This window comes from Clarias gariepinus, chromosome 8, assembly GCF_024256425.1.
Source record: "Clarias gariepinus isolate MV-2021 ecotype Netherlands chromosome 8, CGAR_prim_01v2, whole genome shotgun sequence".
Taxonomy (NCBI): Eukaryota; Metazoa; Chordata; class Actinopteri; order Siluriformes; family Clariidae; genus Clarias; species Clarias gariepinus.
Window position 1 is genome coordinate 2,181,588 of NC_071107.1, and position 60,896 is coordinate 2,242,483.

The window sequence follows — 60,896 nt, forward strand, 5'->3', positions numbered from 1 at the left end:
CTGGGCTGTCCACCTCTGCACAAAAATGGCTAAAACTTGGGAAGTCTCTAGTGTAGGGGCAGACACCCCGAACTCAGAAATGAAAACTCCTGCCACATATTTGCTCCATCCATTAAATAACTCAGCAAAAACCTTTAAATCTAACCCTGTAAGAACCAACGTGGGTGCAGGCTTTCATCCCAATCAAAAAGATGCCACAACCAGATTCCATCTGTTCAATTAATTGCTCTTGGCTTTCATTAGACTACCAGGTCAGGCATCTGCATAGCTGGAAAGAAAGCCTACACCCACGTGGGCTCTTGATGAAGAACCCTTGCTCTAGTGAGAATCGTGAACTTCTGTAACAAATTTTTATATGATCCTCAAGAATCAATCAAGCCGGCATAGATGAGCGATTGACACCAGAGTACTGTAGATGACTTTTTGACTCTATACTCTATATTATATAATGGACTTAATACGCAATATTGATTGCTGTAAAGCAATTTCAAGTCAAGTCAAGTAGACTTTCTTTGTTTTTGTTTGATGATTTATTTTTTACATTCTACAACAATACTGAGGATTTAAAAACTATGAAATGACACAGATTATGTAATTATGTAAAAACAACAGCCAGTTGTTATTTCAGGGAGGTCAGCCCTTCCGAAATAGTTCCTGCAAGAACAGTATTGTCAATGGCATTTGTAAAACTCATCAAGCTCCATGATGAAATTGTCTCTCATGAAGACCTTCCCAGGAAAAACAAGACCAAAACTGAGCTCTGCTGCAGAGGAGAAAATCATTTAGAGCCACCAGCAATTTACAAAGCAGAAGTAGCAGATACATTTTAATATGAACTGTTCAAAGGAGATTGTATATTTGGACTAATACTTTCAGTATTGCTTTACAATGTAGGAAGAAATAAAAATTAGGAACGACCATGGAGTTAGAAAGTACTTTTTTTTTTTACCCTAATTTACTAACAAACAAATGTGTTTCATTGTGCTTAATTTAATAAAAAAAAATTACTTTTTTTATATATACCTATAACTCTTTTCAGGTTCAACCTAAAACTTTTTAATTGGTTCTTATTATTTTAGCCCAAAATAAAATTTTATTAGCTATTGGACCACCATATGCATTTGCATTTATCTTATTGGTTGGGCTTAAATTTCAGCCCACCCACACCCCCAGATACTGTACGTAGGCCTGCTTATATACCTACAGGCTTTCAATATTGTTTACAATATAAATGCTCAGATACTGATATACTTCTATTATATATATTTTCAAAAATAATGAAAAATATAAAACAAGAACAAATTAAGATCTCCAAATTACAAGTATTAATAACAATAATAAAAAAATCATAGGGAATGTAAAACTGTATGCATTATAAAAAAAAGAAATTACAGTTGAATAAATAAACTGTCGCTTAATTCTGTGTCAGCCATGCCACTCTGTGCCATCACAAGGAAGTGATGGGAGGCAACATAGTGAAGTGCGGATGTGGTTTAACAATCCATTCTTTTAATACTACTATTACTACTACTACTACTACTACTACTAATAATAATAATAATAACTTTTATTATTATTTATTTATGTATTTCTTTATTCATTTACAGAAAAAGGTTCTGTCTGTACATTGGCCAGAACTTGCTCTTTTAATTATGTCTTTAGGTTTCATACATTTGAGAACTCAGAAACATTTATGTGTCTTTAAAGCCGTATTTTGTCACAGCAACACAAACTGGCTGGACAAAATTTACAGAAACTTTGGTGGTCATTTGGTATTTGCTTGCAGGTTAACCTGAGCCATAAATGAAATCAAAATGTTAAGTAGAGGTGAAGTTATGAGCAGTAATGTGCCAGATTTACTATAATCTAAAATGAGCTACTAATAAGGTACCTGCCTAATGTAAAGAAACACCTGCACCAATAATTAGAAAATACCAAATGACCACCTGAATATTTTTACTGGGATAAGTTCATATTTTCACAGCTGAAGTAACAGCGCTGAAGTGGTATAAGTAAATTTTAACATGCTGAAATGTGTTAAAAAGAAAAAATATAAAACTTCATCTTTATTCAATCTACTTTTTCGATTTCTGATGTGTGATTCACTCTCTGATTACCGAAAAGGAAGTATTTGATTATTAAATTTTTTTGTATTAATAAGTTAGGGAGAGCATTCTGCCATACAGAAAGATAGGCAGACATACATGGGCTTCAATCTAAAATGATAATATCACTGATTATTATTACCAGTTAATGACTGGTAATTATGCTCTATTATTCCTAGCTCTTGGTTTTACTTCAAAACCAGGAAAGAAAACATTAGCAAAAGCAACAACAGCCAAAAAATACCAGGTGTGTCAACTAATTGGCCTGGCAATTGAGTTAGGCTGGTGATTTTCCAGATCTTCACAGCTGGTTTAACCACTCAAGCTTACTTTGCTTACAATATTAGGCCCCTGTCACCCTGTGACAAATATCATGAAGTTCCCACTGCATCATTAAAAATGTCAAAGAACACTGCAGGAGCAAAATGTAAAAATGTGCATTTATCAGGTTTATTCTGCTTCATAGGCACATCTCTGTCTGGTTTTCAATGTGTCTGTCACTAACTTCCTATCATGTACATGATTATCCGCTCACCAGGTTCAATGAGATTAAACCAAGTTTAATTATTATCTCTGATCCAATCTCATTATGCTCTTACCTGGTGCTTATCACATGCTTACTACTATTTCACTGTGGGATGAGGATAAGCATGAGGAATTAAATCAAATATTTATATTAAATTCTCTGAATGTTACATAGATGCAACCTGGTGCGTTTTTTTTCCTGACGTAGTGGGAACAGGGCTCAGAAAACGTGGCTCAGGGGCCTTATCTAAACCACTTCAGTGCACTGTAACTCCTAATGCTCCTAATGACAAAATTATAAGAATTGTGGGTTTTCCCCAAAAAATTGTCCTTAAGTTAAAGAATGGATAATAATCATCTAATAAAGATCTAAGTTATTCATGAATAATCTTGACCTTTAAAACAGCTCATATGGTGAAAAATTGTGGTAGTAGGGAGGAGAACGTTTAAGAGGCGTTTAGAAGTTTCTTAAGTAGAAGTACAAATGACAGAAAGATGCACATTAAGTACCTACTGCCATGTTTGCTACTTACAGAACAACCCTGCCACTTAAATAGATATATCAACAATCACTGTAAAAAGCAGAGCCATTTTTCATTATTTTTAAATAGATTAAGTAAAAACCAAAGTAAAACAAATAAATATGTGTGACTAGGGTAAAATAGGCAAAATAGGACTGTTATTTCAAATAAAAATTTGCCACTGTCGCCCTCGGCTTGCTCACCAGGGACTATCTGACGATTTTGATTCATACACATTAAAATTCCATACAAACTTAAATAATTCTTTTGATTGTGTAAAGCTGCTTTGGGACAATGACAATTGTTAAAAGCGCTATACAAATAAAATTGAATTGAATTGAAAATTTAACCCTCGAATTGAAGAAACCGAAGTCTTAAGTTTTTGCTTAAAGTTTACCAGAGACTCAGCTGTATGGACATCTACTGTTCATTCCATCAACTAGGTGCCACAACAGAAAAGAGTCTAGATGCATTTTTTCCTCAATCTCTGAGAGATGCTGGGACCCCAACAATCCCCCCCCCCCCCTGCTCCATGGTAGGAATAAGGAGCCCAATACTTTTTGATCCTTGGCCAATCCATGACCGTTCCGTGCACAGCCCATGATCCCCCTCTATGATGCAGTCAATGAAGCTGTGCTCCATAAACGCCTTCTTGCGCTGTTCTAATAAGTTGGTTGCAATGCTGTATGGAGCAGTGACCACTTCAGTTAACAGCAGTGCATGTATTGTCAACATATTTTAATGATTAAATAAAGCTTTTCATCATGGAGATATTTACAATGTCAGTGTCTGAGAACCAGTCACTAACTATGCTTTCATAAGACATCATGCCACTGGAAGTTACCCCAATGTCTACCTATTTTTTATCATTACATCAAGGATGTCAGTTTGCTCTGTCTCTCAAATGGTTTTAAAATAATAATATAAAAAAATGTAAATGTCGGCGGAAAAAAATATCATGTAGTACACCGCATGTTACAGAAACTTGTCAATTATATTATATCACCTAATGCACATAATGTAGGCTATTTGTGTCGTAAAGGAGATCTCTCTCTCTCTCTCTCTCTCTTAGACACACGCATAGGAAAGGAAAGACCAAGATGCTGTGGCATTCTTATTTAGTTTTTTATGCTGTTACAGTTTCCCAGATTTGTTTAGTAATAAACCACCACTTTCCCAATACAGCAGAACTTTGGATTGCGAGTACATTGGTCTGCGAGTGTTTCGCAAGATGAACAAAAATGAAAAATACGTTTTAACCCTGTAAATGAGTGAGGTCTTTATAGACAAGCAGGATTGTGGGTAATCGTCTCCCATGCTTGGTCTCAGTGCGCGTGCATCACTCCTATAGTCAGCATCTGGCGCGCACATACTGTTTACTACAACACTGTGACCATGTGTGTGTGCATACATAATTTTTTTATTTGTGTTTGTGTAAGTGCACTCGCTTGTAAAGTCTCCTTACACAATAGCCACTTACCTCATCCTCTCCTACCCCTTATTCAAAATTCAAAGGTGCTTTATGGGTCTGTTGGGAGCTGGAGTGTGTCTATGTATGTGTCCATGTGTCTGTGTGTGTCCTACACAGTAGCCTTCCTGCCCCCCCCGGTCTCAATCACTACAGTCATGATTCTTTTAAAGGTAAAGTGCAGTTTAATTTGTTTTATTTTAACTTTAAATTTCATATTAATTATTTTTATGTGAATATTTTGGTTGGTGGAAGGAATCGTCAGAGTTTCTATTATGATGGATTATATCACGCTTTCAGAACGAATTATGCTTGCAATCCAAGGTTTAACTGTAAAAGCAAAAAGTAAGATTGGTAATTTAGGCACCTTTCCCCAAACATTTCTCATTTTTATAAGAAAACATGATAAATATTTACAAATAAGCATGGTTAATTGTTAAAGAAACATGCACGAAACAATTGTCTATCACCAGTACAGTAAAACCTCGGATTGCGAGCACAATAAAAGCATGCTTGTATATCAAAACACTCACATATCAAAGCAAATTTCTCCCATAAAAAATTATGAAAACCAAGATTATTCATCACACAACCCAAAAAATACAAATATATAAAGTAAAAATAGAATAAAAAAATCAAACATGTTAACCTTAAATTTACCTTTGAAAAAAGTAAAAATAAATTCTGACAGATAAGTGTTAGTGTTTGTCAGCATGCGCACTGTGCACATGTGTGTGTGTTTGTGCACGCATGCGCTGTGTATGTGTGTATTTGTGTGCGTGTATGTGTGTGCATGTGTGTAAAGCTGAAGTAAGACGAGAGGAGGAACGACTCCCTCTCCCTTCCTTATCTCATCTTAGACAGTTGTGAGAAGACTTTCACACACACACACACAACGGAACCATTGCTTTATTGAAAAAACTTCTTTAACAAGAAACCTCTCTAATAATACTCGACGCGCACACACACTAATAGAATCAGTGCAGCATCAGTCTGATAGAGAAAGAGAAAATTAATCTTTAACCTCTCTAATGACACTTACTTTTGCTTTACATGCACATATACACGTTATAATAAACAGTACACGCGCGTGTAAAAGGATTTCTGCGGCGTGAGAGAGAGAAGAACCATTGGCTCAGGTGTGATCACGTGACGCTCGACATCAAAATAAGAAGTGCACGTGTGGCACATGGTACTTGGTACTCGTAAACCAAGAATTGCTCGTTTTTCAAGTATAAAAACATTTATTTGGCTCGTCTTGCGGAACACTCGCAAACCAGTGTAAGTTTACGTAATAATGACAACGAATGACTGTTGCATTTCTCCACCAATATATGTAGGCTTTTTAATGTGAACACAATGCCCAAGGCATTCTTCACCATTAATATGTAGTGTTTAGCTCTGGGTCAGAGGTGTATCAAGCCTTTAACAATTCAGATTAATTTGATTACATTTTTAAGCACACTTTATCGACTACCCGTCCAGCGTTTAGGACAATTTTGTGTATCTTACCAATTCTGCTTATCACATGGCCAATGATGATAACACAAAATCTAATATTTAGCAATTATGAGCAAGGTAAGATCTGGGCAGATGTTTAGCCTTTAAAATACATGACCAAGACAACTGTTCTTTATAAAGAAATGAGAATTTATTTGAGTAATCTACGACACATGAAACTACACTACTTAAAAAGCCCCCCCCTAAAAAATTATAAGGATAAACTATAAATCTGTGTTTCATACTTTCATACTATGTAATAATATACAGAGTCACCCCAGAAATATGTAGACACACTTCAGGGAAAGAAAATCTTGTATAAATATTTAAATACTTAATTCATTGCTATCATTATATACCATTAGATATATATAATAATATTATGATAATATCATTAATATTATATGAAAATAATATTGAATGTACACCATAGCATTTTTCCTATCCTGAAGTGTGTATACATTTCCTTGGCTGACTCTGTGTGTATATATAGATGCTACTCAACCAGAATAATAGTTTTACCACTGTGTCTCTCGCCATGACGGCATTAGGGGTGTGCATTTGCTGGCTTTACTGCTAAGTGGCGCTATAACTATAGACTTAAACGAATTCAGTATCAGATGAGTAAAATTATAATACAAATTTAGAATTTAAATTAAATGTATACATTTCTTATTTGCATAGACTATATAACTATATAAGCTACATAATCTTTTTACTATGCCCCACACCTCGATCAGGCACCTTATGTAGCTAAGCGTAAGCGTGTTTACGGAAGCGGTTGTGGGCTTCATCGGGAAACTAGTGGATGATACCGTGGAGAAAAAGACTATTAGAACGCCACACCTCGATCAGGCGACTAACACCTCGCCTCGATCAGGCGACTTTTATTTTATGGCAAATTTAATTTAAAAATATTATAAGTAAACAACAATAGCCCAAGATTAGATTACATTAGATTCAATGTTAGATAACATTTTTATTTAAACTATTAAAAAACCCTTCGTATATATTTTTAGGTGTGCAAGCTGCCACTGTTCTTATATGATTCTTTGTCAGTTAATCATTTAGTGATAACCCTGAAATTTCCATGTAAACCAGATACATCTGTAAAAATGTATTGTTTAAATGTATATGTCATGTACACAATTTTGTTTAGATGTAAGTAAATACTAATTGCTGCGCTGTTTGGGAAAGGAGCGACAACAAGGGCTTAAATGAAGAAAAAAATCTATCTATGTTGTTTTTCTTGGGTACTGTTGTTAAATTTGCATTTCGTCAGCTTTGGCGGGCTGCTTGCGTCGATGTGATGTGCGCAGCTTTGTTTCAGTTAGGGATTGGCGGCCTGTGTGGGGTGGGATCTGTGGTAATGCCCCAGAAAAGCAACATATATATATATATATATATATATATATATATATATATATATATGTTGTATATATAAAAACAACATATATATATATATATATATATATATATATATACAGTGGTGTGAAAAACTATTTGCCCCCTTCCTAATTTCATATTCTTTTGCATGTTTGTCACACAAAATGTTTCTGATCATCAAACCCATTTAACTATTAGTCAAAGATAACACAAGTAAACACAAAATGCAGTTTTTAAATGATGGTTTTTATTATTTAGGGAGAAAAAAAATCCAAACCTACATGGCCCTGTGTGAAAAAGTAATTGCCCCCTGAACCTAATAACTGGTTGGGCCACCCTAGCAATAACTGCAATCAAGCGTTTGTTTTTCTTCAGCCATTCAGAGGTGGATTTGCTGGTGTGTTTTGGGTCATTGTCCTGCTGCAGCACCCAAGATCGCTTCAGCTTGAGTTGACGAACAGATGGCCGGACATTCTCTTTCAGGATTTTTTGGTAGACAGTAGAATTCATGGTTCCATCTATCACAGCAAGCCTTCCAGGTCCTGAAGCAGCAAAACAACCCCAGACAATCACACTACCACCACCATATTTTACTGTTGGTATGATGTTCTTTTTCTGAAATGCTGTAAATAAATACTATAAATACTTAAATACTTTTATGCCAGATGTAACGGGACACGCGCCTTCCAAAAAGTTCAACTTTTGCACTCTTGGGGTAATTTTGGTCGGCCGCCACTCCTGGGAAGGTTTACCACTGTTCCATGTTTTTGCCATTTGTTGATAATGGCTCTCACTGTGGTTCGCTTTAGTCCCAAAGCTTTAGAAATGGCTTTATAACCTTTACCAGACTGATAGATCTCCATTACTTTTGTTCTCATTTGTTCCTGGATTTCTTTGGATCTTGGCATGATGTCTAGCTTTTGAGGTGCTTTTGGTCTACTTCACTCGTTTCTACTTGAAACAGGTGTGGCAGTAATCAGGCCTGGGGGTGACTACAGAAATTGAACTCAGGTGTGATAAACCACAGTTAAGTTATTTTTTAACAAGGGGGGCAATCACTTTTTCACACAGGGCCATGTAGGTTTGGATTTTTTTTCTCCCTAAATAATAAAAACCATCATTTAAAAACTGCATTTTGTGTTCAATTATGTTATCTTTGACTAATAGTTAACGGTTTTTGATGAGCAGAAACATTTAAGTGTGACAAACATGCAAAAGAATAAGAAATCAGGAAGGGGGCAAATAGTTTTTTACACCACTGTATATACACTACCGTTCAAAAGTTTGGGGTCACTTTCTAACTTCATGATCGTTCCTGATTTTTATTTCTTTCTACATTGTAAAGGAATGCTGAAGGCGTCCAAAAAATGCATTAATCTCCTTTGAACAGTTAATGGTGAGATGTTTCTGTTACTTCTGCTCTGTAAAGACTTCATAACGCCTCCAATCTAAGGTGCTGTTAATTGGTCATTTTTCAGGCTGATAACTCTAAATGAGCTTCTCGTCTGTGGCAGAGGTAGGTTTTGGTCTCGCCCTCCTGGAATGGCCTTCATGAGAGCCAGTTTCATTATTGTGCTTGACGGATTTTGCAAATACACTTGACAATACTATTCTTGCAAGAACTATTACAGAAAGGCCGACCTCTGTGTCTTAAAATAACAACTAACTGTTGTTTTTGTTGTTGTTACGTAATTATCTAATTCTACAGTGGTGTGAAAAACTATTTGCCCCCATCCTGATTTCTTATTCTTTTGCATGTTTGTCACACTTAAATGTTTCTGCTCATCAAAAACCGTTAACTATTAGTCAAAGATAACATAATTGAACACAAAATGCAGTTTTTAAATGAAGGTTTACGTTATTAAGGGAGAAAAAAACTTCAAATCTACATGGCCCTGTGTGAAAAAGTAATTGCTCCCCTTGTTAAAAAATAACTTAACTGTGGTTTATCACACCTGAGTTCAATTTCTGTAGTCACCCCCAGGCCTGATTACTGCCACACCTGTTTCAATCAAGAAATCACTTAAATAGAAGCTACCTGACACAGAGAAGTAGACCAAAAGCACCTCAAAAGCTAGACATCATGCCAAGATCCAAAGAAATTCAGGAACAAATGAGAACAAAAGTAATTGAGATCTATCAGTCTGGTAAAGGTTATAAAGCCATTTCTAAAGCTTTGGGACTCCAGCGAACCACAGTGAGAGCCATTATCCACAAATGGCAAAAACATGGAACAGTGGTGAACCTTCCCAGGAGTGGCGGCCGACCAAAATTACCCCAAGAGTGCAGAGACAACTCATCCGAGAGGCCACAAAAGACCCCAGGACAACATCTAAAGAACTGCAGGCCTCACTTGCCTCAATTAAGGTCAGTGTTCACGACTCCACCATAAGAAAGAGACTGGGCAAAAACGGCCTGCATGGCAGATTTCCAAAGCGCAAACCACATTTAAGCAAAAAGAACATTAAGGCTCGGCTCAATTTTGCTAAAAAACATCTCAATGATTGCCAAGACTTTTGGGAAAATACCTTGTAGACCGACGAGACAAAAGTTTAACTTTTTGGAAGGTGCGTGTCTCTTTACATCTGGCATAAAAGTAACACAGCATTTCAGAAAAAGAACATCATACCAACAGTAAAATATGGTGGTGGTAGTGTGATGGTCTGGGGTTGTTTTGCTGCTTCAGGACCTGGAAGGCTTGCTGTGATAGATGGAACCATGAATTCTACTGTCTACCAAAAAATCCTGAAGGAGAATGTCCAGCCATCTGTTCGTCAACTCAAGCTGAAGCGATCTTGGGTGCTGCAGCAGGACAATGACCCAAAACACACCAGCAAATCCACCTCTGAATGGCTAAAGAAAAACAAAATGAAGACTTTGGAGTGGCCTAGTCAAAGTCCTGACCTGAATCCTATTGAGATGTTGTGGCATGACCTTAAAAAGGCGGTTCATGCTAGAAAACCCTCAAATAAAGCTGAATTACAACAATTCTGCAAAGATGAGTGGGCCAAAATTCCTCCAGAGCGCTGTAAAAGACTCGTTGCAAGTTATCGCAAACGCTTGATTGCAGTTATTGCTGCTAAGGGTGGCCCAACCAGTTATTAGGTTCAGGGGGCAATTACTTTTTCACACAGGGCCATGTAGGTTTGGATTTTTTTTCTCCCTAAATAATAAAAACCATAATTTAAAAACTGCATTTTGTGTTTACTTGTGTTATCTTTGACTAATAGGTAAATGTGTTTGATGATCAGAAACATTTAAGTGTGACAAACATGCAAAAGAATAAGAAATCAGGAAGGGGGCAAATAGTTTTTCACACCACTGTATATGTGTTATTTTACGGTTTTAAAATCCCCAGTATCGTTGTAGAATGTAGAAAATAAATCACTTAACAAAAACAAAGAAATTTGCAAGTGACCCCAAACTTTTGAACGATAGTGTGTGTGCATTTATATATATATATATATATATATATATATATATATATATATATATATAAATAATCATCATATCGGCACTGCCTTTTGCAAAGTGAGAGTAAAATAAACATCAAATTCAAATTTTATTTGTCACATACACAGTCATACACAGTACGAAATGTAGTGAAATGCTTATACGACTGCCAGTGACCCTAAAAGAGAATTAAAGTTTACAATGAGAAATAAATATGAATAAAAGAAATACGATAGAAAAATTAAATAGAAAAATTTAATTAAACTAGGAAAAATAGAACTAAAAATAAAAATAGAAATATGCTAGGAAAAATAGAACTAAAAATAAAAATAGAAATATGATGTAGATAAAATGGAAATATACTGTACAAATTGAAATATACTGTACTGAAAAATATACTGTACAAATTGAAATATACTGTACTGAGAAATACACTGTACAAATTGAAATATACTGTACTGGGTGTGCAAATATGCATAGAACAAAGTGTCTTTGTGCAAAAGTTATTAAAGTGTCTTTGTGCACTGGTCCAGTATGTAAACGTAAACATGTAGTGTAGTTGTGAAGGTAGGTGTGCAAAGTTATTAAAGTGTCTTTGTGCAATGGTCCAGGATGTAAACGTACAACATGTAGTGTAGATATGAAGGAAGGTGTGCGTGTAATTGTCCATAGTGTCCATGGATGTAAAAAGATTGATTGATTGATCAATTATGAAAAGATTGTGTTAGTTCTAATAATAATCAATAATAATACCACAGAAATGCAAAAAAACGCAAATACATACTCGTGTAAAAAAAGCTGCCTTTTGCCACGTGGGGACCGGGGTTAACTCAGATCACTATCTTGTTTCAATTAAAGTATGTCATAGTAATAATGTACGCACAGCACCGCGCTACCTTATTAAACGTACATTCACATGAACTACCACACAGAGCTTTATCAGTAATCTCCCAGAGTTACCAACTTTGACTGGATCACCATCTGACCCCACACCTCGATCAGGCGACTGAATATTTAGAGTCGACGTTCCGTTATATGTTCTAAAAATTAGTTTTGTATATTTCAGAGTTGTATTGTAACAAACACACAAAATCTTGTATGTGTAAGCTGTCATGGCCGTAGATTTTGGAATCCAACTCAGACAAAAGTCAGAATTACACACAAATCTTTTTTTTACGCACAAATATTTTTGACAGTGATCTTATTCCATATATATTTCACCTCATTTTGGGTAGCTTTAGATTATGGTTGCTAATATATATTTGGCTCAGTTTTGGTTAGCTTATGACACTGTTATCGGTGGTGTTATTTAGCACAAACAAGCTAGTTCCAGTTGGCTAAAATACTGCCCTATGTAGCTAAGCGTAAGCGTGTTTACGGAAGCGGTTGTGGGCTTCATTGGGAAACTAGCGGATGATACCGTGGAGAAAAAGACTATTAGAACGTTTCCCAACCAGAAGCCGTGGGTGGATAAAACCATCCGCGACGTTCTGAGATCTCGCACCGCTGAAAACAACACGGGACTCGCGTCGGGGGACATGGAACCATACCGGTGGAAGAGGCGAAGCAGCGCTACAGGAGAAAACTAGAGTCACAACTCCAACAGAGTGACTCTAGGAGCCTGTGGCAGGGATTAAGGACAATTACGGACTATAAAGCACCAACATCCGGTATGACGAACGGGGACACGACTCTGGCAGACGAGCTGAACACTTTCTATGCTCGCTTTGAGGCTGCAGCTAAAGACGCTAGCAATGCTAATGCTAGCGGCGCTAACGGCTACAGACAGGAAGACACTGCCAGCACCGGAAACGCGTTCATCATCACTGAGCATGACGTGAGGAGAGCCTTCAAGAGAGTAAACACCAGGAAAGCAGCAGGACCAGACGGCATCTCAGGTCGTATTCTCAGAGCCTGCGCAGACCAGCTAGCACCTGTGTTCACAGAGATATTCAACCTCTCTTTATTTCAGTCAGTGATCCCCACATGCTTCAAAGAGTCCATCACTGTTCCTGTCCCAAAGAAACCTCAACCTGCTTTTCTTAATGACTATCGCCCTGTAGCCCTCACCTCAGTAGTGATTAAGTGCTTTGAACGCCTGGTCATTTTTTCACTACTGGACACACTCGACCCACTACAGTTTGCATACCGCCCAAAACGTTCTACTGATGATGCCATCTCTCACCTCCTCCACACATCACTCACTCACCTGGACACTAGGAAAGGGAATTATGTGAAAATGCTCTTCATCGACTACAGCTCTGCATTTAATACCATAATTCCCTCCACACTCACCACCAAACTGGAGCACCTGGGAGCTCATCTATGTGCCAGTGAATCTCCAACTTCCTAACTGGCAGACCACAAGCAGTAAGGATGGGCGGTCATGTCTCAGCCTCCCTCACTCTCAGCACTGGAGCACCCCAGGGCTGTGTTCTGAGCCCCCTGCTGTACTCTTTGTACACATTTGACTGCGTGGCCACTACCAACTCCACCGCCGTCATCAAGTTTGCTGACGACACTGTCGTGGTGTGCCTGATCACCAACAACGATGAGTCGGCCTACCTAGAGGAGATTGGAAATCTGGAGAAATGGTGCCAGAGGAAAAATCTCCTCCTGAACTTCAGCAAGACAAAGGAGCTGATTGTGGACTTTTGTACAAAGCAGGAGAGGAACTACCAGACCCCAGTCATCAACAGCAGCCCAGTGGAGAGAGTGGACAGCTTTCGATACCTCAGTGTTCACATCATGCAGGACCTGTCATGGTCCTGTCACATCAACACCGTGGTGAAAAAGGCCCGGCAGCGTCTCTACCACCTTAGACACTTGAGAGACTTTAGACTGCCCTCCAAGGTGCTCAGAAATTTCTACTCCTGCACCATAGAGAGCGTCCTGACGGGAAACATCACAACCTGGTTCGGGAACAGCACCATGCAGGACAGATGAGCTCTACAGAGGGTGGTGTGTTCAGCTGAACGAATAATCCGCTTCGAGCTCCCTGACCTGCACTCGATCTACAGCAAACGGTGCTGGACTAAGGCCAGGAAGATGGTGAAGGACCTCAGCCATTCCAACAATGGACTGTTCTCTCTGTTGTGGTCTGGGAAGCAATTCCGCTCCCTGAAGACCAATACAGAGAGATTGAGGAGGAGCTTCTTCCCGCAGGCCAGAAGGTCTCTCAACCACCCAATACAGGACTAATATCATCCCTTTTACATTCAACACTGGGCATTCATAGACACTATGGACACATTCATGCACACTTTTTGCACTATATACTTATACTTTCATTATGGACCACTGCACAAATCACTTTAATAATAACACACTTTAAGAAGTCACCCTATGCATATTTGCACACCTCAGCCATTTTTACATTACTTATATGGACAAATTTCTATTTTTCTTTTATATTTCTATATTATATATATTTTGTTCTTATTTGTACAGTATATTTTTATTTTATTTTATTTTACTTAGCACAGTATATTTTATTTTTACTAGTTAATTTAATTTTTCTGCAATATTTCTTTTACTGCAATATATCTTTATTTTTACTTGTACAGTATATTTTACTAGTTAACTTTATTTTCTACCATATTACCTTTTATTTATATTTATTTCTTATGTTTAAGCTTTTATTTTAAGGTCACTGGTAGTCAAAAAAGCATTTCACTGCATATCGTACTGTGTATGACTGTGTACATGACAAATAAAATTTTAATTTGAAATTTAAGAGATGTTTATGAATATTTTTGTGGTATCAATGTTTATAATGTCTTTTGTTTAGCTTGTATTTAAGAATACAATATTTAACACATTCTAAACATTTACAAAGTGTAAATGTTCTATGTTCCTCACCTGATCGAGGTGCACTCTGAGAAATGCAGTCTAGAACCAAATGTAAACACAAAGGAAAACAAAATGAAGTCTGGTAGCATGGCATCATCTGGTGTTCAACTGTAACTGTTCAACCTCCAAAGGCGCTACACCGGGGCCCCAAAATGGTGGTCCAGGGCCCCCTCCCCAAGGTTCGGTGTTGGCCCTCCCGATAGAGAGGCTGCAGCCAAAGCTCCCTGGGCAGGGTGGCAGGGCGGGTATTGGAGGTGGATCATTGCCGAGTCCGTTCGGCGGGGTGAGGAGTACAGGATCTGAGTTGTCGCCGAGTCCGGCCGGCGGAGCGAGGCGCACTGGTGCAGGGTCGTCGCCGAAGCCAGGCTCAAGCAGCACGATGTCGTCATCGAGGATGTCGAAGCTGGGCAGTGGCGGAAGTTTGTCACGTTGACGTAGGGTAGCGGCTCGCCATCGTCGAGGTCGGCGGCGGAAGCACGGCGGAAGCACGGCGTCGTCGACGAAAAAGGGCAGAGATGATAGCTCAATGTAGTAAAGGCCGATGAAGCAGGGTCGAACCGGAAGCACGAGGTCGTCGAGGCCTGGCAGAGGCAGATTTGGTTCTTGCCTTTTGGGGTTCTTAGAGCCCTCGACTGGGCTCTCTGGAAGATCGGAGCCCTCCACTGGGCTCTCTGGGAGATCGGAGCCCTCCACTGGGCTCTCTGGGAGATCGGAGTCCTCCACTGGGCTCTCTGGGACAACTAGGCCCGTAGCGTGTTTGACTTGGGTTTCTGGGCTTTCCTCATTGAGCTGGCTTAGCTGGCCCTGGAGCCTTTTACCCAACTCCAGCAGGGTCTGCATGCGTTTGTGATTCCCTGTGGCCCGACATATGCCGATCTGCTCGATGAGCTCGCTTGCCAGCAGTTGGAGCACTCGCCTCTGCCGTAGGTGCTCCATGCCCTGACTCTTCTGCCGACACTCCGACTGGGGTTTTCCCCTACCCCTGGTTTTGTCGTCCTGTGTCTTTGGGGTTACGCGTCGTATTGCCAGCCGCGATCCTCTCCAATCTGGCTGCGTTGCTTGCTCGACCTCTCCAGTCTTTCTCTGAGCACTGCAGGGCGTCGCTCCTCTCGCTCCTGCGTGCTCAATGCTGTTCCTTTGGTTGGCAAGCCAACTACCCATGGAGTCAGCTTGCCCCAACGTCAAGTTCATAGTGCCTCCCCCCCAAAAAATATCAAGGTAAGGCCGCTCCGCTATACCACTTTTTTAGTCGGGCATTCTGTATTGGGGTGCTAGTGTGGGTTTTGGGTAATGAGGCATGTATGCAGAGAGATGAACTTAAAGTCTTTTAATAAGGAAACCAACTCAACAGAAGGAGACAAAACAGGATCTAAACTATACTACACAAACAAGAACGATACTAAGACATGGACTACTACACAACAGGCTGAACATGGACTACTACACAACAGGCTAAGCTAAGTACTGGCTAGGCTAAATACCGGCTAGGTTAGGCACAGGCTAGGCTAAGCACAGGTTAGGAACAAAACCTACGAAACAAAAAAAGCTAAGAAACAAAAGACTATTTAATACTAGTAATATATACTAACAGTACTGATTTAGCTAACCTCGGTCAGGTGTGCTCCCATCACCTGATCGAGGTGCACTCTGGTAAATGAAGTCTGAACCCAAACGAAAACACAAAGCAAAACAAAATGGAGTCTCGGAGCATGGCGCCATCTGGTGTTCAACTGTAACAATAATCTATTGACTGATGGTCAGTGGCATGATGCTTATGAGGTGTTTTCTCCTAAACCTTCTCAGCAGCCGCCGTAGCGGATGCAACAGCCGCAACAACAACAACAGCAGCAACAGAGACCCAATCCTTTCTCAGGGATGCAGGTGGGCATATAAGGATGCCTGCAGAGTTCCAGCCCAGCAATGTTACTTTGTACTTTCGGGTCACCTCAGACTAATGAGTTGCCCTTTATAGAATTGTGTGTAGAGAATGCTCTCAAATAAAAGTATCAGCTTTGTGGGAATTGAAGGGGTTGCTCAATGAAATTATGTCACTCCTCAGTTGACTGTAACATGTTCTTTAGATATGGGAATTCATTTCTCTCACCATTTTGTTTGTATGCCTGATTTTAATCTGTTAGGATGTGATTCAATAAGCAGACTACACATGTCCCTAACTTTCTCTGGCGCAAAACTCACTGTTAAAGTGCCTGATTCAGTTCCTTTCATTTACCTCACACATCTGCGTGTAAATAATTGCTTTTCTCTCTTTAGAACAACTATATTCCTGCTGCCCTTGAATGTGTGCCAAGCAGTCTGTGGTGGAACACAAAGACTAGGTGGGGTTAGTACATTGCGTTCCTCATGAAGCTAAACTAAAACACTCGCAGCCTGTGTACATCAAACAATATCCACTCTTCAAGGCCTCTGGAAAAGATGAAATTTTAAGCTCATTGCTCAAGCGGGGTGTTGGTAAACCATGTGTAAATTCTTATAGCACATCTGTTAATCCAGTACCAAAACCTGATGGTATGTGGAGATTTACACAAGATTTGAGAAGAATAAATTACATAATTACACCTGTTGCACCTGTTGTGCCTGATGTGCTGTCCCTTGTCTTCTTCATACCTTGTCATAACTTGCATTTCTCTGTTATTGACCTTTGCTCTGCCTTCTTCAGTGTTCCTGTGGAAGAGCAGACAGCCATTGTTCGCCTTCACACACCTGGACTCGTCTGCCACAGGGTTTTATAACATATAATATAAATAATATTTTACAACAACATCGTCCAGTCAGGACTTCATAAACTTCTTTAATTATAAAATTGTAAATATTAGGCATAAAATTGAGGCTTTAAAACTGGGCAATGTAATTACTCCACTAGAAGAAAAGAGAACAGCCCGTGGCTGTTCAGGATCAAGTTTACGGGGCTTCTCAGTCTTTCGTTAATTTTACTTCTGACCCGAACAAATATGGCTTATTAAAGATGCACTGTTTTATTGGACATGGCTGTTTTGTAATGTTTAGCAAAATAAACACTGTCTATGGTTCGAATATACTGTGAACATCTCAAAGTCATGAGTTATTGTGGTGTAAATTATTAACGTTTTTTATGTCTTTCACCCGCGGACAAAAAAGACCATGTGTCTGTTTAGTATTTCTTTTAAACCGCTGTGTTCATGGGTTTAATCAGCAATTTACAAGACAACGTCGAAGCACTAACGGCTAAAGTGCCACCGGTGTGTGTGTGTGTGTGTGCTCCTGCATTCGTCAGATTTGTCTAAGCCGACCTTAACACAAACACATTTGCGCAAAATCAGGACGAAAGAACCCATCCTAGCACCATCTATCAGTCAGTAGTGGGCGAAGTCAGTACATTCTCCCCTGAGATTTCTCACATTCCACTCATCCTAAGTTTGTCTTTTAATGAAGTTCTAAGAAAATTAAAAAATATATATTTTGGGTCATTTAAGCACAAAATAGCACGGACGCTAATAATGCTAAAAAAATAAAAGTGTTTAATTGTTGTTGTCGTTTTCTCAAACATGATTTTCCCAACTTGGCGTTTATAAGGATTCAGACAGACTGAATTCAAGAATGCACCCCTAGAAACCTAAAACACAAACACCCACACACACACTGAAGAGCAAAGCGGAGATGCGCATTTACACCTCTGACTGTCTTTTGTCTTGTACATAAGTATCCTAATTCAATTCAATTCAATTCAAATTTATTTGTATAGCGCTTTTAACAATTGTCATTGTCGCAAAGCAGCTTTACACATTCAAAATAATTATTTAAGTCTGTATGGAATGTGAGTGTGCATGAGCAGATCAAAATGAGCAGATCGTCCCTGGTGAGCAAGCCGAGGTGACAGTGGCAAGGAAAAACTCCCTGAGATGGTAATAGGAAGAACCTTAAAAGGAACCAGACTTAACAGGGAAACCATCCTCATTTGGGTGAAACAGAAAGCAGGAATTGATCTGCATTCATACAGTGTGTTAGGTGGCAGGCAGTTCAGCGATAACAGTTGATGTTAATTATGTTAATATGGAGTCCAGGTAGTTATTGGAGGCTCAGGTAGACTTGTAGGAAATTCCAGGACTGAACTATCGGGCAACTGCAGCCAAGTTAAGTCCTCAGAGAAACAGCTGTCAACATCAGTCGAGGCCAGAAACGTCTTCATGGTAGAGTGAAACCGTCCCCAGACACCGGACGCATCCCAAAGAGACACGGGGCATCCATGTGACGAGATCTCCAACCAGAAGTGGGGTGTCAGGATGGGTGAGACAGGTTCGCAGGGCAGAGGAAGTCTGGATCACTGGCAACTGAGGAACATGTGTAGCTCGACAGAGAGACCAAAAGAGAGAGCGGGGAAGAGAGGGAAAAGAGAGAGGGGAGAGAGAGGGAAGAGAGAGAGGAGCAGAGAGAACAGAAGAGGGAAGAGCAGAAGAGGAGAGATAACAGATAGGTATGGTCACAGTCACATAATGTATAAGGTAAATGTATATTTAGTGTAAAGTGCAAGCAGAAACTCCAGCAGGACTAACTATAACAGCATAACTAAAAAGGAGAGCCAGAAGGAAACACAGACATGACGGCTCCCTGAGATGTAAAGCAACCAATCACCTCACCGTCAACAAACCTGAGTGATCAATGAGAGTGGGGAGGACAGCATCTAAACATACCAGTTCACCATAATACTCTACGTCCATGAGTCCCCCAGATCTGCCCCTTTACCCAAGACAAATCTATTTATAAAAATGCTTGATTAAATAAATAGGTTTTTAGCCTGGACTTAAACACTGAGACTGTGTCTGAGTCCCGAACACTATTTGGAAGACTATTCCATAATTTTGGGGCTTTGTAAGAAAAAGCTCTGCCCAAAGCTGTAGTTTTCATAATACGCGGTACTGACAAGCAGCCTGCATCCTTTGATCGAAGTAGATGTGGCGGATCGTACGACACTAGTGGTTCGCTCAGATACTGCGGCGCAAGACCATTTAATGCTTCAATCTAAAAAATATTTTGTGGCCTTGTAAATTTTACAGTAATAAACAGGTTATGTTATCTTAATAAAATATCTAAAAATCACATACATGATTGTTTGAGTTAAACAAATCAAAATAAATGGCTAAAAAATAACTATTAATTTTGTCTTAAATGTACACTGTGTTTTAAGTTTACTTCACTGGAATTATATTTTTAATATGCACTTAATATTTTTGATGCATTTCAATTAAAATATTTGGTAATGGAGTAATTAAACAGATTAGTTTTAAGAACTACAATTATCACTCATTTCAACTTAATAGTCTTTATGTTTAACAACAAAAACTTAAATAACTGAGTAAATTGACCCGTGCAAGTGCTCATGGGAAGTCTGGTGTAATATCAGAGACAAGAAGGCTGTGAGGATGTGAGAATGGACATGAAGCACCTGGAACACTCTTTATAAATCCTGGTGAGTAAACAGCTAACACAAGTTACTGAAATAATGACTCTGTTGTACACAACTTTATAGGGTGTAAGTTACTTTTCTGAATCCTGTCACAGCCGAGCTCCATACCTAACGGTAGCTAGCAACAGGCCAGTCCTGGTGTTCACTGTGATTTTGCTTGTTTGTTCCACCCACCAAATTGCATTTAGATTAATATATACATTATGTATAATTTCATAATATTACTACGATAACCTTCTTTTATCTAAAAAATATTGCCAATATAGGAAATATATTGGCAATGCACTATGCAGAAAGGGTATTTTATGATTTTATGATTATTGTAACGCCTAACTCAGTGGATATTCTAGTAGGTGCATAAACAAGCTTCAGTTAGTTCAAAATGCCGCAGCAAGAGAACCTCACTAGAACCTCTTTACACTGCATTGATAAATGATCTTGTGCCACAGTACCTGTGTGCATACTTCAATCAAAGGATGCAGACTGACTGTCAGTACCACGTATTATGAAAACTGCAGTAAGGGGAAAAGATTTTTCTTACTGTGGAAAGATAGAGGGGCTGACCCGAACTGATCCCATCCTCTTTTACAATGTAGCCAATTATGACACCTTGGGAATTGTACCCAAGGAAATCAAATGACCCTAGTAATTAACTTAACCAAGGAAACTAGGTATGTTCACTGAAAAAGTAAGAGGTATGGGTTTTGGACATAACAACAATAATACACAAGAATAAGCAGTTCAAAAGGTATATTCAAGGAAAATCTAATTATTTGTTTCACAGCCCAAAAAAATAAATACATAAAAAAAATTAGCACAAAATATAAAGCAAAAATGAAACAAATTAACCTGCATTGTACCTTTTAAAAAAGTCAAATGAAATCCCGACAGATAAGTGTTTCTGTTCAAGTGTTTCACGCTGTGTGTGTGTGTGTGTGTGTGTGTGTGTGTGTGAAGCCCCTCCCGTCTCGAGAGAGAGTGTATGAACCGGCTCGGTGTCAACTTACGTGTGCGCACACACATACGAGAGGCTGAGGAAGAAAATGAAATTTTAAACTTCTTATGATACTTTATTACACAGTAAACCTCTCTTATTTGAATTTCACATAAACACATTAACGGAAAGACTGTTTTGTCTGACAAATTAGCAAGGAACATTACTAATGACACTTGTATGAGTGCATACTACTAACATACTTTACTTCTGTACAACAAACAAACAAAATAACCTGCACTTTACCTTTGAAAAGAATCACGACAAAGCAGTGTTTCTGTGTAGAACAGAGAGAGAGAGAGAGAGAGAGAGAGTGTGTGTGTGTGTGTGTGTGTGTGTGAAGCACAACCTCGCTGCTTCACACACACACACACACACACACACTTCAAACGCGCGCGCGAGAGAGAGTGTGTATGTGTTTGTGTGTGAGTGTGAAGCACACCCTCGCTGCGCACACACAAAGGCTGAAATAGAAAGGGAGAGAGAAAATGGATTTTTAACCTCTAATGAGATTTTCACTTGCTTTACACATGCGCACACACGTGTTATAAGAAACAGTACACGCGCGCTATACACACACGCTTACAAACACAAAATAAAATATATTTTACACACACACACACACACACACACACACACACACACACGTGGTCACAGTGTTATAGTAAACAGTACACTCGTGCACGGATGTTGATTATACCAGTAATAGACACGCACTATGACCCAGCAGGGGAGACGATTTAACCACAATTCCGCTGCGCAAGAGAGAGAAAAAACATTGGCTCAGTTGTGATTACGTGACGCTCGGCGTCAAAACAAGAAGCGCATGCATGATACATGATAAGCGGTGCTCGTAAACCAAGACTTGTTCGTTTTCCAAATCAAAATGTATTAAAATTTTTTGCTCGTCTTGCGGTATGCTTGTAAACCGTGTTACTCGTAATCCGAGGTTTCACTGTATTTAGTTGAGGTGGATATTTCCCAACAGAAATCACCCTAATCACACGTGAACCACAATCAAATCACATTGATGCACTAAGTAGAAATTACATACCCATTCTTAATTTTTAGATGAATGAACACTGGCAATCCCTTTATGAGCAGGAAGTACCTAAGGCCAATGCACTCATTCGTTATGCACACTGCCCATTGTATTAAAAAAACAAAACAAAACAAAACAAACAACAGAAAATGAGCCACTTACCTATGCCAGTACGGCAACGTTAGACAAAACTGAACCCAAAGGAGTCTGGTTGGAAACTACAGTTGTAGAGATTTCAAACAGCCACCTGGTCCATAATGGGACCTTCGCTTATACGTGACAGATCCCTCCTCAATGTGTGTGCGAACTCTGATCCCCCACGATGACGCAGTGAACAAAGCCCTGCCTTATTAATGCCCTCTTGCGCTGTTCTAATAAGATGGTTGCAATGGTTACAAAATAAAATCAATGGGCAGGATTTCATTCGTTTGTGATCACAAACAATGTCCAATAAAGCTATAAATGGTGGAATAACAGTCCTTGTCCTATTAAGCTACCTTTGCAAAGCTTACCTTTGTGCCTTGGTCCAGCACCACCTGCTGTAGATCGAGTGCAGGTCAGCGAGCTCTGCTGATCGCACAACCCTCTGTCGAGCTCGTCTGTCCTGCATGGTGCTGTTCCCGAACCAGGTTGTGATGTTTTCTGTCAGGATGCTCTCTATGGTGCAGGAGTAAAAGTTCCTAAGCACCTTGTAGGGCAGTCTGAAGTCTCTCAGGCATCTGAGGTGGTAGAGACGCTGCCGGGCCTTTTTCACCACGGTGTTGATGTGACAAGCCCATGACAGTTCCTGCGTGATGTGAACACCGAGGTATTTGAAGCTGTCCACTTGAGGTATTTGAAGCTGTCCACTCTCTCCACTGGACTCTCGTTGATGATGGGGGTCTGGTATTATAAGAACTATAGAGTTTTTAAAAAATGGACCACATTGTACTTTATTTGTAATAGAGTTTTTTTGTCTTATTAGTCAAGGATATTTCACTAAGTGGTGAGACCAGCAATGCTCTACGGCTTAGAGACAGTGGCGCTGAAGAAAAGACAGGAGGCAGAGTTGGAGGTAGCAGAGCTGAAGATGTTGAGGTTCTCTTTGGGAGTGACAAGGATGAATAGGATCAAGAATGAGTTTATCAGAGGGACAACCCACGTTAGATGTTTTGGAGATAAAGTCAGAGAGGCCAGATTGAGGTGGTTTGGACATGTTCATAGGAGAGATTGTGAGTATATCGGTAGAAGGATGCTGAGGTTGGAACTGCCAGGCAGGAGGTCTAGAGGAAGACCAAAGAGGAGACTTATGGATGCAGTGAGAGAGGACATGAAGTTAATTGGTGTGAGAGAAGAGGATGCAGAGGATAGGGTTAGATGGAGGCGAATGATTCGCTGTGGCGACCCCTGAAAGGGAACAGCCGAAAGACAAAGAGGAAGTCAAGGATATTTCACGGGAGTGTTTAAGTTTGTGAGACAGAATTTTCAAATATTTCATTTTGTTTTTCATTTTAGTATTTTACTTTAATGCTATAAAACTCAACTTTTGTATTGTATTTTGCATCATACTTGTACTATACTGTGTCACAGTTCTTCAGGCTATTTTACAAATATTATAATCGTGAGTTTGTGTTAACACTTTATTAAATGTGTGTTTATAAAAATGTATGAAAAATTTGTGAAATAACAGGGTTTTTTTTGTGTTGCTTTATTTAAAAGTGTTTGATCTTAAATTTAGAAAAAAAAGTAAAATAAGTGTTTGCCTGCTAAATGTCCAATACTGTTGCTTTATTGAAGGTGTTTAATTGTAATCATTTTGGAAATTTTTATTTTTATTTTGCTGCTACACATCTAGTGCTGTTTTAATGAAGGTGTTAAATTGTATAAATTTGGGAGAAATCTGTGAAATAATTGTTTCACTGCTAAACTTAGTGCTGGTGCTTTATTGAAGGTCTTCAATCATATAAATTAAGCAAAAATCCATGAATTAACGGCGTTTTACCGCTAAAATTCTAGTGCTGTTTGTTCATTAAAGGTGTTTAATCGTATAAATTTAGGAAAAATTTGTAAAATAACGATGTTTCTCTGTAAAAGATATATAATAATAATTTCTGTAAATGTAAGGTTTTGTACATAATATGAACTAGAGTATGTTACCTTAATTTTATGGTATTTGTTTGGCAGCCATTACTGCCAGTCATTTGACTGTTTTTTTTTTTTATCATTTCTTTTTTTACAGTGCAGATTGTGACAGGATGGAGGGGCTGGCTCGAACTCAGCAGATCCCCTTTTACAATTACACCACTTTGGGAATTGCATCCAAGGAACTCAAGTCCTCAATTCTAAATTCTTTAATAATTCTTTGATAAATTCTTAATTAGTATTAATCTTTTATCTATAAATGTGCATGCAGTATATCAGATGTTTCAATTATATTGCCCCAAAATGATTTTATTGTCTGTGTTCTCAATTTGTGGTCTGTATTGTACTCATCGCACAAATGAGTTCATGGTTATTTTTCATAGATAGATAGATAGATAGATAGATGGTTAAATAAATAGATAGATATATGGTTAGATAGATATATAGATAGATAGATACTTTATTGATCCCGAAGGAAATTCCAGTTAATATTGTTAAATTTACAAACAGTTTATATTTTATAGGAAATCAAAAGGAGAAACTAAATTAAAGTAATTAACATGTAGAAAAAACAAAAATAAAATGAATATATGAGGCTATACATTTCAAATTAACGAGATATGTCATCATTATTATCATCATCATCAGTAAATTATTTTGTGCTTTTAGTATTAGCATCTAATGCTGTGTCATTAAAAAGTAAGTAAGCAGGTACATTTTGGGGAAATAAGTAAGGGTAACAAGACACAGTAAAACTTAACAGGCATTGTGTAGGCCTAACTATGTCAATCTGATTTAAATTAAGATATAATTTTTCTCCTACAGCTGCATGAATTGACAAAGCGAGAAACATACATTTAGCCAAAGAAAGAGTGGCAAACACAAGCAAAATTTTATGTCTATAATGCTGGCTTTGCTAGTGGTGGGACGAGATGTGGACGTTGTAATATTGACAGTTGAGGTGTTGATTGCCATTACATGGGGTGCAGCGCTGGTGATCGGGGCTGTAGCTCTTACAGTTTTGTAGCAGGTGGCAACATTTCCCACTTCATCCACAGCAACCAGTTCCAGGTCTGAGGAACAGCAAGAGGAGTTGTACACAACCATAGTGACATTCATGCCTTTGTCATCGAGCACAGTGGTGGTGGTGAGGTTGCCGTTTCCTTGGAGGATTCTTACATTTTGGATGCCTGATCCATTTCCATCAGTTACATTGGTAGTAAGATACCATGAGGAGAGGCTGCAGTTAGCTGAACAGTTAGCATTTACACTAACTGCCTCACACACTGGAGAAGTTAAATCTGTTACCTTGAAGAAAAAAATAAAAGATACTCAGAACAATCAGAACTCTGATTGCGACACAGCCTATATTTTACAATGTTTAACCAATATTTCTATTTTATTTTTTGTAAAATACTGTGGCGTAGGCGGGGCGGCGGCTGATGACCATCATGCCTTGGGAGGGAGGGGGGGGGGGGTTTCTATGTGTTCACACTGTTGGGGAAGGTTGTTTGGGTTAGTGGCTTCGGCCATGTTGTGTGTGTTAAGTGTGTGACCTGTTAAATGTGCTCATTTCATGCTAAGGCTGAATGGTGTGGTTCTTGAGTGAATGTGTTTCCCATGCTGTACTGTGACTGTGTGATGAATAAACTCCCCCCTGCCATTTGCACTGAGCAGCAATTAAGCTGACTCGTCTCTCCAAGATCGTAACTTTTTTATACCGTAAAGGGTTAAGGATCAGGGATTGACCCCTAGAGGGCGCCTTGCACCCAGAGACTTAGCTTTGGCTGGGACATCAATTGATAAAGTCATAAAATTTCAGCCGATTGATTACTGCACTCATCTAAGCTGAGTTGACTGTTTAGTTTAGTTATAAATTATCGTGTCGTGAGTTTAGTGTTCTTGCATTCTCTTACGTGTTGGGGTTCAGCAGGTAAGGCATATTTGCAGATGTCAAGACTTATAGATTTTAATAAAGAAAAGCAAACATAAACTAAACACAAAGCTATGGCAAAAACAAAACAGTCCAAGAACAGCATATCACAACAGAAGAAAATGTGCTTTGGATTGATTACATGATAGCCTTTACTTGTCACATATATATTTGGCACAGATATTTACAAAACAAGACAGGAAACACAAACAACACAGCAAAAGACCTATAATGCTAAAGAAAATATACATAAGGAATAACATTCGGAGCACCTAAAAAAGTGCTTGGGCTTTATATCTGTCGATACATGCGCGGCAAGATTCAAACCACTTCCTGAACCGCCAATCGCAGCAAGGCTTCAAATGTCATTCATGACGTCAGTCGCCGTAATCAATACAAGCCTCGAATCTCACTTTACTAAATAGTTCCTTGATTTCTCAACACATGCCTCGAAGCATCGGCACGGTACGTCCCAACATTATTGGTAGCTCAGAACGTAGTACCAATGGACTAAAGAAATCATTTTATTTCATACACATATTTCAAATGTTTGGGACACACCTACTCACGAAAGTTTTTTAGTTTTGTTGACTATTTTCAACTTTACAGACCTTGCAGTGCTCCCTCGCTTTAATGACTTTTCCCCATTTTGTGCCCTAGCCCATTTCATTTTGTGTGATTGGACTAGGTTTAAGGTCCTCATATGAAGTTTACCACAGTCATGTGTTTTTGTTTCATCTGTTCCTTGTCACTTTAATGATAAGACTATTTTCAGTTTACCTTATGTCTGTTTAATCTCTTGTAAATGTTGTGGTTCCCTGTGTGTTTAGCTGTTTTTTCCTGTCATCGTAAATTTGCATTTAGATCATAGTCTAGCTACAGCTCTCTTATAATTGTACAATGGGTATTTAAATCAAACTCGGACTTGTGATAAGAGAACTTAACGATGAAACTTTCGACCCTGATGGTACTGTATCCAAGCACTAATGGAACGCTGGAATAAGTGCATTGGTGTAATAGGGGATTATATAGAGAAATAGAGTTTTTCTTCTGATAACTGTTCTGTTATATTCTGCACAATCAAATCACATCCTCCTTTTGTTTGTTCTTCAGTATGATAAAAATTCACAATATTAAGTCTTAATAAAAGTCTTCCATTGCATCCTCAATTTATGACAGCTCTGACTTTTGTAGATGAATTTTCATGTATTGAAACTTGCATTGTAAGTTATGTGTAATTTTGTCAATGAAAATGAAAGTGTAAAAGTATGTCATTGGCAGGAGGAAACATCTGAAAGATGTTTCCAGAATGATCAGTGTATGAGTGGTGTTAAAGTTAAATATTTAAAATTAACTTTAAAATCTGTCCACCAATTCAACAACTGAATTTACTGTCCTGAGACAATACATTTCACAGCTGTTGGGAATTTTTAATGTAATGTAAGTTATTACCGGAGCAATAACAGCGAGACGCAGCACTGCATAGTTGGAGTCGCTTCCATCAGGAGCTTCAGCTTGAATTGTCACAGTTACATCAGTTCCAGAGGAAGTACTTGCAGGAACAGTCAGAGCTACTGTACCATTCGCACTGCCTCCACTCTCGAGAGTTAGGGATGCATTAAAGAGAGTGTTAAAACTGCGATCATTGCTGACAATGATATTAAAGCTTCCTCCAGAGCCTGTGGTTGCCACTGTGAAAGGCAGAGTGAATTGTTTTCCTGGTTCCACTGTTTCAACAGGTTGAGTCTGAGAGTAAGTAGAAAAAAATAATAATATTATAAAAGGTTTTGGCAAACTTTAACAGCATGTGAGCAATAAATATTGGAAACCAAAATAAATTCTTAATAAATAGGATTCATTAAACTTTGGAATCAACAAATTTCCTCCTAGTTGTGTAAATTAAGTTTGTTTAAAAAGTTTTCATTTTAAACTTACAATAACGGTCACAGTTGATGTTTGGAATTGAGTTGGTGTTTGTCTTTGAAAGGTGTTATCCAAAGATTTAGAGGTACCGATTTCTCCATCTACACGAACTGTAAAGTCTCCTCCTGGGGTTTTGTTGAAAGTCACCAAGTATTGACCACTATTAACTTCTTCTAGCGTCCCATTAAAAGAGTTTGAACTTGAGGCTTCAACCAGATATACTGCTGTAGGTGTTGCACTGTCCCCACCAATCATGGAGACCAACAGGATAAGGGTATTGTCTGCAATGAGGGAAAAATAAAAACATAATAAAAAATTTAGCGCAACCGATTTCATCATCTTATTTTTATTTTTTATATATATTATTATCATAATTATTATTATTATTATTGAGAGTTGTTCACTTACTCGCTGCAGGCCTGCTGTTTAATACAGCATAGCTTGGATGAGCCCCTTGGGAAAGTTCTACAAATTCAAAAATGAAGTCAATCTTGCTTTCACCTGGAAAGGAAAAAAGTATATTATGGGCACAGTTTCATAGCCATAGACTAGACATAGACTATGTATTATTCCTTTAATTTATTCATAGCTAAGCAGGAAAAGGTGCAAAGATAACCCATTTTTACCAACAACTCTGATGGTATAGGGCTGTGTTGAGTCAATACTGAAGAGCCACAGTCCAGTCTTAACTGAGATATTTGGTTGTGCTGTATAGAAGTTACCAACGTTATTTATTAGGCCTAATGCTCCGTTTAGTTCAGCACTGCCTTGTGAAATTCCTGTGTTAAATAATAGGATTGTTAGAAAAGTGTAACATTCTTCATACTATCGATTTTGTGCTTAGCACTGTTGTATTTCTGTTAAATGGGATTTTAGGTTTATATATAAATCTACACACCTGAGGGACTGGTGATCAAGAATTTGGGAGAGTTGCCTGTGATGTAAATTGTCAGGTTTTGCACAGAAGAATCCACAAATACTGAAAAGTTTTCAGCTTTGGCTGGGTTTCTTATGGCCTGAAAAAGAGTAACCTGAAGAAATAAAAAAGTGTGTGTTACACATACAACTAAGTAACTTAAGGAACAAATAACATTGCATATCTCATCCAGGACTTGTCAAATGCCAAAAATTGGATGTTAGATTTTTTTTTTTTTTGACCAGTCTAATTCATAGAGAGCTATGCAGTTGCATATGTTGTTTCATCAAAACAACAATGTGTAGCATATGTGTAAACCCTTACACCACTGGTCACTTGTTTACAATAGATTTGAATCTACAGTTGTGGCCAAAAGTTTTGAGAAGGACACAAATATTAGTTTTCACAAAGTTTGCTGCTAAACTGCTTTCTGTGATGTACTGAAATATAATTACATGCACTTTATACATTTCAAAAGCTTTTATCGACAATTACATGACATTTATGCAAAGAGTCAGTATTTGCAGTGTTGGCCCTTCTTTTTCAGGACCTCTGCAATTCGACTGGGCATGCTCTCAATCAACTTCTGGGCCAAATCCTGACTGATAGCAACCCATTCTTTCATAATCACTTCTTGGAGTTTGTCAGAATTAGTGGGTTTTTGTTTGTCCACCCGCGTCTTGAGGATTGACCACAAGTTCTCGATGGGATTAAGATCTGGGGTGTTTCCAGGCCATGGACCCAAAATTTAAACGTTTTGGTCCCCGAGCCACTTAGTTATCACTTTTGCCTTATGGCACGGTGCTCCATCATGCTGGAAAATGCATTGTTTCCTTACTGTTGTTGGATTGTTGGAAGAAGTTGCTGTTGGAGGGTATTTTGGTACCATTCTTTATTCATGGCTGTGTTTTTGGGCAAAATTGTGAGTGAGCCCAGTCCCTTGGATGAAAAGCAACCCCACACATGAATGGTCTCAGGATGCTTTACTGTTGATAGTAGCGCTCACCTTTTCTTCTCCGGACAAGGCTTTTTCCAGATGCCTCAAACAATTGGAAAGAGGCTTCATCGGAGAATATGACTTTTCCCCTGTCCTCAGCAGTCCATTCACCATACTTTTTGCAGAAGATCAATCTGTCCCTGATGGTTTTTTTTGGAGAGAAGTGGCTTATTTGCTGCCCTTCTTGACACCAGGCCATCTTCCAAAAGTCTTCGCCTCACTTTGCGTGCAGATGCGCTCACACCTGCCTGCTGCCATTCCTGAGCAGGCTCTGCACTAGTGGCACTCCGATCCCTCAGCTGAATTCTCTTTAGGAGACGATCGTACACTTACATTTTTACATTTTAGGCATTTGGCAGACGCTCTTATCCAGAGCAACTTACATTTTTATCTCTTTATACATCTGAGCAGTTGAGAGTTAAGGGCCTTGCTCAAGGGCCCAACAGTGGCAACTTGGTGGTTGTGGGGTTTGAACCTGGGATCTTCCAAACCGTAGTCCAATGACTTAACCACTAAGCTACCCCAGGCCTATGGGATCTTGGCGCTTGCTGGACTTTATTGGACTTCTTAACAAGAATTGAAACTCTTTCCTTGAAGTTCTTAATGATCCTATGAATTGTTGATTTAGGTGCAATCTTAGTAGCCACAATATCCTTGCCTGTGAAGTCATTTTTATGCAACGCAATGATGGCTGCACGCGTTTCTTTGCAGGTCACCATGGTTAACAATGGAAGAACAATGATTTTAAGCATCACCCTCCTTTTATCATGTCAAGTCTGCCATTCTAACCCAATCAGCCTGATATAATGATCTAAGCCTTGTGCTTGTCAACATTCTTACCTGAGTTAACAAGACGATTACTGAAATGATCTCAGCAGGTCCTTTAATGACAGCAATGAAATGCAGTGGAAAGGTTTTTTTGGGATTATGTTAATTTTCATGGCAAAGAAGGACTATGCAATTCATCTGATCACTCTTCATAACATTCTGGAGTATATGCAAATTGCTATTATAAAAACTTAAGCAGCAACTTTTCCAATTTCCAATATTAATGTAATTCTCAAAACTTTTCGCCACCACTGAATGTTCAAGAGCATTTATCTACAATTTGCACCATTATCAGAAGCTTATGTCTTGGGGATTGTCTTGTTTTGCATGCTCATGTATTATTGCTCCTAAAAACAGCCTAGCTTATTTGTTTATTAATTTATTTAAAATGGTTAAGACTTATTTTATTTCTTTATTTCTCATTCTACAGCTTGTTGATTTATTTTTATTTGTATACTATAGCTTAGTTACTTCTGCTCTTATGGTTTGCTTATTTTTGTCATGTTTACAATAGCATAGTTTAATTTTGTTTTGTTCAATGTTACTGGTTTCTCTTAATTTTTTTATAATGCACTTTGTGGGTTTATTTTCAGGCTTGTGATAACTTGCATTATTGTTCTCTAATTATTTTAGCACGGCTTATTTGTTTTTTTCAGTGTTTTTTGGCATTAAAATGATAACTTCTTCATTCAATTTTGCTCTGTCTTTTAGTTTGTTAGTGTTTATCCTGTTTGATTTATTTTGTGTAGTATGGGTGTGGTGCTGGTTAGTTGACCCTGTGTACCTTTTTTTGCAAAACTGGACAAAAAAAAGTTTAAATTTCTTTTTTGCCAGTAAGTGTTGCAGTGGACTACTTGTTCTGAGTCTCCACAAACTGCAGAACAAGTATTCCTTACTAATACTAATTACATAGTATAGTAATTAATTTTTTTTATTATTATAATTTAATTATTAAAAATTAATTATAAAAAATTAATTAAAAATATAGTTATTTGTGTGAGCATATTGTTTTAAGACAGGAAGTCATCTGATATGTTGAAAAGGCAAAACAGGAGTGGTAGATTAGGGGATTTAATAGTTTCACAGAGTGATAGCAGTGTACTTTATTGGTGGACATTAGGGCACACGCCTTCTTTTTCCTGGTTAAAAAACTCTTTAGTTGTAGCTATGATGGATAGGGAATTGAGGCAGCTTGTTTGCCAGCTCCAAGCAGATAAAGATCGCTTGCTGCAAGGACGAGCATTAGCACAAACACCATCTGCAGGTGATGAGGGACCTTCTGGTAACCACAGAGATCCTAAAGAAGGACTTCAGGAGCCTGGTCGAGAAGGTCCGCAGCACATCGCCCACAACAAAGATCGTCGTATCTGGACCACTTCCGACATTTCAGAGAGGAATCGAGAGGTTCAGTAGATTATTTGCCTTTAATGAATGGTTACAATCTTGGTGTCAACAACAGAGATTACCCTTTGTTGATAACTGGAATGTTTTCTGGGAGCATCCTAGGCTCTACCACACAGATGGCCTGCACCCTAGCAGAGCTGGAGCAGCGGTCCTCTCTGACAACATCTCCAGGACACTACGAACCATCTGACTGGCGGTAAGTCATACCTTAGATCCTTTAGATATTAGCCACAATACAACTCACCATACTAATAGACGCACACATATAGCTTGTCCTATAGAAACTGTGTCTGTTCCCCGAATAGTGAGAAAAAAGAATAAATTGGTTAAATCCAGCCGAAACAATCTGATAACCATTAAACCAGAAGAAGGCCAAATAAGTATTAAAAATCTACCTCTAAAGTTTGGACTTCTCAACATTAGATCCCTTGCGCCTAAAGCACTTATTGTTAATGAAATGATCTCGGATTATTGCCTTGACACACTCTGCCTCACCGAAACCTGGCTTAAACCAAATGAATATATTGGTCTGAATGAGTCGACTCCGTCAGGATATTTCTATAAGCACGAGCCCCGTCTAACTGGTCGTGGTGGTGGTGTCGCCACTATCTACAATGATGTATTCACTGTTATTCAGAAAATAAGGCCCAGGTTTAACTCATTTGAAGTGCTCATCATTAATGTTGCTCTCAGTAAAATACATAACAAACTCGCGCTATATTTTACTCTGGCCACCGTGTACAGACCCCTGGGGCCATATGTCGATTTTCTTAAAGAATTTGGACATCTGCTATCAGACCTACTGGTTAACTCTGACAAAGTGTTAATAGTAGGAGACTTTAACATTCATGTAGATGATGCTAACGACGCTTTAGCACTCGCATTTATGGATTTACTAAATTCCTTTGGGGTTAAACAAAATATAAATGGAGCAACACACCGCTTTAATCATACGCTAGATTTAATTATACCCTAGGGTATAGATGTCTCTAATATAGAGATCTTACTTTAAAGTGATGATATCACAGATCATCACCTCCTGATATATACTCTACCCGTAGAACAGATTAGCTGTGTCTCCCCACGTTATCAATTTGTTAGAAATATGAATCCGACCACTTAAGACAGATTCACAAGATCTGCCGGATCTGTCCCAAATTCTTATTAGACCCCTAAATGCAGACGATCTAGATGAGGTAACTAGCAGCATGGGCACTATTTTTACCAGTAAATTAGACACTGTTGCTCAGGTCAGATTAAAAAAAGTCAGAGAAAAAACACTTGCACCGTGGTACAATAGTCATACTCACACCCTAAAGAGAGCAACCCGTAACCTTGAGCGAAAATGGAGGAAAACTAAATTAGAAGTTTTTCGAATTGCGCATAAAGACAGTATGTGCAGCTACTGTATAGACACGCCCTAAAAACTGCTAGGACTGAGCATCTTAGCCAACTGATAGCAAGAAACCAAAACAATCCCAGGTTCTTATTTAGTACAGTGGCTCGCCTAACAAAACCTAAGATGCCTGCAAAGAGTATCCCATCACAGTTTAGAAGTGAAGACTTTATGGACTTCTTTAATGAAAAAATCAATAGTATCAGGAAGAAAATAACGGAGGTTCAACCTCTAACAGTATCTCACGATCAAGTTCAGCCTATAGCTTCACATTTAGATTTTCAGTGCTTTACAGGTATAGGACAGGAAGAGCTGTATAAACTTATCACCTCAGCTAAATCAACAACGTGCCTGTTAGACCCAATACAAACCAGATTTTTAAAAGAAGTGATGCTTACAGTTGGAGAGCCACTTCTAAACATTATTAATTCTTAATTATATCTAGGTCACGTCCCTAAAACCTTTGAAGCTGGCAGTTATTAAGCCGCTTCTTAAAAAATCTAATTTGGACGCGAATGAAATAACAAATTACAGACCGATTTCAAACCTTCCGTTCATATCAAAAATATTAGAAAGAGTAGTATCAGCTCAAATATGCACATTCTTGCAGGAAAACAACATCCTAGAAGAATTTCAGTCAGGTTTCAGGCCCCATCATAGTACAGAAACTGCACTAGTTAAGATTGCGAACGACTTGTTTTTAGCTTCAGACCAAGGCTGCATCTAGTAAGATCAAGTAAGACTAGTCATCTTCAATACTAGTCTTACTTGATCTTAGTGCTGCATTCGACACTATAGATCATAATATTCTCATAGATCGCTTACAAAATCATATAGGTATTCAGGGGTAGGCATTAAAATGGTTTAGATCATACCTGTCTGATCGATACCATTTTGTAGATCTAAATGGAGTTCCGTCTGATGTAATGCCAGTGAAATATGGGGTCCCACAAGGGTCAGTTTTAGGACCTCTGCTGTTCTCAATATACATGCTTCCCTTGGGAAACATCTTTAGAAGGCATGGGAATAGTTTCCATTGTTATGCTGATGATACCCAATTATACATCTCAACAAAACCAGATGAAATACCTAAATTATCTAGATTAACCGAGTGTGTCCAGGACATAAAAGATTGGATGACCAATACCTTTCTTTTACTAAATTCAGATAAGACAGAGATATTACTCATCGGCCAAAAAAACAGCACACAACAGCTTTCACAACTCAGCCTGCGTTTAGAAGGATGTACTGTTACTACCAGCTCAACAGTAAAAGACCTGGGCATAATATTAGACAGTAACTTGTCTTTTGAAAATCATATTTCCAATCACAAAAACAGCCTTTTTCCATCTTAGAAATATTGCCGAACTTAGGAGTATCCTATCCGTATCTGATGCAGAAAAGCTAGTTCATGCATTCATGATCTCCATACTGGACTATTGTAATGCATTACTAGGTGGTTGTCCTGCATCCTCAATAAACAAGCTACAGTTAGTACAAAATGCAGCCACCAGGGTTCTCACTAGATCCAGAAAATATGATCATATAACACCTATATTCATATTCATCCCTGCACTGGCTACCTGTTCAATTTAGAATTAATTACAAAATAGTACTACTTACATACAAGGCTTTAAATGGTTTAGCTCCCACATACCTAACCAGTCTTCTGATACGCTATAATCCACCACGTCCCTTAAGATCACAAAACTCCGGACTTCTGGTAATTCCCAGAATTTTAAAATCTACAAAAGGGGGCAGGGCATTTTCATATTTGGCTCCAAAACTTTGGAATAGCCTTCAAGACAGTGTTCGGGGAGCAGACACAGTTTCCCAATTCAAAAGTAGACTCAAAACGCATCTCTTTAATCTGGCATACGCGTAACTCATCCCATAACCTCATACTACAGTACACCTATCCTGAATGGCATCCCGAGGCATCTGGAGATTGTGCCAGCTTTAGTAGACAAAGGCCAACCCTGCAAGGTTTCTAAGCCATCCAGAGAGGGACCAGCTCCAGCTGGATTCTGCTTTATGATGGCTGGAGCTACACATCCTGCTCCTGTGCTTCCAGTGATCCAGACCCCATCTGCCCTCTGCACCTACTGACTCCCTGTGCTGAACTGGACTTCATGTTAATCTACACAACTTCTGTTATATTGAACTTTCACCTGCACAACACACATGATGTTATTTCTATCTGTTATCACCCAGATGAGGATGGGTTCCCTGTTGAGTCTGGTTCCTCTCAAGGTTTCTTCCTATTGCCATCTCAGGGAGTTTTTCCTTGCCACCGTCGCCGTCACCCTTGGCTTGCTCATCAGAGACATTTCATTCATCATTCATTCATCTCATTATTATCTAGACACATTTTTCTCACACATACACACTTCCAAATATTTTCTTTTCTTTTCTTTTCTAAAAAAAACAATTCTTTAATTTTTTGTGAAGCTGCTTTGAGACAATGACCATTGTTAAAAGCGCTATATAAATAAAATTGAATTGAATTGAATTGAACCATGCTTCTACTTCTGAGTGATTGAGGTATCTCCATTGAAAGGGAAAGTGTCCAGTGTTTAGGGGCAAAGGGTGTAGCTGTATTGATAAATAGGTAAATAATTGAATGCTAGAATGAGGGAATTACATTTGGGGCTACTCGATCAAGTGTATTTTATGGTTTAATTTTATAGAGACTAAGTATGTTTTATTCCATGACCAGTTTGTGAAAATGATTAAAATTTCTAACAGAATTTGAAACAGATGGTCTGCCAGAATCCCAGTATGTCCATGATGAAGGAATGAGTTGAAGACATCTGATGACAGTCTAAAGACCAGCCTAGTGATTCGACTAGAATTAATGTTGTCCCCTCTCTTTTTGCAGTGAATAGTGTGAGTGTTTGATTATGTATAGAGTGTGTACGGTGCCTTTTTCAGGTGGTGTGGTGTACTCAGTTGCACAACTTGGCAAAAAAGTTGCTAATTTGGCAAATATTGGTCTGTCTTGAAATGAGTCCCTCAGAGTCACTGCCCAAATCATGATCCACCCTCAGAATCTTCTGTAGCGGTAGCAGATAGCACAGAATAAAAAAAAAATGCTGGACGGTGCGTTATTGTGAGATATCCTGGTCTGTTGTCCTGGTCCATCTAGTTTAACAACTTCTCCTTTTCTTTCTCGCCTCTAAATTGGCAAGTTCCCATATGCAGGCTGAATGCCTTATATAGCTCAACTACTCCCCAGTGAAGCCAGTCCTGGTAGCAATGCACCACTTATCCGGGGTAATGCATTGAATACTGTAATCTCCTGCACTGCTATAGCCTTTTTAACTTTTTTTTTTCTTCCCGAGGGCCCTTGTTTTTGTATAGTTACTAAAGAGTGATTACTACACTTGGACTCAAAATTTTAAAAATGCATTGCGCACATACATGTTTACAATGTTATAGTAAACAGTACACACGCATGAATGTTGACTATATGAGTGATGCACGTGCACTGAGACTTAGCATGGGAAATGTGATTTGTGTGTGTGTGTGTGTGTGTGTGCGCGCACTCAGCAAATAGCACTGACATTAGAAAAACACACCTCACCATTTGTTGCAGCTTTATGCCATGGTGCTTGTGTTTGCGTTTTTGTATGTTGTATTTAAACACCAGGAAACAAGGGAACTTGTGATGTTGTGGTTTTTTGGTCCGGAATATGTGAATTTTTCCCTATAGTTGAAATGTCTCGGGTTACTTTGCTGTAACCCTGTTCCCTGAAAAAGCGGGAACGAGATGCTGCGCGAAAGCGCTATGGGAAACGTGACCGGTTGTAAAGCACGCGTGTGTCAAACACGCCAAATATTTTGGCATGTATAACCTCAGGCAGGTGACGTCAACCGATGAGGTGCACCTGGAGGTTATAAATAGACATGAACCGAAAACACCCTCAGGTCAATTTTGTCTGAAGGATGTCCAGTCACGCATGCAGTGCGGCATTGGAGCGCAGCATCTTGTTCCCGCTTTTTCAGGGAACAGGGTTACAGCAAACTAACCTACAAAACCTAATCACTAGAGGCGAAGTATGCCACGCGCCTCATAGGCTAGAGCACTAGCATCTTTAACCCGACTCGTCTAATGGCAGCTGCCCTTGGGCCGCGGCCCCATGACATATGAAACCCTGCTCTAATTTGCGGCCCTGGTTTAATGCAGAGGTGCGTTGTAAATTTAAGAGCATGAGCTGGACACAGCGAATGAAGAAATTTATGTGCCGCACGAGCAGATGACCTCTCCAGATCCCTTGGGCTGGGCGGCCATCTAAGGCCGCACTCCGGCCCCTAAGGGAAAAACGTCTGCCGTTAGCAACTTGCGACGACAGGACGGACCTAGAGTGGGACCCAGGGTCAAGGACGAGGGTCTGAACCACATAAAAAGGGTACGAAGCTCCTGGCGCGTAACCCTTATTACCTTTGGGGATTGGCCCTTGGATGAAATCCCCAGGCACTTAGCCACCACAGAAGCGGTGAAAGTTACTTCCTGCTTAGCTTGAACTCCTTTAGAGTGTTCAAAATGGACTCGACGCACGCAGGAGACAGCTGTGCCCGCATTGCGGTCGGATCTCACATGACACTCAATGTATGCTTTGTGTAGAAAAGAGAACGCTTTCCGTGGCGTTAAGACACGATCCTAATAAAAACGAGGTGAGCTACGACGACATGTCGATGCCAAGCCGCTAGCTCCATGAAGAGGGTACGAAGCTCTCGGCGCGTAACCCTTGTTGCCTCTCAGTTGCTGGAGGGAGTATTTCAGGGCCCGAAATAAAGTCATCGTTTTGGGGCAATTGATGTGCCACACGAGAAGATGACCTCTCCAGCTCCCTTGGGCTGGGCAGCCATCTAAGGTTGCGCTCCGGCCCCTAAGGGAAAAACGTCTGCCGTTAGCAACTTGCGACGACAGCACGGACCTAGAGTGTGACCAAGTGTCAAGGACAAGGGTCTGAACCACATAGAAAGGGTACGAAGCTCCCGGCGCGTAACCCTTGTTGCCTCTGGGGATTGGCCCTTGGACAAAATCTACCGGCACTAAGCCACCACTGAAGCCACTCTGGGAGCGGTGACGTTACCACCTCGCCCAGCTTATACTCCTTTAGAGTATGCTATAATGAATTCAGCACACGCAGGAGACTGCTGTGCCCGCATTGCGCTCGGATTCCACATGACACTCAACCTCATACCTCGTGTAGGAAGGAGAACGCTTTATGGTGTTAGGGCTCCACCCTAAGAAGTGAGGTGAGCTAGGGCGACGTATTGACGCCGACAGAGGGGTGGTGATGGTGGTGGCTGTTAGGTGTTCGGTGTCCTGAAACACGGCAGGAGGAACCCGAGCACCTAACACTTTGTCTTGAGGATACTGGTTTTCCACAGTGCTTCGTGCTTAAGGAGACATGGCTGGCAGTAGGTTCCCCGCTGCCAGCCTCTCTAAAGGTGCACGAACTTTAACACCTCGGCTAGATGGGTGTGTTGGGTGTTCGGCATCCTGAACATAGAAGGAAGGGACAGAACACCTAATGATTTACTGGAGACCGCTGCTTCTCTCCGAAACACCAGTGGTGGCGGAGATTGAACCACGGCCTCCTAAGGATTCTGGTCCTCTTCATAGCTTCGTACCTAAAGAGACATGGCTGGCAGTAGGTTCCCCGCTGCCGGCCTCTTTAAAAGGTGCAGCTCTCAGTAGGTCAGTCTGGTATGCCTGCAAAGCCCTTGTGTGCAGGGCTGCACCAGGCTGACTCGCTGCCTGAAAAATCTTCTCCCACCAACGATGTTAGTCTACATGCTTGGTGGGGAGTGTGGATTTTTCCCAAGAGGATGAGCTCCCAGGAGAGAGATAGCTCGTAAGCGTCTCTCTGATCTGGGACATCATCATAAAGAACCGCGCTTTCATTCATGACATTGGAACAAATCAAATGTCAATAGCACAAAAACAGGATAAATACGGCTTATTCCATGAAAGAGTTAACTCATGGAGGTCGCCAGGAGGGGAGGGGCCATCATTGAGGCCCCTCCTCCTCCGGCCACCCGAAAGGTACCTGTCGGCTGACCTTAAGCGTTTGGGGGATTAATTTCATTTATTTATTTTTACCGTGAATCGAGATGTACGCGTTAGATCGCGCGTTACCACCTCTAACACCAACTAACACACCGGCTTATCACTAGAGGAGCGCTCTGGAGTGATAGTTTCCATCTCCGCGGAAGCGAGAGAGAAAGTTCTTCCCCCCCTTTACAAGAAGCGCCGAAGTGCGCTAGAGAAGTGGAAGGTAAAAGACTCATGATCCGGCGAGAGAGCGAGAGAAAAGGTAAATACTGTCTCATGCGCCTCCGCCAGATTTGCACGCCAGAAATGCACTGTGGGTCGCTGTTTCACTTTAGGACGGCGAACCCGAGCGCGCGGGACTTTAATAGGGAGAAAATCGCAATACTTACCTGCTCCCTGAAGCCCGAGGATAGCGTGCTCTTCCCCCAAACACTCAAACAGAAAACGCGAAGATCGCCCTCAGCAAGATATTCTTCTACACGGAGGGACGGACTCGTGTCTAACTCTGCCATCTTTCTGGTGAGTAGTAAGACACTTTCTATTTTCGCTTTCTGTTAAAAAATGCTTGCACACACGCACACACACAACATGGATCCTGAAGAGAAAATGATCTGAGGGTGTTTCCGGTTCATGAGGTTATACATGCCAAAATATTTGGCGTGTTTGACACACACGTGCTTCACAACCGGTCACGAGGAATCGTTTCCCATAGCGCTTTTGTGCAGCATTGAGTGTAGCTTTTGAAAGGGAACAATACTTCTGTTTTTCCCTTTATTTAAAATTACAAAATAACATATCAAGGATTGAGTGCTATGGGGTGGCAACCATTAGCTTGTGCTGCCAGTATACCTTTGTATTATTTTTGTTAGGTTTTTGTGCTGATTAGAGTACTTGAGTTTTTTTCTCTTATATAATTGATTTTATCTAAAATATTAATAAATACTGAAATTGTAAGCTGGGAATTCTGCATCTCTGGCCCCACTCTTATCTGCAAGCCCTTCTTTGAAGGTTCAGACTTAATGTAGGTCCTGGGGTGAAAGTCCACAGGTGGGACAGTTGTTGTTAAAATTGCTACTGTACTGTGTCACAAAGCTATGCCACTCCAAGCCATGTTTGCAGTGCAACTGAAATTTTGCTGAGTGAGAAATTACCAGTGTAGATATGGAGGTAGCTGCAATAATGTCAGTAGCTTTGGCCAGGGTGCCTTTGGTGACCTCAATTGCCTGCCCTCCAGAGCCCTGAGCCAGGTTTTGGTAGAGCTGGTTAGATGGATTTAACATCCTTGTGGAGACTTGCTGTTGGCCATCTATGGCCCTGGCACTCCTTCTGCGGCGTCCAAAGCCAAGGGCATTAGTTAGCATAAATGTTACCTTTGAAAGGGAAAGGTAGAATATTTTAATAAGTGTGTTTTATATATTTATTTATTTATTTATGATTGGTATGGCATATGATCAGCATTGGTTAGTTCACATATATTTTTTAAATGCAACATACCAGTATCAGACTCATGTGTAGAACCATTTGCATGCACTTACTTTTGACTTTGTTTTCTCAATCAGTGCTTGGACAGTGCTTTTTAACCATGTGTCTTTTGCTTCAGCATCAGTGAAAACAAAAATCTCAGTCTGGGGTGGAGCTCCAGTGAGGGCAAGCTGAAAAAAAGTTCCTTGTACTTACTTAAGACTGTCTAAATAAAATAAGTATTATATAGTTGACAGCTTATACCAGGAATTGTCACTGATTGAGTGACTAAATGTGTCTAAATTAGTTACTAAGCAAATAGAAGACTTAATGAGTGTAGGCATACAGACTGAATGACTGCTTGATTGAATCTAGCTTTTTAAAACTGTGTGTGGGCATTACATGGTAAGATAAAATAATCAGTACACTATGCACTGTACAGTGCATCTAAAAAATTATATTGTGGAAACTTTCTTTTTTTGGCAATTGAAATCAAAGTGAAGCTCATATATTCTAGATTTATTACATGTAAAGTGTGAAATTTCAAGCCTTTTTTGTTTTAATTTAAATGAGTATGGCTTATAGCTCACAAAAATAAAAAATGCAATATCTCAAAAAAATTTAATATTAAATTGAGTATCCTTGATTTGCAGCGAAAAGGTATTTTTAACCCCATCCTGTTTTTTTTTGATAAAAAAAATATAATTAGAGTTATAATAATAAAATATAAAAATTATAAGAATTGTTTTCACTTAACATGGATTATAGATTTCATTAAATATTTTTTTATTACACAAATATAACCCGAGTAAATACAAAATATATATATTTTTAAATGATGATTTCATTTATTAATGGAAAAAAGCTGTCCCAACCTAACAAATTAACTGTCAGTTATGAAAAGCTGGTCTAAATTTTACTGGCCATACCCAGGCTTGATTACTGCCAGACCTGTCAAATCAAGACAACATTTGGCATTCCATAAAAAGAGCATCATACCAGCAGTCAAACATGGTGGTGGTAGTGTGATGGTCTGTCCTGCTTTGCAGCTTCCGGACCTGGACAACTTAACAACTATAATCGATTTAACCATGAATTCTGTGCTCTATCAGAAAATCTTAAAGTAGAATGTCCGGCCATCAGTTTTTGACCTCTTTTATTAACCCCCTTTATTAAGCCCTGCGATAGGGCTTGTATAAATATTTACATTACATCTCTATTATACATAACAGTAAAAAATGCTTTTTGTATTTACCTGTCTGGATTTTGTGTAATATAAAAATAAAAAAACAACAACAACTTTTTTTACTACACTGTATATATCCTTATCTGATCTTAGGATATATTGTCATATTGATTGTAGGATATCTGACTCTCAGAAATACAGAGGGGGAAGTAAATATTTAATGCCCCACAGATTTTCTAAGTTTGCTCACTTACAAAGAAATGAAGGGTCTATCATTTTTATCGTAGGTTTATGGTAAAGGATTGAGACAGAACATCAACCAAAAATCCAGAAAAAGCACATTACAAATGTTATGAATTAAGTTGCATTTCAATGAGGGGATAAGTATTTGATCCCCAAGCAAAATGTGACTAAGTACTTGGTAGAGAAACCCTTGATGGAAAGCACAGTAGGAAGACGTTTCATGTAGTTGTTTACCAGATCTGCACACATCTTGGGATGCATTTTGATCCACTATTCTTGACAGATTTTTTTCTAAATGTTTAAGGTTTCTTGCCTGCTGCTTGGCAATTCGAAGTTGCAGCTTTCTCTGTGACTTTTCTATTGTATTAAGGCCTGAAGACTGGCTCGACCAATCCATGACCTTAATGTGCTTATTCTTGAGCCACTCCTTAGTTGCCTTGGCAGTATGTTTGGGGTCATTTCCATGCTGGAAGACCCATCCACAACCCATCTTCAGGAGGTTCTCATCCAAAATTTTACAACACATGGCCTCACCCATTGGCCCCTCAGTGCAGCAAAGTCTACCTGTACCTTTAGCAAAGCAACAGCCCGAAAGCATAATGTTTCCACCTCCGTGCTTGATGGTAGGGACTGTGGTGTTCTTAGTGTCATAGTCAGCATTTTTCTTCCTCCAAAAACAGCAAGTCGAGTTGATGACAAAGAGATCAATTTTGGTCTCTTCTGACCACAGCAGTTTATCCCAATCTTTCTCTGTTTATTGGAGACGGGTCTGTACATGTGTCTTTTTGAGAAGGGGAAGCCTTGCTGCACTGAAAGATTTCAATCCATGCAGGCGTATTGTGTTACCAATGGTTTGTTTGGTGACTGTGCTCCCAACTGCCTTAAGATCATTCACAAGCTCCTCCCGTGTCCTGGGCTGGTCCCTCATTTTTCTCATGATAATCCTTACTCCATGAGGTGAAATCTTGCATATAGGGCCAGTAATGATTGTAAATAATCGCTCCAGCAGTTGTCTCCTTCTCACCAAGCTTTTAGCTGATGGTCTTGTAGCCCATTCCAGACTTGTGCAGGTCTAAAATTTTGTTCATGACTTGCTTTGACAGCTCTTTGGTCTTGCCGATGGTGGTGAGGTTTGAATGGAAGATAGAGATTTTGTGGACAGGTAGCTTTTATACACATACAATATTGTTGTTAGGAGCACCTTCTTAAATTAATATGTGTACCAGAAGAGCACATAACCAGTCTGTGAGAGGCAGAATTATTGTTGGTTGGTAGGGGATCAAATACTTATTTCCCTCATTGAAATGCAACTTAATTCATACCATTTGCATCATGTGCTTTTTCTGGATTTTTGGTTGATATTCTGTCTCAATCCTTTACCATAAACCGATGATAAAAATTATAGACCCTTCATTTCTTTGTAAGTGGGCAAACTTAGAAAATCTGTAGGGGATCAAATACTTATTTCCCCGTCTGTACATATGCAAAATTTGACTCTCTTTTTCAATGTGCTGAAACCTGTCACTGTTCTAGTTATTAATATTACATATTACATTACATATTACATATTTTTTTTTCTTTTTCTCAACTTTTAGTTGCTTGACTATCTAACATAACCGAAAAGAAAAGTTAACAATACATGTCTCTATTTTTAGGAATAGTTGTCTTTTGTGACCAATACACAATAAAAAAACAGCAAGAATTAATTACATATTTCAACAACATGAAGTTTTAAAAACATTCAAAAACATATAATTGTTAATTGTAGTTTGACATACCTGGAGTCCTGAGAGACACATTTCAGGAGCATCCCCTCCACCATAGGCTGTAAGTGCATTAATTTGCTGTTTAAATACACTAGTATCAGCTGTTCTTATAAAGGGTCCATAATCTAAAAAAACAAAAACAAAAAGTAAACGATTATGCAAACAATTCTTTCATGCATTCATTGTTTGTCAATCATTCATTGTTAGGATGTTATGCTTTTTCTTAAGCATTTAAGCTGTGCTTATTTTTGCTAATATTTCATACAGTACCTATTAATGATATTGTCTTAATTATAAATAGTTGACATGTTATAATGTCACACAAGCAAACATGTATGTACTTTTCAACATGGTGCCACAGCCTGTTGCAGTAGCTCCTGTCCATGGGGTATTTTTTTTTCTTTTATTTATTTTTAGTATTTATTTATCTATCCTTTTATTTATTTTTGACATTGGCTTTGTTTTGGATTTTTAATAAACAGTATGGATTCTGTGTTTCTTAAATGTTTTTTCTTAGTTCTCTTGGTGTTTTTAACATTCTTTGTGCAAGAAAGATGCACAGTTGAGAGTAATGGTAGTTACACTACTATTGCTTACCTACTCAAACAACTGAAAACTGGTAATCAACTGATAAATATCAAGGAGAACACCTTACATCCACTGCATAACCTACTGGCTTAAACAGCAGAGCACTTTCAGCAAGTGAATGCCTCAGCTTCGCTGTGAAATAGATGAAGACAGGAAATCTTTCCTATCAACTGCACTGGGACTTTACAATAACTCTCCTCTGTGTCAGAAGAGGGAACTCATTCTCTGACATCACTTCATCTAGGGTCACATACATGTTCTGTTGTGTATTTAGTAACCATAATGTTAATCTGTTAACAGCACATTAATGTACCTTTATCTGTGGTCTCTTAGGTTGTCCACCTGATTGCACTGATATTCAATTCAATTTTATTTGTATAGTCCTATAACCAGCTCGACACAATCAAAAGAATTATTTATGTTTGTATGGAATGTGAATGCGTATTAATTAAAAAAATTATGTTGATGTATGATCATGTACTTTCATTCTTCCGTTTTATTAATATGACAACTTGCTGGTGCACCTTATGTACAGTTACTTACAGTATGTTCAAATTTACATACTGTAAGTTTATCTATTGTCATGGCGTGCAACCATTGATATTTTGTTGCTCCTTGCTCACTAGGTAGGCGGCCTCCCCTTTCGCAGGTATGTGAAGGGGCAGGGGCGCTGGAAAGGGGCACGGCTGGTTTAGCTTGAGGTCCTGGAGGTCTATGGAACAGACTCTCGCGGTTGGCGCTTATGCAAAAGAATGTCCCGAAAGCGGGGTGATGTAACGTGCCCAAGGGACTTCAAAGGCATGAAATTGAATGCTGCAGTTTGATATTCATGAGCTCCAGCAGCACTTTCACTTTTGCAAAGAGCCAGCTCTTGAGATCCTGCTGCCAAAAGATGGCTGGGGCTCCTTAGGACATGATAAAACACAATGGACCAACACCAGAAAATGTCATGGCACCCCAAATCATCAACAACTGTGGAAAGTTTACACTGGACTTGCAACTTGGATTCTGTGCCATTCTTTCACCAGACTCTGGGACCTTGATTTCCAAATAAAATGCAAAATGTACTTTTCAACTGAAAAGAGGGCCACTGGGTATTTGATGATTGTTTGTGCCTCCCGCTAGTTTGTATTGCAGGTAGATATTCTGGAAAGAGGAATGTGCTTTTAAGAAATGTCCACAAATGATCAACTTGTTGACATTAAATTTCATTGTATCACTATGATGACAATAAAGTCTCTTTATCTTTATATTGATGCACAGATGGCTAGTATATGTCAGCCATGGCTGTCAAACCTTCTCCGGTGAATAGAAGTGGCAAGTGTCCTGGTCTTTATTATACACAACGCAAAGGAGAGTAGCAGCAGTCTGCAGCAGGCTGGTTACATTTGCATGATACTGTATGGTCATGCTACATGAAGGTCTTAATGATAGACTCATCGCTCAGGAATAGGCTCAGTATTGACTAATTAGACCACATGACCTTTTTCCATTGCTTCAAAGTCCAATCTTTACAGTATGCTCCCTAGGAAACTGAAGTCTTTTCATTTCAAATAGTCTCACTAATAAGTTGTTTTCTGATGGCTACACATCTGTTTAGTCCCAATCCTGTGAGTTCTCATCACATTGTGTGTATGAAAATGCTCTTACTTTCACAATTAAACTTAGCTATCGTTTACATAATTTAAGGGGGTCTGAATACTTTCCGTACCCCCTGTAGTTCTACTCAGCCATCATTAAATCTGTCCTGTGAACTTTAATAACTGACTGGTTTGGCTTAGCTACAAAATCAGACACCAAAAGTCTACAAAGGATGGTTCAGACTGCTGAAATGATTATCCAGAGTGAAGAAAATGGCTCAGAAAATCACATTGGTCCACTCACAGTAACAGGTGCTGTGTGTGGATTTTCAGGAAGGTGTATAGACAGAGGTGATCATGGGGGGGAAGAGTCTTTTAATATAAGGAAAGCTGAACATAAACAGACATCTACATAAGGGAAACTAAGAAACAGCTACACAGGACATAAGAGAAACTAAAGGCTAAGCAAAACAGGATCTAAACTGTACAATAACTAAACTAAGACAGGGAGTTACAACTAAGACAGGGAGTTACAACTAAGACCGGCTAAACAAACTAAACACAACAGGCTGAATATAAACTAAACACAACAGGCTACACATGAACTAAACACAACCGGCTAAACATGAACTAAACACAACAGGCTAAACATGGACTAAACACAGGCTAGGAGATAACATGACAAACTAGAAACAAAACATGACAGTACATAAACAAAACAAAACAAAACTAAACCAAGGACAACACAAACCAGGAGCTAGGGAAGTGGCATGACACCAAGAACATGGAAACATAACACCCACTTAACTTAACTGAAGTTAATACAACAGATGCCAGACGCAGAGCAACTGAACAAAGGGCTATTTTTTTACAAAACTAATCATTCTCTTTTAATTAGCTTCCTCGGTTCAGGTGAGCGTTCCGGTCACCTGACCGAGGTGTACTCTGGGAAATGAAATTCTAAACAACTTAACTCAAAACCGTGACACTCACATCCAAGACATCTTTTCTTTGGACTTTTGCCATCTGGTCGTGTCCAGTTCCCACCCGTCCCTAAGGGGCTCCCACACCAAGGCCACTACTACCACTCAGGGAGGGCCGAAGACAATCATGTGTTCCCTCCGAACCACGTGACGCCAGCCATCCGCATCTTTTCAAACTGCTTGCTTACACACCGTTGGGGCAGCATAACACACTTTCCACTCCTTTCTCTTGTGTGAGCTCACAGATGCCCATGATTGGCTGTAGAGACATGATTGATGTGAGAGTGCTAAGTACCTCCCATCCCACCCTGCTGAGAACTCGCCCAATCAGGCCTCAGGCTACAGCATCACCCGGAAATTGAACTAGCAATCTCCAGATAATAGGTCGAGCACTTTACAACTGCTCTACTTTGGGGCCCTGAACAGTTTTTCCCCACAGGCAATTTACCTACATTTTACCTCAGTTAAATGTTCTCCTGACTATGGAATAAAATATGTGCAATATTAAAATACGCAATACTGTGCAATTCTGTGCAATACTACTGATATTTATTTAACTTATTTGTTAAAACCCCACATCATCACTCACTATTTTTAATGGAGGTTTCACAACATAAAATTAAAATTATACATAGAGAATTCTTACATGAATTTCTTGAATCTTACCTATTCAACCAGTATGTACTGTATGTAATCACAACATATTGTGGCAACATAGCATGTTATTTAGTATAAATATTTTATAAACAAGCAGTGTTCCAGGAATCAAACTTACCAGGGTCATTAAATGGCACCAAGATGTATTCTGAAGGTTGGGCGACTGTGCCTGTTTTACTGTCAATGATGGATGAAGTGATTCTTCTGACCTCGGCAATGTCATTAGACATGCTGCCAGTGGTGTCAATAACAAAACACAACACTGATGTCTGGCTGAGTCCCATCAGTCTAATAGATTAAAAAAAGAGATAGACATAGGCTTTCTATTAAAGAGGTTGCAGTGGGGATAGGTGCAAATATGACTTTGAAACGTGTGATAAATGTGAAAACAAAGAAGATGATTGTAGACTTTAGGAGAAGCAAGACCCCTGTGACTCCTATATTTGTCAAGGAAGAGATAGTGGACATGGTCTCAGAATACAAATATCTAAGAGTCCATCTTGATAACAAACTCGACTGGTCACTTAACACAACAACACTCTACAAGAAAGAGCAGAGCCGGTTGTACTTTCCTCGAAGGCTCAGGTCTTTTTAATGTCTGTAACACCATTCTACGAATGTTTTATGAAACCGTTGTGGCGAGTGTCATTTTTTACGCTGTGGTCTGTTGGGGTTGTAACATGAAGGTGTCTGATAGGAACAGACTGGACAAGGCAATTAAAAAGGCCGGATCTGTGGTAGGCATGGAGCTTGACTCTGTGGATGTAGTAGTGAAGAGGTGGATTCTGTCCAAAGTACAATCTATTTTGAACAATCCTTCTCACCCGCTATATAGTGTTTTAACTGACTAGAGGAGCAATTTCAGCCAGAGACTGATTACCATCAAGTGTTCCACAGAGCGCCACAGGAGATCTTTTCTTCCTACGGCCATTTAGCCTCAACTCCACCGCCATCTCCGCCCTTCAAAAAATCTGTCACTGCTTCACCACCGCTACAATTCTTCTCCATCCAGATGCAAGCAAACCATTCATTGTGGAGGTGGACGCCTCAGATGTGAGCGCTGGGGCTGTTCTTTCCCAGTGAGGTCCAGATCAGAAACTACACCCCTGTAGTTTCTTCTCCAAAAAATTTGATGCCACTCAGCAGCGATATGGAGTAGGGGACCGCGAGCTGCTGGCCATAAAGTGGGCTTTGGAGGAATGGCGTCACTGGCTCCAGGGCGCCAGGGAGCCATTCATCATCTGGACCAATCACCAAAACCTCATCTCCATTCGAAATCTGAAATAACTCAACCCGAGGCAGGTGCGGGTGGGCACTGTTTTTTGAACACTAGAATTTTCATGTCATACCACCCAGGGTCTAAAAACACCAAGGCTGATGCCCTCTCCCGACAACATGAGGAAGACATCACCCGGGCGGAACCCGCGCCTGTCCTCCCCCCTTCAAAAATCATTGCACCTCTCCGTTGGGACTTGGCAACAAGGGTTCGCCAGGCACAGGCAACGGAAAATAAACCAACGGTCAGACGGAGCGGGCCAACCAAAAACTGGAATGCTATCTGAGATGCTTCGTCGCTGATTGGCAGCGCTCCTGGGTTTGCTACCTCCTATGGGCTGAGTTATCCCACAGTCTCCATGTCACCTCTGCCACAAATCTCAGTCCATTCGAGGTATGCCACGGTTTCCAGCCTCCGATGTTCGAACACCAAGAACCGGAGGTTGACGCATCATCGTCGGCCCAACAGTTGGTCCGCAGGTTCAATTTAATTCAATTAAATTCTATTTATATAGCGCTTTTAACAATGGTCATTGTCTCAAAGCAGCTTCAAAGCAGCTTTTTTTTTTTTTGAAAAGAAAAGAAAATATTTGGAAGTGTGTATGTGTGAGAAAAATGTGTCTAGATAATAATTAGATGAATGAATGATGAATGAAATGTCTCTGATGAGCAAGCCAAGGGTGACGGCGACGGTGGCAAGGAAAAACTCCCTGAGATGGCAATAGGAAGAAACCTTGAGAGGAACCAGACTCAATCAGGGAACCCATCCTCATCTGGGTGATAACAGATAGAAATAACATCATGTGTGTTGTGCAGGTGAAAGTTCAATATAACAGAAGTTGTGTAGATTAACATGAAGTCTAGTTCAGCACAGGGAGTCAGTAGGGGCAGAGGGCAGATGGGGTCTGGGTCACTGGAAGCACAGGAGCAGGATGCGTAGCTCCAGCCATCATAAAGCAGAACCCAGCTGGAGCTGGTCCTTCTCTGGATGCCTCAGAAACCTCGCAGGGTTGGCCTTTGTCTACTAAAGCTGGCACAATTTCCAGATGCCTCGGGATGGGTAGAAAATACAGAAAAGATGGAGAGAATTAGCGTAGTTGCCATTCAGGATAGGTGTACTGGAGTATGAGGTTATGGGATGAGTTACACGTATGCCAGATTAAAGAGATGCATCTTGAGTCTACTTTTGAATTGGGAAACCGTGTCTGCTCCCCGAACACTGTCTGGAAGGCTATTCCAAAGTTTTGGAGCTAAATATGAAAATGCCAGGTGTCGACGGCTGTGGACCCAAGCCTACAAGCCATCCACCAAGCCAACACTCGTTACGCCACACAACATCGCCGTCGACACCCTCCGGGACGGTTGTATAACGTAGGTGACAAGGTGTGGCTATCAACAAAAAATCTTCACCTTCATACCGAATCAAAGAAGCTATCACCCAGGTTCATCGGTCCATATCGCATCCACCTCAGAATCAACCCTGTCACCTCCCGGCTCCAGCTGCCTGCGGCAGTCCGAATTCATCCGGTATTTTACACATCACAACTCAAACCCTTCACTACATCACCTATGGTAACACCCACCCACCGTGCTCCTCCTCCCCGGATCATCGACGGTGGTCCTAAATACACCGTGCGCCGGATACTGGATTCGCGCCCTCGGGGCAGAGGCATCCAATACCTAGTCGACTGGGAAGGCCACGGCCCTGAGGAGCGATCTTGGATTCCGGCCCGGTTGACCCCTCGACCCCGAGCTCATAAGGGACTACCGTCGTCGGTTATCCTCCACCTCAGGACCGCCAGGAGCCGGTCCTGGACAGGGGGGTAAGTAGTACGGTCGCGACACAGGAAGCATAAAAGGAGGTAAAATGGCGCATCACATCGCTCAGTCATTGAGTTGCCTATGTTGGTTCCGACGTGTACCTGCCAAATCGTGAGTACTCTTGCTCTCATTACAAGAGAGTTCTAGGAATATTTGCATGGTTATCCTGCCTCTTCGCGCTACTTCCGCATTTGGGTTACCATCCACGCTACACGGGCTTAACTGCTAAGTCATCTGTTATTACCTCCGGTTTGTCCCGTGACATACACACATGTATGTGGATATTCACTGACTAACAGAACAGGACATTAATACTTACCTGTATTAATAATATGTGATTGCAATATTCCTTCCCCAAAAAATATTTAATATTATATTACATACATATATTAGATTACTGTGCAATATTTAAAAATGCTCTTGGGTCATATTTTTGGTACTTACTGTTTTAGGACTCTTTATATTTATAATTTTTTTTGTAGATTATTTCTTACTTTTTCTTTAGATAACAACTGTGAGCAACTGTAACCAAGAATAAGCAATTTCCCTCTGGGATTCTTAGAAATCCTGACATTCATGGCATTATTATTGAGAAATCATGTATGTATTGCTGTGAAGACAGTGGCAAATGTGAAGCCAAAAGCAGTGTTGCCAACTATTTTCAACGGAAAGTAGCTAAAGTCTGCTCGAAAAGTCGCCAAATGTCGCTAGATGACGTCATGCGTATATTTGCATATTGATGACGTAATTACGTCGTATTTGCATTTTGCGTGTTTTCCCTAATCCTTCCTCATGTGTCCAATATAATTATGAACTTAAGCTTTGTAACAGTAAGTAATATAAGTGCATCGGAAGAAAAAATAAATAAATAAGAAAAAAAAGAAAATGGTCAAATTAAATAGTTTTATTTCAAGCAAAGGAGAAGCAGGTAAGTGATAGGTCCGTTGCAACACCATTTTTTACATGTGCAGCTCATTCACATCCATGTTAGCTGCTGTGCAGTCACGGGAATATGCTGCTCCTTTCAGCCGAAGCTAGCGCTCACTGATCAGGGCAGACACAGGGAGATGAGTAACTGTACCGGGAAAGCAAGACCTCGTGCTTACAGGACAGTATTGGCGACATTTGGAAACTTGCTGAGGTTTGTCCAAAAGTTGCTAGATTTGTCACTAGGCGCTTAAAAAAAAAAAAAAAAAAGTCGTCAAGGCGGGATCACTTAACGGCGGATTTGCGCATGGGCAATTTATTGGGGGGGGCCTGTGAGTGCTTTGGGACGAGGGAGGGGCCGGCGGCGGCAGCTGCTGTGGCAAGTTGAGAAGAGTCAGTACAGACACATCAGAGTCTCCAAAAGTCTCCAGTAACACAAGAAAAAGTCGCCAGATTTGTCGCTAGTCGCTTTTTAAAAAAATTCTCGCTAGAGGGATTTGAAAAGTCGCTAAATATAGCGACAAAGTCGCTAAGTTGGCAACACTGAGAGTCAGTACAGACACATCAGAGTCTCCAAAAGTCTCCAGTAACACAAGAAAAAGTCGCCAGATTTGTCGCTAGTCGCTTTTTAAAAAAATTCTCGCTAGAGGGATTTGAAAAGTCGCTAAATATAGCGACAAAGTCGCTAAGTTGGCAACACTGGCCAAAAGAAAAAGAATACAAGTTTTAATTATATTATTGCTTAATCCTCTATACTAGCTATGAAATACCTAAGAAATTCAGAATCTCCAACTGTTGCTCGAATATCTTGCAGTAATTCTTTGGTCGCAGCAGTGGCCACTGACGCTGCTGCTTCGTGTAGATAACCATGACTGGATGTTGATTCATCCTTATTTATGCCACCTTGCCCCCAAGTTGTTAAATCAAACGTTCCTCCATGGCTGCACTTTCCTTAAGATGAAATACAATTTTGAAAAGATGAAAGATTTCATTTGTTTTTATTTGTGGTTAAAAAATAAACATTTTGGACAAATGCGACATTTATACATTTTCCCAATTTTTCATGTTTAACAAAAGAACTTTTAAAAGAACTATTTACCAAATTACCTTTTGGTTTGAAAAGTCCAAAGTATCCAGATGTTAGTTTCTGCCGTGCAATGACCTCTTCCAGGATGTTTCCTGTGCAGATGTCACTATTGCAATTTCTGCATGTTTCTGAATCTGCCAAAACATGTAGGAAATGTATATGTTACTTTCTCCTAACAGATATGATTGAAAAACAGGAGTAACCAGTCATTGTGCATTGTCTTGTTTCCGTTTGAAATCCAGATAGTTTCACTTTGAGCTCATGGTTATCCATGTGACTGTTGCATAAAGATTTATATCAGAAATTTTTTTTTTCCAGAGTTCCACTATTTGGCAGCTTTTTAACACATATTCATAGGGCAGTGGTGGCTCAGTGTGTTAAGGCTATGAGTTACGGATCAGAAGATCAGCGGTTCGAGCACCAGGTTGCCGCTGTTGGGCCCTTGAGCAAGGCCCTTAACCCTGTCTGCTACAGGGGCACTGTAAAATGGCTGACACTGCGCTCTGACCCCTGCCTTGCAACAAGAAAATGGGATATAGAAGAATTAAGCATTTCACTGCATATCGTACTGTGTATGACTGTGTATGTGACAATTTGAAATTGAATATTCCCTTAATCTACATTGAAAAACATGATTCGTTGGTGCATTTACCACCACTTCTACAGAACTGTACAGACAATTTCCTTCCCAGAAATGACTGCTGACTACACTACCTTGCCAGGCTTAGATGGTAAACTAAAACTGCCTATGCTGTATATTCAAAAGGAAAAAAAGCCACTCAGTGTTTATTTACCTGCTATGTTGTTAATTGGGGTGTCAGTTTTAATCAGGTTGGAATAAGGTTCCGTCTTTCCCAGTTCAATCCAGTTACTATGACTGTAGAAATCCTGGAATGAAAGACATGAAACCAGGTCAAAATTACAACATGATCACTGCAAATTATATTAGGCTGTTACTTATTAATAGCGCTCTAAACATTAAGTCTTCAATATCTTCTGTATATATTCTAGAAATGCTATTTAATGTCAAATCTATTATACTCTATATCTTTATTCGACTTATTAGCAATACTAATATTCTACAGTAACATAGTGTCATACCTGCAAAGTATGTAAGATTTTACCAAGTTCCTTTCTGGCAGCTTGATAGCTCTGCTGCTTAACACTGCGTTTGACTGCATGAACTCCTTTAGTAATAAGATCCCGTCCAGGCTGAAATGACTCGCTATCAAAATGATAATGTGCACTTAATTGATGCCAAAAGTCGACCCAGGCATTGTGACTACTTATCTCATTAATGCTGCTTTGAAAATCTTTGGCTGAATTGGAAGAGGAACAAGCTTCTGCTACTGACTCTACTGTCAATCCTGCCTGGATTAATAAAAGATAAAAAACAGTTCAATTACTTTTCAATAAAAATACCTAAATAATTGTATTGATATAAATTAATGTATTTACCAGTTTATAATTTTGTCCCTCCTGGAGTGCTTGGAATTTGCAGACATCAGCTGTTGTCTGTAGAATGGCCTCACGAGTTATGTCCTGGTGCTTCTTTGATTCTGTCCAAAAAGTCTTAAAGGCCAGAGTCTGACTTATGAGGATCATCATGAGATATAGAAAGACCAGTGCCTGAATCTGTACATTGGTGGTTATCATCATCTTTTAAACTATGAGGAGAAGAAAATAGCATAAATAACCTTCCGTTCCATCAAATTTCTGTCCATAATTAATTACATTTATAAAGAGGTGTAGTGTAAATCATACCTTAAAACATTACTCTTCAGATGACTGCAGTGGATCACACTCTGTAGTAGTGAACAATCTGTTGTGCCTATATAAGAACAGATATTAGAAGTGTCACAGGATAGATTATGAAAACTTTGCTATCTGATAGGTTACTTTCTAGCCTCCTAACAGATACTGTATGGTTGATAACCAGTTAGGATTGTGGATTGTTTTGTTTCTGTTTAAAAATCCAGATAGTTTCACTTTGATGTCATGGTTATCTCAATGGTGCGAGACCATTTAGTGCTTTGTAGGTCAATAGTAATATTTTAAAATCAAGGCAAAATTTCACTGGGGACCAATGCAGTGTGAATAAGATACAGGTAATACTGTAGTAGTCTTCTGCTTATATATTCTGGTTCTAGTGATGACTCTCGCTGCTGCATTCTGGACTAACTTGAGCTTGTTTATACACCTAATTGGTCATCCAGATGGTAAGGCATTACAATAATCCAACCAATAAGTTACAAAGTCAACCGAAAGGTTACAAAAGCATTAACTATTTTTTCTGTATGATAAAGTGACAATATATTTCTTATCTTGGCAATATTTATGAGATTAATGAATGCTGGTTTTCTGGTAATATTATCTTGATGAGCTTCAAATTAAAGATCAATAATTAAAGAAATCAATAATCACACCAAGGTCTATTACTGCTGCACATGATGAAACAAAAAGGACATCCACGGTTACTGTATAATCAGAAAGCTTACTTCTAGCTGCATGTGATCCTACTAGTAGTTCTGTCTTGTCAGGATAAAGCAGAAGAAAGTCAAGGCCTGAGTATTGTTTCCAAAAAGTGAACTTTAAATATTAATGCAACATTTTCTAACTGAAACTGCAGTACAGAACCAACTGAAATAATAGCTAGTAGCATTACCAACAAGTTGATCTTGAGCCTGTTAACCTTCTACCTTTTCAAAACAGTGATTAGTGGACTTCCGGTTTTGCCACCTCCGAAATGGCCGTGTTTTGAAGCAGCTCTGTGAAGGCAGACTCGATATGTAACTGCTGAACGAATAAAACAGATGAAATTTGAATATTATAATGAAAGACAAACAAAAGGATAAACCAAGGTAAATGCAACAAAAACGAGGAAACTAACAGCCGCACGTCAGAAAAAGACTCAACAGTGAGCGCGGATATGGCAACTGAAATACTAACGGAGATGAGGGCCATGAGACAAGAAGTTGCCGGTAAGCTAGAAAAAATAGACGCCTCGGTGAAAGAAGTGAAGGAAGTGGCTAAAAATCTTGAGAACAGAATGCAAGAATCAGAGTGTAGGATTGGCGCTTCGGAAGAACGTGGGGACAGAACTAAATGGTTGTTGGCGTACATGCTAACAAAACAGCGCCAATTAGGAGAAAAGTGTGAGGACTTGGAGAGCCGATTGCGCAGGTCAAACATCCGCATTTATGGAGTCAAGGAGGGGGCTAAAGGAGAAATGACTATGACAGAATTTAAAACATTCTGTTAAAAAGCCTCCTCGAACTCCCTGCTGACCGAGATTTGGGCATCGAGCGCGCTCACAGGTCTCTAATCACGGCTCCGACAGATCCTAAAGCATCTCCCAGGTCAATTGTTGTAAAATTCCTGCACTTTCCGACCAAGCAACAAATCCTGTTTAAGGCATGGAGTAAAAAAGGACTAAAGTACCAGGGCAACACCATCTCATTGGACAACTATATATCCCTAGATATTCAACGCAGACGCAAGGAATATAGAGACATAAAAAGGCAGCTAAAAGAATGACACATAAAGTTTAGATCACCGTACCCAGCGATGCTTAAAGTTTCCCTGGAATCCGGCGAGAAGACCTTTCACTCCACGTGGGAAGCGGCAGATAGACTGAAACACCTGGAAATCACAGTCAATCTCTCGGAGAGTGAACTGATCGAAAAAGAACTTTCCCAGTTAGGATGGCTCGCTCAAGGACAGGCCAGGGGCAGGCACCCCTCGCGTGCAGTACTAAGCGACATGAAAGCGCTGACTACGTAGGTCGGCTGCGTTTTCCTCCTTAGTTAGAGGGATAACATGCTTGTGAGCTACGCGCAATATTTAAATTAAAATTTTAAATTAATGTTATGACTCAGTCTAAATAAGGGAGATATAGATTTATATTTATCTATTTATTCATTATTATTTTCTCTCTTTCCCTTCCCCCTTAATTATTTATTCATTTATTTATTTTATTTTATTTGCCTTTTATAGGAGGTTCAGCAGTTAGAAAAATTAAGCCCAAACTGTATGTGTTAAACTATACACTTATTCATTTTGTCATTCTTTTAATTATTTATTTATTATTATTCATGCAGTCGAAGGCCCAGGCCTCAAAGATTAGGTTCCGGATTCTCCTTCAAACTCTGCCCATAGTACTGCTTATGTCCTTGGTTTTCTTTATGTCGATTATTATCCACTGGGTGGATTCTTTATGTGGAAGTCCAAAAGAAGGAAATTTATAATTTGTATATAGTTAGCAATTGTTCATGGTTGTATGATGTGTTCTATGAATTAGCGGATGGAAAGTTTTATTTCTTTTCTGATTGAATTACTTAATGTTTTGCAACCCAAAGACGTATCAGTCTTAGACACTGTATTATGATTTCGGTAAAGATAGTGAGTTATAATGTCAAGGGTTTGCATAGCCCTATAAAGAGAAAGAAAGGTATAAAGGTATTTTTTCCTCGCACTCATCAGGACATCGAAGGGGGGTGGCAATATTGTTTCATAAATCAGTCCAATTCAGTATATGTTCAAAATATACAGACAACAAGGGGCGATTTGTCTTGGTTTGTGGCTCTTTATCTGGGGTTATGATATCATTGTCTAACATATATGCACCCAATGAGGTTAATATCAAGTTTATAAAAAAACGAAACGAAAAGGCAAAAGGTCAGTTGCTTATTGGAGGCGACTTCAATTGTGTGCTGTCCCCACTAGATAGAAATCCCTTTTCACACAAACCCCTTGTAAGGGCCATATTTTATTCTTGTGATTTGTTGTTGTGTTTATTTTATTTCTGTCTATTAGTTAAGCATTAAGCATAGGTATCATACTCATAATTTGTATTGTGACGTCATTTCATGAGTTGTTCTGTGACATCATCTCACAGTTATGTGGCTGCATGTCTATCACGCACGTTAGTTGCTCAGTTGTTGTTAAGACACGGAAGGATACAGAAAGGTGTGGAGAACACAAGCTTTTGACCGTGAGACAGTAAGCTAAAAGGGATACAGTAAAAAGAGTTGTTGTAACTGTAATCTATCGAAGCTACAGAACACAGCAAGCGACTTGTTGTGACTACAGTGGATTTATGCAAGAAACTGTAACAACCGTTGTACTTTGATGTTGAAAATAAACAAGAGACAAAGAAATCAACAAAAGTCTGGAGTCGTCAGTGACACTGTGTAACAAAAAGACACGCGTCAGAACTTGTGAATAACATGCATGTACACCCCTTTCTACTGTATAATGAGTAAGGCATTGAAGAACAACTGTGCAGAATTAGGAGTCATTGATATCTGGAGACACCTGCATCCTAAAGACTGAGACTTCACTTTTTACTTTCTTCATCCGCATAATTCATACTCTAGAATAGACTATTTTTTTGTTTCTGGAGATGAAACATGCAGAGCTATTGACTGCAAAATTCATAACATTACATTATCAGATCATGCGCTGGTGTCATTAGTTTGGGATTTAGAGGGGGAGACTTATACAAAATTGTGGCGGTTAAACAGTTCTTTATTAGCATATTCAGCTTTTCAAACATATATTAAATCAGAGTTTAAATATTTTCTAGATACGAATAACACTGGAGATGTTTCTGCGGTTACTTTATGGGAGGCAGCAAAAGCAGTTTTGAGGGGTAGAGTGATTGCTTTTGCATCTGCTCTAAAGAAAGCTAAAATAGCTAAACGTACTGCATTAGAAAATAAAATCTGTAGGCTTGAAGAGCAACACAAACAGAACATTACCGCAGAAAATTTGACTTTGCTTACAGAAGCAAGAAAGAAATTAAATGAACTGCTGTCTGATAATGTAGAGCGGAATTTAAGATTTCTAAAACAAAGCTTTTATGAGTGCGGCCCTAGGGCTTGTAAACTCCTTGCATTCCAGCTCAGGAAAAAAAGAGGGCTTAACACAGTTCAAAAATCAGGAGTGGGGATTCTAATAAACCTTTTTGTTTCAAACCTAAGGAAATAGCAGATACAAGATAATATTCGCAGGTTACTTAACAAATGTCTTATAGTTCAACTCTTTTTGAACCCTGTATGGCACTGGTGCTTGATGCTGAGAAGTCTTTCGACCGAGTGTCATGGCCTTTTCTGCTCAAAGTGTTAAAAAAATTTGGATTCGGTCCTAATTTTATTCAATGGATACGGCTTCTCTACTTTGCCCCAAAAAGTATTGTTAGAGTTAATGGGTGTATGTCCCAACCCTTTACACTTGAATGCCCACTGTCTCCCCTTCTTTTTGCCCAGTGTATAGAGCCATTGGCTGAGATAATTAGAAGTAACCCTGACATTCGGTGAATAAGAGTAGAAACAGAGTTACATAAAGTGTCATTATACGCAGATGACATAATTGTCAACATTTCTGATCCTTTACACTCTGTCCCAAAATTAATGGAGTGTATTAACAAATTTGGTAAACATTCAGGTTATAAAATCAATGTCGGGAAAACTGAAGCTCTAGCCATGAATGCCCTTATTACAACACTCCTCACTCAGACGTCGAAGAATTATTGTATTTTATTTTTCCTGAAGTATATACAGCGTGAGGCTAAAAAAACTATACACACTAAAAATAATATGATGTATATTATACTATTTAATAATATTCATAATATCTTAATATTATTATTATTATTATTATTATCATCATTATTATTGTATTATTATTATATTTTCATATTCATAATATTATCATATTCTACTCAATTTAAGCAATCCAGTTTAGCATTAAAAATATAACAAATGGAAAGCTTAATAACATTAAACAAAGCCCTAATGAAAGCTCTGGCCCTGAATGTATTCTGAGTCAGCAAAAAAATAAAAAAATAAAAAATACATCATGTATTATATTGGATATTTACTGTGTTACATTTACCAAACATAATTTAATATCTCAGATAAAATGGCCAGTGCTTACCAACAAGGGCTTACTAAAACCTTTGGCCACAGTAGTCTTGTCTTCACACTGGATGGCTGATAACTCCAAATCCCTTTTTTAAATAATTTTTTTGTCAGTTGAATAAAACTCCTCTGTCTATATAATGTCTGTTTTAGCTAGATCTTTGTCTTGCATTTGTTGTTATCACTACTGTTGTTATAGTTACTATTTACAGAAGTGATTTGCTTGTGGGTGGCAAGGTGGTGTGATGGTCATCACTGTTGCCTGGCACCTTCATGTTATTAATTTTTTATCAAGCTCCAGCTGTTCTTGACATAACTTTCTAAGACAGTGCACTTTTTTGTGTGATATGGTAGGATTTCATGTTAAACTATTATAAAGTAAAATGTAAATATTGCTTAATATACCAGCATGGTTTACATTCTGTTTTTAAACACCTCACCTTATTTTTCTTCCCTACCTTGCTGTTTAATGTGTGATGGAAGAAGTGAAGTAAACCTTTATTTAAAAAA

At 39.3% G+C, this 60,896-nt stretch overlaps 1 protein-coding gene across 1 annotated transcript; it reads right to left on the reverse strand.

Moving 5' to 3' along the window:
- Positions 1 to 24,997: 24,997 nt before the first annotated feature.
- LOC128528872 (von Willebrand factor A domain-containing protein 7-like) lies at positions 24,998 to 55,122 on the reverse strand. The gene is made up of 15 exons (XM_053502037.1): positions 54,922 to 55,122; positions 54,565 to 54,834; positions 54,258 to 54,351; positions 53,484 to 53,597; positions 53,147 to 53,327; positions 48,472 to 48,641; positions 44,558 to 44,670; positions 41,425 to 41,541; positions 41,041 to 41,259; positions 29,180 to 29,312; positions 28,908 to 29,060; positions 28,690 to 28,782; positions 28,294 to 28,562; positions 27,811 to 28,104; positions 24,998 to 25,733 (listed from the first exon to the last, which is right to left on the reverse strand). Exons 1-15 carry the CDS (start codon positions 55,120 to 55,122, stop codon positions 25,245 to 25,247), a joined length of 2,910 nt encoding a protein of 969 aa, XP_053358012.1. The 3' UTR covers positions 24,998 to 25,244.
- Between the last annotated feature and the right edge of the window lie 5,774 nt (positions 55,123 to 60,896).

What these genes read in the sequence shown, in the direction of transcription:
- LOC128528872 (XM_053502037.1), bottom strand. Translation starts at nt 55,122, where the DNA reads ATGATGATAACCACCAATGTACAGATTCAGGCACTGGTCTTTCTATAT. An exon ending in CTTGATCACCAGTCCCTCAG is followed by an intron (nt 29,061 to 29,179) that starts GTGTGTAGATTT and finishes TATTTAACACAG; the next exon opens with GAATTTCACAAGGCAGTGCT. An exon ending in AAACAGCAGGCCTGCAGCGA is followed by an intron (nt 28,563 to 28,689) that starts GTAAGTGAACAA and finishes CCCTCATTGCAG; the next exon opens with ACAATACCCTTATCCTGTTG.